Consider the following 72,089-nt stretch of genomic DNA (forward strand, 5'->3'; position numbering starts at 1 on the left):
ATGATCCTCGTAGAGGCTGAGGGAGAGACAGCAGCAGTGAAGGAAACGGACAGACCTCCTCTCTCGGGGACACTATCCAGCGGGGTGATGCCGTGTTGGGCAGGGCAGCCCCACCTGCTCTTGGCAGTGTGGCTCTTTCCTGAATAGCCCAGAAGAGGTCAGTTCCTGTTTCTGACGGCTGATCTTTCCCAGCTTCTGAGACCCAGGTCCCATAGCTCCACAGGTCTTTCCTACACCACAATGTGTGGTTTCAAAAGAAAACAATGCCTTCACCTCTAAAGTAGCTGTGTGCAGGATGGCCTGGAGAGGCCAGTTAACAGAGGAAAAGCCCTGACCCAGGGACCCAGTAGCAGGGGCGTGGCCCTTACGGCCCTTCGGGCTCTGGAGGGGCCTGCCTTGCATGGGACGAAAACATTACACACTTAGCAGCCACATTAGGCGAAAGATATGCTACTTCTGAAAGCAGCCTGGCCACATCTTAAAATCATCCAGTGCAGGATGTCAACCTTCCTGAGGCAATTCCCAGGCAGCAGCTTCCAGTGAGCCTGCCTCTTCCCAGACCTTGTCAGAGAAGCATCCTGGGTTTTCATCTGGTCAGGGCTGGGAGCAGCCCCCTCCCTTCGAGGGTGATGGCTCTGTGAAGCTCTCCCAGCTCCAGACTACTCTTCCCACCTTCATCCAACTGTGAGCTCCTCCGGCTGGCCTTGGGGCTGGCACACCTGACTTTGCAACTCAAACGTACTTGGCCTCCGCCTTCCGAGAGTCTTGGGCCTGACTAGTTTTCTTTTGTGGGGTTGATTTGCTCAGTGTTAAGTTGCCAGCTAGAAACATGCCTTGCCTCATGGCCCGTCTACACCCACACATCTGAGTGTGGTAGGGGAACTTTGATCAGGAAGGCCTTCTCTTGTGTATGGGTCTGAACATAAGCTTCCTGTCAACTCGGATTTTTCCCTAACATGCTGTTAGGGATTTCCTCTGCTCTGTGCTTCCGCCTGATCTTCTCTGGGGCACTGGACTGTAGACAACCACATGACCAAAACCTGCCATCCATCTGCCCTACCAGTTGGTAAGAGGTAATCCTGGTGAGCAACCAAGTCTTATACAGGCTCAGGAAGTGTATGCCATACCCTAAAACTGTTTCTGACCACAGGACCCAAGACTGCTCCGTGGTACAGAGATCTCCAGTATGTTGGGAAGGATGTGGTGTTTGTAAATACAGTATTAAATCCAGCTCTATGGGCTTTCCAAGCATTATCTACAATACTAGGGAACTTTCTTGAAAGGGATCTCGGTTTCGCCAACCTTCAAAGCAAAGGCAGGCAGAGTGACTTCATGTGACAGCCTCATGCTGTACTAGCTGATCATTGTGGCTGAACCTGACATTCATTCTCCTGAGACTTGACTTGGGTCAGGGCACTCCCACTCATCGTGTCCTTTCCAGGGAGAGGGAATACAGCAATCACTTAATAGATCTTAGTGCTTAGATATTAATTTAATAATGAGCCCAAGGGTAGGCAGTCCCCCACAGCAAAGGTCCTTAACTGGTTATCACGTGGTGCGGGGGGGTACAGCTGATTCCTCCTGCTGGGTCTCTTTCCACGTTTTCTCTTGACCTGGGAGTGACCAAAAGGATTCAGCTTTCTATACACAGTTAGGAGGGAATACCAACCTTTATTTACACTTGGGTTCAAGGTCAGAGCCATCTTAAACAGCATAGCAAAGTGGGGGAAAAAGCACAGATCTTGGGACCGGGTTCAGGTCCAGCACAAGCAGAGTAACTGTGTAACAACAGGCAAATGTTATCTTGAGTTTCTGCAGCAAAGTGGGGAGAGCCTCACCGGAGCTGCCCACAGCTGCTCCAGCTGCCTTGGCCCTAGGCCCTGCCCTGGAGCGCTCAGCCCGCTGGCGTGGGCTCTTCAAGCGGGCTCTTCAGGGGTTGCTCTGTTGGGCAGGGCAGGACTCAGTGACTTACTAAGTGACTTACTGAACCTCCAAGGTGTCCCCTAACCCCAAACGCTCGCCAAAGGCAAGAAAGAGGAACTCAAACTGGTATAAGGGCTGAGTGAGAAAAACCGCACACGGCGTTCAATAAATACTATTTACAAATCTTGCCAGGACAAGGACAGAGGACATCTGTACATGGGCGTCGAGTTCAAATACTAGTTTTGAGGGAGAAAAGGATACGGTGGTAAGTTACAATACTCTTGCCTGGACCCCCCTCTCACTTCATTGATGGGTTAAATAACATGATTTTAAAAATCGTATGCTTGATACTCATCCTAAAAACCACCCAAACCCTAAATATGCACATTTATACTAAGCATGTGTGTATGTGTGTGTACATACACACACAGAAACCACGAGGTAGTTTAAATCACCATTAAAAAAATTAATACTTTTCCTAGTTCTCTGTCATAGAGTGGAAGCCAGTAGCCGCGCACTAGCTGCTTAAAATTATTGGTTACGTGAAAACCAGAACTCAAAAAATTTCCAGGAGAGTATAACATTTACAAGTAAACAGTCAGTACATTTATAGTTTAATTCCCCTGTCTCTGAAAAGTAGGCTGTGACCTCGCTATGTGTGTTTCCTCTGGCATTAAAGAACACAGCCCTCTGGCCTATACAGTTTACAGAGCCGGCTCAGTAGATTCTATTTTACATCTTTACTCTCCTGGTTTCCGTGGAGGATTCAATACAATCTCTATATATACATTTTAAATATTATTTCTGAACTTCATTTGGGATTCCTTCAATAAAAAAATAATCACCATTCTCCACCCTCTTGGGAAAGTGCCAGACTAACCCCCTGGCTGGAACTGCTGCTCTTGTGTCTGGAGAAATCCCGATCCCATAGCTCCCAGGCCAAAAAAGTGCAACAAATTCACACTACACGGGAAAAAGCAACATCTATTGTTCTTAGAGTCTGACTCTTCCTCACGGCAAGAAAAGTCTCTTCATAGGTACGCAGACACGGTGTCAGGTTGCTAGGGAAACAGGGCTCTCTCAAGCCAGAGCAGGAAAATCCTCAGGGTCATCTGGGTTGGGAGCAACATCTTGTGTCTAAAGAAGAAAAGAAGAGTCTTGAAACCCAGTCACCTGAAGCACTCCCACTTGGGCAGAGCCCTCTGAGAAACACGCGCCTGCGCTTTCAAGGGGCGGGGGGCGCAAACGGTGGCTGTGGCTCAAACACCCCGGGAGAGGAGGCCCCACTGCAAATAGGACATGCAGAAAGGGGGATGAGGAAGGGTGCCTCTCCCACTCAGACTTGCTCCTGGCCCCTGCAAGACGGCCAGCAGTGCCTGCCTGCCTCCCTGCCTCCCACAAAACCTTACCGAGTGCCTCTTTCTTGTATCTGGCACTTCCCTCATTCAGTAAACATCATACAGAATGTTTACTACGTGCAGACACAAGGTTGATTAGAGACAGTTCTTGCCTGCCCTGGGGGCCCCTGGGCTGAGGGGGTAAGTCCTGAAGAAGTCACAGTGTGGTAGTTTCAGCCAACAGCTGGCCCGTGAACAGCCCACAGAAGGGGTGCCCACAGCAGTCTGGTGGCGAAAGGCACGTCACGGTCAGGTAGGGTTTTCTACCAGAGAAGGTTGTTCCAGAGATAAGCCTCAGCGAAGGAGCAAAGAGAATACAGACCCCGAAATGGAGCAACTGGACAGTTGAAGGGATGGGGGCCCAAGGGCAGTTCTGAGCTGGAAAATGCAGAGATTTGTTCACAAAACACTTATGAATCGCCTACTATACCCATCCATTGTGCTGGGGGAACTAAAAACGAGCAAAAGCAGACATGTTTCTGTCACCTATGGTAGAGACGGCAGGTGCTGATCAATAATCACACCATTGTAGTTGTGAGAATACAACTACAAATGAAGATGACACTTCAAAGAAAAATAAAATTCTTTGCTCAAGGACTCTGACCTGGTCTGGAAGGAAATGTGACCAAAGAAGATTCCTGTGAGGAAGCAAGGTCAGAGGATATTATTCTAGGTGAGCAAGCAAAGGGGGTAGAAGGACCATCAGGTGCAAAGCCCCTGTGGGGTCAGGAACATGCTTGTCTAAAGAACTAGAGCTAGAGCAGTGTTGGCTGAGGAGAGAAAGGATGGTGTGAGGTGAGAAGGTGAGCCTGGGGAGGTGGCTGAGGAGAGAAAGGATGGTGTGAGGTGAGAAGGTGAGCCTGGGGAGGTCCCAAGGAGGCCCTGAAGCCTTAGGAAAGATTCTATCTGCCTGGAAAGCACCGGAAGGGCAGGGCATACGACCACCAGGTGGTCTGACTGCATCCCGAGCTGGGAATCCTGTGTGATGCAGATGAATGAGCTTGTCTCTGGTTCTGAGTGTGCACTCACAGCAGACTGTGGACCCCCCTGGTGACCATGGGCCACCGGATGGTCTGTGCCCAACTACGACCATGCTGCTGATGTAACTGTTCCAAACTAGCAGAGGAATGGACAGCAGACCCTGGTGGCCCTCCCAACTGCACAGCCCAGGGTATCCTCCTCATCCTCTCACTTCCTGCAGAAGAACCATCCAGGACACAGAACACCAGCACTCACCACCACTTCCACTCTGGGTCCATAGTTTTCTGCCCTTCTGATCCTTCCCCGGCCTCCCCGTGGGCCACCTCTGGCTCCACGCCCAGGACGAGGGAGGTTACCGAAATTAATCTCCAGCTGGGATGTGATGTCATTGGCTGCTTTCCGGAAAACATGGGCATCGTCTTCATAGTCATCCTTTACCATCTGGAACACAGTTACAGCATCTCAGCATCACACACACAGCCGTCTCCATGGACACTTGCTCCATTAAACGTCCCGGAGCTACGCTGCCCGGGAGCCACTGTGACATCTGGCAGGACAGTGCCCTCCACCCCTGCTGCCCCACGGCAAGACAGAGGTGGCGCCCCTGTTGCTCTGGGCTCAGCACACGGGGGATCTGCCATTTCCCAGCCACACGTTCTCATACTCATGGTCTTCATCCAAACATCTGTGAACTTATTATTATATTAATTTGAATTAATGAGACCAAGTTGCTATGAGCTTGGCAGGTTAAGCTGTTAAGATTTGACATGCCTAACAGTAATTGATATAAATGTTTAATGTCGAAATGCATTCTGCTCAGATGAAAAAGTTTTAATTTCTGCCTTTTTTATTTGTTCACAAATGCTAGTTTGATAAATAAGGAAATATTACCTTCCTAGGATAGAACTTGATGGAAAAAACTCCTCTCAATGTGGGTGCTGACTGTACAAATACCATATGTTAAAAACTGCATGATTTACAATAAACAATTCTGACTCAAATATAGGGAAATAGTAAAATAACAGAGTATGGTTATCTAAGGATTGTTCCCAATGCTGCAGAAAGAACTCAAGCTGCTTTTTATGAACTATTTTGGTCAAAATACTTTGAGAAATTACATTTTAAGAGGTCAAATAAGTTCTGTGTCTTGTTAAAGGAAAACTGTATTAAATATATCTTGCTCCAAATTTGATTTGGCTTCGATTCCTAAGAACAGATAAAACAAACCTCTCACTTATGAGTAAAATATAAATATACAGGAAATATGCCAATGGTCTTCAAGGAGAATCTCCAAAGTGCTTTAATGCTGAACATTCCTACAACTTGTCTAGGAAATGGAATCAGGTTTCCCCAAACATATTAGTCCCTTCTGGCCATGTGTTTGGTACAGAGTTCATGTTTAACATGTTTAACATGTTTAACATGGTACAGCTGCCTTCCAAGCTGCACATGAAAATAAAGCAGAGACCTTAGGTAAATGGAAGAAAGGACAATTCGGGCGCACCAGCACCGTGGTAAAAAGGTAGACCTAGAAACAGCCCACTGCGTCCTAGCGGACAGCGGGCTCCTAGCGCAGAGCTGAGTGTGCTTTCCAGGGCCCAGCTCACTTTGGAGGCTCCTGTTGCTCTGGACTTTGCAAACACAAGATCCCACCACAGTGATTGGTCTCTTAGGGTGCCCAGGACAAAGCACATTAGTCACCCAAGATTTGGCTTCTGTTGCTTTCAGAACGATTCAGGTTTCCTGGCTGAAACCTCCAATGCCATCAGATTAACAAGGACCCGTGTGCCTTACTGAGACAAGCTGGATGAGTCAGCTAACCCACTTGCTTCAGATATTGCAGCAGACCTCTTTCTGGAGCCTCTCTTCAGGGAGGATGAATCTGGTGTGGATGCAGGAAAAATAGCTTCTATTTTTACCTAACATGTCAGCTGCATATTTCACATCCTGACAGCACATTTGTTTTAGGCAAAGCTTTATTTACAATGCCCCAGAACAAAAAAGAACAAAATGAATAGGAAAAGAGCCAACCCAGCCAGCTGATGGACTTGTAGAAATACCTCACAGAGATTTCCAAGAAAATAAGGCTCTTGCCTCCATGCTGCTGGGAAAAAAAAAAAAAAAAAAAGCCACTTCTAGTCGAACAGCTCAAAACTCACTAGTAAGGCCTCTAAGAGACTGGACTCACCAGAACAGGAGGTGGGAGGGGATCCTGTATCATAAGTGACCCTCTAATTAAAGTATCCATTCAAAGACTAGCACTAATCAAAGTATAAATGGAAACACAGACAAATCTACAGTACAAAATTCCTGAGTTTCAAATGGAAAACCAATTAATGATACCCAGAAGAAAGGGTTTGTTCACCCCCATCATCAACATAGAGATATGTATCAAGATAAATGGCTATGACTGAATGATGTGAATTCTAAATTTTAAAATTTTAAAATGAGAATGCTTCAGGATACCTTTAAGTTCAGGAACACAAATAGAATGTGATTAAATGACACGCTGACCATCCCACACAATATAGGCTGGGAGATCTTTCCAAAGCAGAGGCCTCCAAAAAAGGACTGAACCCAAACTATGAGAATAAGGCCCTCACAAGTGAGAAGGACACTGTGAATGATCATACGGCTGACTGGCTCTCAGGGGCTCCTCCTCTTGGGGGCCTGTCTTTGGAGTCTCCGCAGTTAGGCAGAGGAAGCAGAGCTGCTGCAATTAACAGAGTACAGAACTCCAGGTTGTTTAAAATGATCAAGTACTCCCAATTAAATGTGCTTCTAAAGAGCTTGAGCTGAACCTAATCTAATCATGAAATGCAGAGCAGTTATCCTGTGAAATGGCATTGCTCAGGAAACACTGTACCTCTCTTTTGAGATAAAAATGAAATGCCATTAACATTCAGTATTTGCACAAAGCACAGCTCTGGGTTGAGCAGAAGATGCACTGTCACCATAACTGCTTTGTATGAAGTGTCAATAGGTCAAGTTCCAACTCGTTTTATGAACAATACTGATAAAATTAGGCACACATCACATCTGATTACTCCTAGGTAGAAAGCAGAACACCAACTATTAATGTCCCATTTGCACCTCAGAAGTGGAGAGGGTCCATCCAGTTCCTAGTCAGTTAATCCAGAAAATCACCTCTAGAGAAGAAAATGTCATGCTTACATCATCTCTATACTTGGATTTGTGTATCACCACTGCTTTGGAAGGGACAGTGGACTCAGGTTTTCGGATGTTAAACTCAGGCTTTGGTCTGGTCTGTTCTTGAAGATTTTTCCACTCATCGAGGGTCATCTCTTGAACTTGAGTTTCTTCTTCTAACTCCAACTCAGGAACTCTATAAAGAAGCAGAAGTTTTTGATGGTTCTTTTTTTTTTAATTTTTATTTTCATTTATGATAGTCACAGAGAGAGAGAGAGAAGCAGAGACATAGGCAGAGGGAGAAGCAGGCTCCATGCACCGGGAGCCCGACGTGGGATTCGATCTCGGGTCTCCAGGATCGCGCCCTGGGCCAAAGGCAGGCGCTAAACCTCTGCGCCACCCAGGGATCCCGTTTTTGATGGTTCTAAAATGCCTGTGTTCTCATACGCAAAGTCATTACTCTTAGTTTAGCCACTTTCATGGTCCCACATCTAATTTACATAAGGTAAAATCTCTGAACCACAAGCTTCCCTACTTTAATCATTTTATGGTATCACTGCTAACTAAAGATACTTCTTGTCTGTCTTTCCTTTTTTTAAAGTAATCTCTGTGCTCACTGTGGGGCTCACACTCACAAGCCCAAGATCAGGAGGCGGGCACATGCTTCCCCGACTGAGCCAGCTAGACACCCCACTTCCCATCTGTTTGTTTCAAAGCTGTCTTTGAAATATGGGAATATCACCATCCCATTGACATTACACTTCACCTCCAGGCATTCCCTTCCCAGATGGCATTACACACAAAATGAGATAACTGCAAAAGAAAAGGGAGAAGCTATTGAGTCAAAACAAATATAGGCAATCATGAACAGAATCATAAAATGGTGGGTTACACATACATACTTTTGTAAATATCCTCTTTGAATTCATGAGATTTTAAAAGAAAAGAGAAGACAGATATATGAGAAATAAGGCCCTCACAAATGGAAAGGACACCATGAGTGATCCTGCAGATTCAATGGACTAGAATTCAGAGCACAAAAATAAATCCTTGTATTTACAATATTTTTTTTCAAGCAGGTGCCAATGACAATTTAAAGGAGAAAAAATAGTCTTTTCAACAAATGGTGCTGGGAAAACAGGATACCCACATGCAAAAGAAGGAAGCTGGATCCCTACCTCACACCAGAAATATGAGTTAGAAATACAAACCCCTTAAAAGATGATACAGGCACCAATCTCCATGATTTAACATTAAGCAGTGGTGACACCAAAAGTGTAAGTAACAAAAGATAAAGTAGACAAACTGGACATCACTAAAACTTTTGTGCTGCAAAGGACACCGTTAAGAAGTAAAAAAAACAACTCATGAAATGGTAGAAAATATTGCAAATCATGTATCTGATAAAGGACTTACATCTTACATCTTGACTCTTACAACTCAATGAAAAGAAATAACCCAAATGGAAAATAGGCTAGATTCTGAATAGACATTTTTTCCAAAGATGATCTCAAATAACCAATAAGATGCTCAATATCATTAGCCATCAGGGAAATGCAAATCAGAACTGCAATGACACTCCACACTCAGTAGGATGATTAGAATAAAAAAGACATTTAACAAGTGCTGGTGAGGATGTGGAGAAATTGGACTCTCATACATTGCTGATGGGAATATGAAATTGTGTGGCCACTTTGAATTACAGTCCAGCAAACCCTCAAAAATTTAAACAGAGTTACCATCTGACCTAGCAATATCACTCTTACATATACACCTATGAGAAATGACAACATATGTCCATGTGAAAACACACAGCACCACAAATGGAAATTCAATAATGCTGTTTATTCATAATGCAGCATTATTCCTAATAGCCAAAAAGTAGAAACAGCATGAATGTCCATCAACTGATGCAAAGATAAACAAAATATGGGTTATCTGGGATGCCTGGGTGACTCAGCAGTTGAACATCTGCCTTTGGCTCAGGGTGTGATCCTGGAGTTCTGGGATCGAGTCCCACATCAGTCTCCTGTGGGGAGCCTGCTTCTCCCTCTGCCTGTGTCTCTGCCTGTCTCTCTCATGAATAAATAAAATCTTTAAAAAAATGTTCTGGAACCAGTAACAGTGATGGCTGCATAACACTGTGAATGTAGTAAATGTCAGTTGTACACTTTAAAATGGTTAAGCCTGTAAATTTTATTTATATGTATTTACCACCAAAAAGAAAGTATACATACATCCTATGGCATGGATGAACCCCAAAACATAATGCTAAGCGAAATAAGCCTGACCCAAAAGGACAAATATTATATTCCACTTATATGAGGTACCTAGAATTGGCAAATTCATAGAGATATAGAAGAATAGAGGTTATTAAAGGGTAAAGGGGATGGAGGAATGGGGATTTATTATTTCATGGATACAGCATTTCTCTTTGTGATGATGAAAATGTTCTGGAGATGAATGGTGGTAATGGCTGCACACGAAGTTACAGGTTCATGATATGAAAACTATTAGTGAAATCAGAAGAGAAACCTAATCATAGAGCATCCAAAACAGGCATATTTATAAAGCGCCTTTAAAATATCAAGCAAATGGTAGAAAAAAAAATCAAAGCAGTGGTTGTCTCTGAAGGAAGGAGCATAAGGGAACTTTCTGGCATGATGGTAATATTCTACATCTTGATGGAGGAGTTTGGGTTCCACAAGCATATGCATTTGTTAAAAAATGAATGTACACTTATTTTTTAACTTTACAATGAACTAATTTTACATCAGTTTAGGTGATGGATTAGGTGTTTACTATAAGATTCTTTAAACTTTGCTGTGTTTGAAAATTTTCATAATACAAAGTTAAAAAAATGCTAATATTAAAACATCCCAAATGATATATATATATATATATTGGCAAAAATATGAAAAGACATTAAAAATACGTAGTAGCAAAATACTGGAAATAACCTGAACTCATCTAGGGAGAAATTTGGTAGAAAAATTATGGATATTAAACATGAATTTTAAACAGCTTAAAAAAGGAATGAGTACTATCTCTATATATTGCTATGGAGCATCTGCTGATTTGTTCATGGAAAAGCAAAGTGGAATGTACATTACCATTCACCGAAGAAGTAGTGAGACATACAAATATATCACTAATTCCCACTTTCTAGAAGTTCACATGAAGCTTTTATAAAAAGCCTACATCAGTACCAGTTTCTGCAAACTAAAGAAATCAGAAGAGGACTTTTGCTTTTATGGAAAAAGGAAAAAAAGTGAAAACAGTGTTCAGCTTTGATTTTGCAGTGAGGCAGAGTGTATCATGAGCAGCAAGAGCAGCCTCACCAAGCTTCTTTCCCAGGAACTACACTCAGTACATCTCAGCATCAAGCTGATAGCTTTGAAATGTCTGTGAGCATCTGTGCTTTATCTCAATTTATTTTGTGCATCTGGTAGCAAGATGTGTCCTAAAGTATCAGAAAAGCCTAAGCAGTTAATTTTTGACTCTAGGAATGCTCAAAAAATCTTTAATATAAATTAATGGTAATAAATTTACCATTAATTTCCTAGAGTTAGCCTATGTTTCAAAGAAACACCCTACTTTCAGATAGCAGGGGAAACCTGTATACATATAGGTTTTAAAAAATTATAATAGGCCAGAGAAATAACACAGATAGAAGCTGGTTGGAAAGTATACTGTTTGGGATCCCTGGGTGGCGCAGTGGTTTAGCGCCTGCCTTTGGCCCAGGGCGTGATCCTGGAGACCCGGGATCAAATCCCATGTCGGGCTCCCGGTGCATAGAGCCTGCTTCTCCCTCTGCCTATGTCTCTGCCTCTCTCTCTCTCTGTGACTATCATAAATAAATAAAAATTAAAAAAAAAAAAGGAAAGTATACTGTTTAATCAGATGGAACTTTGGAAACACAAATGTTTTATATAATTATAAAACAGATCTAAATTCAAATTCAATCCCTAAAATTTGAAAGCAAAATTAATAAAATTAACCTAATGTTTATCGAGTTGGTGACACAACCATCAGGAGAAACTAAAGTATCTTTAAGACAACTTTGATTACTCATTTCTCTCACTATAACTTTTTAGTAATCATATTATTGGACACAATGTTGGTAATGTTTGTTATCTGTGTGTGTACCCAATGAGTGATGTTACTGACAACTGGGATTTTCAGCATGGAAGTAAAAGAGAAACAAATGTAAGAACAAACAAATGTAGTTTTGCTAAAAATTCATAGTCTTAAATTTCAAATGGAAATAATAAACTCATATTTTACCTAAAAAGTGTATATGTATATTTCTCAGTTGTGTCTACTTAAAATGTCCTAGAGACAACTAAGAACTTAGTAGCAGTGAGCACCCCTACTGCTCAGACTGTGGTCTCTAACTACCATATTCTATTAAAAGAAAATTGCTCTCTTTGGAAAAATGGCTCGATATGAGGTATTTTGTATTGGGTAGGAAGTATAGATGATGAGCTCAGAACACATCCTACCAAAATGCAAGAAAGCCATCAAAGATGACTAGTGTGTGTGTAAAGGACCAAGATCAACTTGAAGAAATTCCCTCTAGCTAAAAACTGGGTCAGTTTAAAACACATAAGAAGAAAAAAGTCAGTGGATTGAAATAATGTTTAAATCTCTAAATTCATAATGACACTTAAAAGTCACTTGCACCTCTGAAGTATGATAGGGAACCAAATCAACTCACTATTCTAGAAATAGATAAAAAGTACTTCTTACCCTTTTATTCATCCTACATTTCTTAAACTTCTACCTCAACATAATCAACTAGTTCTAGGCAAGCTTTTCCTTACAGATCATGCCAGATAATAAGGGGAGAAAGAATGAGATTATTACACTATCATCAATATGCAGCCTTAATAAAATAATGCATACAGGCAATGATGGCCTTTTAAAACCTATGAAATAATCCTGCAAAAAGCTGAACCTGAATTTGACCAAACCTCTGACGTTCAGTATTAATTTTCAGGGAATACAGAAAATACAGGAGACAAAGAACACGTTCGACTACTCTACGAACAATGTTATGTTACAACTGGCTTGCACCAGTTGTAACATAACAGTTGTATTGAACTGGCTATAAGCCAGTTCAATTGTTACCTTTTCATGAGTTTTGTGAGCTGGCTATTAATGACTATTAAAAATTAAATTATATAAACTTATAAGTAACTATAACAAAGATAATTTAAAAATTACAATTCACTATTCCCTAATTCACTCTATTTTACCTTTATCTATGCTCTTGAGGTGAATTATATCTAATGTATGTGTATACTGGAAATGCTACATAATAGTGTGCTACTGCCCACCTCTTCCTAGCTCTGTGTTCAGATGACACATTGGTAGTTTTAAATCAGCCATGATGGGAATGTTTACACCACAGAAACCAGCAAGTGCCAATGGACCCAGGCTTTTTCATCCTAGAGAGCCAGATGTTGATTATCTACCAGCATACCATTGCTCACAGGGAGGCACTCAATAAAATTCTGACTCTGGACATATGACCCAGTTTTTTTGACAAGTATATTACAAGGGAAATAAAAAACATGCAGAGTTAGAGTGACTTAAAAATAATCAAAACAGGGACACCTGGGTGGCTCAGCAGTTTAGTACCTGCCTTAAGCCCAGGGCGTGATCCTGGAGTCCCCGGATCGAGTCCTGCATCAGGCTCCCTGTATGGAGCCTCCTTCTCCCTCTGCCTGTGTCTCTGCCTCTCTCTCTCTGTGTCTCTCATGAATAAAAAATAAAACAAAAAACAAAAGAATTATCAAAACAGTATAATATTAGTATAAAATAAACCAATGGAACACAGAGCATAGAAAGAGGCCTTCACATAAATGGAAAACTGATTTTTATGTTTCATCTGCTGTAATAACTGAATACACATATGCTAAAAAAAGAGAAAAAGGGGAACTTTGATCCCCACCTCACACTGTATATAAAAATCAACTCAAAATGGATCACAGACCTAAATATAAAAACCCAAACTGTTAAACTTATAAGAAAACTTTTGTGATATTAAATTGGGCAAAGTCTTCTTAGTTTTGAGACCAAAAGCCAGATCAATAAAAGAAAAAAATAATAAAGCAGACTTCATCAAAATTAAAAACTGCTGCTGTTCAAAAGACATGAGAAATTGAAAAGACAGATAATTATCCAATGAAGAAAGTATCTGCAAATCATTTATCTGACAGAGGACTTAAATCCAGAATATATGAAGAACTCTCAAAACACAGTAATAAGAAAGCAGTTATAAAATGAGCAATTTCAACACTCTTTATTAAAGAAGCTATATAAACGGCAAATAACCCATTAAAAAGTTGCTTTAATATCATCAGTCAATAGGGAAATGCAAATTAAAACCACAATGAGATATAAACCTATTATAATGGCCAGAAATTATAAAAACTGGAACAACCACTTTAGAAAAGAGTTTAAGTTTCTTAAAAAGTTATCTATACACCTGCCATATAGTACAACCATTCCATTCTTAGGTGTTTACATAGGAGAAATTAAAATGTATATCCCAGAAAGAGTTGTACACAAAAATGTTCATAGCAGCTTCATTTGTAATAACAAGAACTGGAAACAACCCAAATGACCACCAGGTAGACGGGCAAAGAAACTGCAGTCTATCTGTACAGTGGAATACTGCTTGAGAATAAAAAGGAATGAACTATTGGTACATACAGCAACATGGATGAATCTCAAAAGTATACTCAGTGAAAGAATACAGGCCAAAAAAAAAAAAAAGAATACATGATGGATGATTTCATTAATAGAAAACTATAGTAACTGCAAACTAATCTTTAGTGCAAAAAGTAGATCACTGGTTACCTGGGGAGAAGGGGCAGGAGGGAGGGATGACAAAAGGATAAAGGGAAACTTTATGGGTTGATGGATATACTCATTGTTTTCATTGTGGTAATGGTTTTTACAAGCATATACAGATGTCAAAGCTTGTGAGACTGTACATTCTAAATATATGCCACTCACTGGATATGAACTGTATTTCAATAGTACTGTTTTAAAAAGAGATAAGAGACACACCAATTAAGATGTATATTTCAATATTAATTCAAATAAATAAGTTGTTTTAAAAAGAGATTTTGAGACAGTCAGGGAAACTGACAAACTGCCCAGATATTTAAGGAATTGTTAAAAACTTTAGAGGGGATAACACTGTTCTAGTTAAAAAGAGTAGACTTGTAGGGGCACCTGGGTGGGGCAGAGTCAGTTAAGCATCTGACTCTTGGTTTTGGCTCAGGTAGTCATTTCAGAGTCGTAGATGGAGCCCTTGCATTGGGCTCCCTGCTCAGCAGGGAGTCTGCTTGAGACTCTCTCTTACCCTCTCTCTGTCTGCCCCTGCCCCCACACTCATTCTCTTTCTCTCTGAAATAAATGAATCTTTTTTTAAGTAGACTTTTAGGTATAGCATCCTGAAACATTTATGAACGATATAGGATATCCTAAGGGCAAGAGGAAATGGGTAGATACATATGAAACATATGAAACAGGAATGGCGAAGACTGGATAAAAGTTTAAGCTGAATACCTTAGGTGGAGGTTCACTGTACTATTTTTCATATATATCTTTCTATAACAATCTTCTAATACACCACTAAAAATAAAAGAAATATTAAGGATTTATAAAGGTTCTTAGGCTACTTGTGACAGAATCAGGAAATCAGTGATTTCTTATAGAAATCAGTTGCTATTCTGATTATAGACTATAATCTAGTTCTGATTTCTAGAACTTATGCTGTGAATTTGAGGACTCTTTCATAACTCAGATTACTTAATAGAAGTTAATGATTTCCAAAAAGTTTAGTAAGAACAGATCTTGTATTAAAACCACAAAAGAAGTACTTTTTCTGTTTGCTTGTCTTAAAGAACATCATATCCAAACATGAAGGTAATACCAAGAAGTGTAAGGCAGATAAAAAGTGGAGTCTTTTTTTTTTTTTTTTTTTAAGTGCAGTCTTTAAGTGACACACACACAAATACCCAAAGTGAAGAAAACAGAGTTCTCAAAGGAGAGCATTTGCTGCAAGTGATTCCCTCCTTGAAAGTGATCGCCCTGACCCCATGCACACTGGGGCATACCATTCATGAGTGTATGTGTAGATGTTCCCGATGCATCCTTTACCATCTGTCACTGCAACAAGCCATGTTGGGAGCAGTGTAAAACCACCAAGCAAGGCTCCTTCACCTTAATCTCTACTGACTACAAATTCTTACAAAAAACACATTCTATGCAAGTTCTGTGAGGCAGATCCCATTTCCTATTTGAAATGGCACCAAATGCAGTTTTTACTGGCAGTTTCAGCAGACTGGATTTTCAACAGGAAGAGATGTATAATTAATCCCTCATTTCCAGAAGGGACGAAAGTGGTTATATTTCTAGCAGTTATAAAAGCACTGTAATTGCTATCACTCTAATTTAACAACCCCTCCACCATTTGACTAATTCAAAGACCTTCACGGTTCTTGGTATATTATCAAACATCTTGGAAGAGGACTTTATATCAGAGCTGCCTAGAGATAATAGGTGGTCTAATTTATGATTTGTATTATAAATAATACTATATACAAATTTGATAGTTATAGATTTGTTTTGAAATGGGTGGAATTATAGAAGAAAACGATTTTAACAACTGTTAATTTAAAAATAAATGGGGCAATAATGCTAACATTTACTGTTTGCTTACTAGGTGCCAATGCTATTCAAAGTGCTTTACATTAATTTGGTCATGTTAATTATCCCATGAATTAGATCCAATCAATAGCTACATTTTACAAGTAAGAAAACTGAGGCAGAGGTCATATCATTAATAAATGAAAGAGCCATGTTTCATATCCATTCATTCTAACTCCAAAGCCCAGACTCAACCCCTTTAGGGTATAAGAGGGCAAAGAAATACACTCAGATAGAATATAGTTAAGATGTGGACAGAGAAAACATACACAATGCCAGATGTCCAAATATCCATTCAGGCAATACCTTTTCACCTCAATATATGAAAGAGTGCAGGGAACCAAAAAAAGAGTTCTAGAAATAAAATTTTATTATGGCCTACTTAACCAGGGCAAGTGGATTTAACCTACCATGTAAATGATACCTCTTCCTTCCTTCCTTCCCAAATACTGAAAGGGAAGTGAATTTGATGCTAAACTTGTGAGCTCCTCAGAAATTTGCCATATACATTCTAAAGAGGTGTTTTCTAAATTAATTAATTAATTAAATAAATAAAAATAAGGAGGTGTTTTCTGGTTTTAAGAAAATTCAGTACATAACAATCTTCACTAAGCAAAAAATACTTGGAAACACATTACAATGAAAAATATTTCATTGCAGATATTTTGTAATGATGCTTCCTCAACACTCTCTCTTCATGAGGACTTTTTGATTTTTAAGGGAGGGAGGAAGCATTTGTTCCATATCCCTGACCAGGGAAGCCCTTAGCCACCCCAGCAGCCCCTTCTCTGCTCACAGAACCAACTTCTTCCCTTTCGGTTCTTCGTAGCAAACTGGTGCAAATGGCCCTTTCAACCATTCCTGCCATCCACTACAGGGAGGACTACAAATGTCTGTCCAACGACATCTGGTTTAAATTCCAGCTCTGCACCTCTCAGCAAGCCCTTTAACCTCTATGTCTCCAGATGAGGTAACTGCTCCTTCACCAAAGGGCAGCAAAGGGTCCAGGAGTTAAGACATGGAAGCATTTAGAACAGTTCCTGGCACATAACAAATGCTCTATAAATGTTAGATTTATTCTTATAGTCTTGTAGCAAAATACTCCCAAGAAACTGTCACAAGCATCCTGAGAGATGAAAACACCATGTGATGAGGACCACATAATACTTCTGTAGTGAAAGGGGGAAGGAGGGAAGACAGGATGGGCATAGCACATTTAGTTGTCAAGAAAATGTGTCCTAATTTTTAAAAAATATTTTATTTATTCATGAGAAACAAGAGAGAGAGAAAGAGAGGGAAAGAGAGAGAGAGAGAGAGAGAGGTGCAGAGACACCGGCAGAGGAAGAAGCAGGCTCCATGCAGGGAGCCCAATGTGGGACTCGATCCTGGAACCCCAGGATCATGCCCTGGGCCAAAGGCAGGCGGCTCAACTGCTGAGCCACCCGAGATCCCAAAAATGTGTCCAATTTAAGGAAAATATATGTTCTTTGCAGTGTATGTTTGAACATAAGTGAGGGGACATTAAATCAATCTATCAGGAAGTTCTAACCCGAGAGGTTAGAAGGAAGTTCTAACATAAGTGAGGGGACATTAAATCAATCTATCAGGAAGTTCTAACCCGAGAGGTTAGAAGGAAGTTCTAACCGAGAGGTACACTGAATATACATTTTGGCTGGGTGCTGAAAGCTTGAGTGTTAGATCAGCATTCAGATAAAGCTCAGATCAGAGAGCATCACCATCATCGGATGTACATCTCAAATACAAACCTAATTTTGAAATTATCAAAAAATTGTACCTGTTTTATTAGGAATTTTAGTGATAACTTTACAGTTTGACAGGGCAGTGCAGAAGCAAGAATTTCATAGCACAGTCAGCCACCAGACTGCCATGCAGCTGCTCAAGGGTGCGCAGGTCCTGCAACTCCTACTGGATGCTCACTGTCCACTGCAGTCAGCAGAGAGGAGAGAGGGGGTTTGTCAGCTAGCTCTGCTAGGATACTGTAGACAATGAGACTGCCACAAAATCATTAAATAGTATTCTGTCTTTCAGAGTTACCAACTGAATTATTTTGTCTAATATTATGAAAGTTAGAGTACCTTAATCAATTCCACAGATAAGAGTTATGCTATAATTTACTCCTTATTATTCTGCCTTACATAGTCTGAATTTGCATAAATGTTTTATTGGCTCAAAAAAGATACAATTTTTCCTGAAGGTATCTAGTTAATTCATTTTCTCAACATTCATATAAACTATGAATCTACTTCCTTAGGTAACTATCTAAATACTCATATTGTTTATTTCTTTAATTCTATTTCTTTGTTGTTCTGAATAGTAGATGAACACCTTTCATAATCAATCAATGCAGCATTTTACTCTTGCAATAAGGAAAATAATAATAGCAGATATTTATTTAGCATTAACTACATGCCAGGTACCCCATGTGACACACACACACACACACACACACACACACACACAATCCTTATAGCAACACTAAGATGTAGGTACTATTCTTATTTCCATTTGCCCAAACTAGCAAGTGGCAGAGCTGGGGATGTGAACCCACATGCTGGCCAGGGGTCCATGCTCTTAACCACTAGACACCTTGCCTCATTGCAGGTAAATGAGTAAGAGTTAAATGGGAGAAGGGGGTTTGGAAGAAAGGTATGGAAAAAAGAAATGGCAACAGCACTTGCAGAAGCACTCAGACATGTGTTGGAGAGGGTTTGAGAAAAGTGCTTGAGAACACCAGATAGGGCCACGTGCTGAACCCACAGAAGGCAACGAGCGGCTGCACTTGAGGGTTCTGAGGGGGACAGGCCATGTAGGACCGTGCAGGTCTGATCAAGGGACAGGAAAAGAACAGCAAGGCACTGGGGTCTTGCACCAGGGACGAGGACATGACAACAAGAATGCTAGTGTGAAAGCCACTGTGGTATGGAAAAGGCTGGCTGAAGGTGAGAAAGCAGGAAACCACGTCAGGAGCTACAGTGACAGATTGGTTAAAAGGACGATTATGAGTGGAGATGAGAGGAGATGAGAAGGTACCTATCATCAGGGCAGAGTGACAGACTGGATTTGGGGGAAGAAGGAAGTTTCCAGAAGGAAGTCTCAGGGATGACTCCTAGGTTTCTGATTTGTGCAACTCGATGGATGAGAATGGGTTGTTCCACAAAATGGAAACACCTAATAAGGACTGAAGTTTCTGGACTTCTCCTGGACATGTGAAGCAGGAGCAGCATTTGCGATATCCACGGGGAGCTGCCCACAGTAGGCAGCTAGATATACACACCCAAAGCCCACACTGAAGGTGGGAGCCAGAGGTGTACAGTCTGGAGTCCTCATATAAATGATGATTCAACCTGCAGAGGTGCATGAAATCGTATAAAAGACACTAAAAAAGAGGGCCTATGGCAGAGCCCTGAGGGCTTGATATTTTAAAAGACCAGAAAGACAAGGATGAGTCTGCAAAGGAGGAACTGAGAGGCAGAAGGAGCCCGACATGGGACTCGATCCCAAGCCTCCTATGATCACACCCCGTGCTGCAGGCGGCGCTAAACCACTGCGCCACCAGGGCTGCCAACTGAGAGGCAGAAGGAAAACAAGAAGAGTACAGATATCACCGAAACCAAGGATGGCGAGCTTAAGAAAATAAAGCCAAATGCTCCGACAGGTCAAGCAAGATGCTGAGGGAAACATCTATTAGATCTGGAGACATGTGGTGACTGTTTCCAAAGGGCAGTGGGGACAGGGCCAGACCTGGAGTGAAGTAAGGCTTAAGTGAGGGGACAGGAAATGAAGAAAGAGTATATACAACTCTGAAAAAGGTAGCAGAGTGAGAATGTGGGGCAAGAGCAGCAGATTTAAACTAGGAGACGCTGAACATGTTTAAACTGGTGATGAAGACCAAAGGTGGAAGGAAGGTGAATATATCTCAAAAGGAAGGAGCTGCCAGGGTGAGGTTTCTGCACAGGAACAGGATACAAAGCCTGACCAAGTGGCAGGAGAGACGGTGCCTCTATATTACCACAGGGGAGGAAGGTTCAGAGGCATGCAGGTGCAGGCCGGTTTGTACCTTTAAGACTGGGAGGGTGATAAAGTTCCCATCTGATGGCTCTCAATTTCTGTGTGACATGGGAGGCAAAGCTGTATCCAGAAAATGAAAGAGGAGATGTGGTATGGGAAGGACGGGGGAAGGGGAAAGTGAGGCAGTGTTGGCGCTTTGAGGAAACACAAAGGACGGAACTGATTATTGTAGATGCTGGGAGACTGAGTGAACCTAAGAATAGAGGAATGCTGGGCAGTGCTGAAGGCTCGTTTCAGAATGCAGGGAATCAAGAATTTATAGGGGTTCCTGTGGGCTATACTGAGTGAGGCGCGGTGCTTGGCCTGTGAATGCAGGCAGAGAGAAAGCCGACGTTAGCAGTCATCCAGGAGGTGGGTTTTACTAGCAAGGCACGACAAAAGACCCAAGGGCAAGGGAGTTAAAGGACTGGGAGAGGATGCTAGAGGTGGACCAGGGACCTAAGCTCTGTGAAGAAAAGAGGGAGGATGGACTCAGAATAAAAAGAAAAGAGATAAGGGCACTGATAAGAGGAAGGCTAATTATAGCACAAACTGCTGACAGAAAAGATGTGGGCATTGGTGGAATACCTAAATTTAACTCATTAATTATCATTAATGATCATTCATTAGATTATTTGAATTCTTAATGAGTTCAGTTATCCATTAACACATTAAGGTCAACCTTCTGTGACATAATTAAAGGTTGAGTTTCCTGCTCCATGAAGGACTCTCTGAAATTATTAAGAAGAAGGCCACCAACAACCCATGGAGAAATTAATAAAGTACCCACTTGTCTGGAGATTCCTCCTCCAGAGGGCCTGGGGACTCTTCTACCGCTGTGATCTCTTCCATTGGTGCAGTCTGCTCCATGTCACTGAAAAGCAGTGAGAATCGTTCTGGTCACACAAATATGTTCACATCAGTGCTCTTACATATTTGAGATAGAAAAAATACATTTCAATATCCTTTTGCTTAAGTAAATATCATTCAAGGAATTATATACACATACAGGTAATCCACATCAAAATGAAAATGAGAAAACTGCTAATCCTTTGAAATTATTTGAAAAATGTGATAAGTACTTTTAGAAATAGAAGTTTCTATGAATGGCCTAAAATTAAAAACAGATTATAAATGACCAGAATAATTATTTAAAACTTACTGTCCTAGAAAATTCCAAGTATCAACAGGAGCCATAAAATTTCTCAACATGTGCTTTTAGAATATGTTCAAATATAAGCAACCATCGATAACATAGACATTGCTAAATACATAGGATATTATATATGAACCTGACAGTTACCACAAACCAAAAACTTATAATAGATACACAAAAAATAAAGAGAAAAGAACCCAAACATAATATTAAGAAAGTCATCAAATCACAAGGGAAGAAAGCAAAAGAAATTAAAAAAAAAACAGAAAATGATTAATAAAATGGCAGTAATGCATACCTATCAATAATTACTTTAAATGTAAGTGGACTAAATGCTCCAATAAAGGATATAAGGTGACTGAATGGATAAAAAACAAGACCTATCTATACGCTGCCTATAAGAGACTCACTCAGACCTAAAGACATACACAGGCTGAAAGTGAAGAGATGGAAAAAACATTTGCCATGTAAATAGAAGCAAAAAATAAAATACATCAGATAAAACAGACTTTAAACAAAAACTGTAACAAGAGGGAAAGGGTATTACAGAATGATAAAGAGATCTAAGAAAAGAATGATTATAAATATGTATGCACTCAACACAGGAGCACCTAAACATATAAAGTAAACGTTAACAGACATAAAAGGAGAACTCAACAGTGATACAATAATAGTACAAGACTTCAACCCCTGACTTACATTAATGGATAGATCATCCAGACAGAAAATCAATCAGTGGCTTTGAAAGACACATTAGACCAGATGGATTTAACAGATATAGAACAAACCATCCCAAACAGCAGACTATACATTATTTTCAAGTATACATGAAACATTCTCCAGGATAAATCACATTAGGCACAAAACAGGTCATGAATTTAAAAGACTGAAATCATATCAAGCATCTTTTTCTCATGACAACAACATAAAACCAAAAATCAATGACCATAATAAGACTGGAAAAAACACAAACGTGGATGCTAAGCAACAAGCTACTAAAAAATCAATGGGTCAATGAAGAAATCAAAGAGGAAATAAAAAATACCTTGAGACTAATGAAATGAAAACACAATGGTCCAGGGGCACCTGGGGGACTCAGTCGGTTAAGTGCCTGTCCTGGGCTCAGGTCATAATCCTAGGGTCCTGGCACTGAGATCCTGAGTTGGGCTCCCCACTCTTGGGGAGCCTGCTTCTTCATCTCCCTCTGCCCCTCCCCACACACATGTGCATGCTCCCATGCTCACTCTCTCCCTTTCTCTAATAAATAAAATCTTTAAAAACAGCAACAACAACAAAAAAACCTCACAACTGTCCAAAATCTTTGGGACACACCAAAAGCGGTTCTAAGAGGGAAGTTTATGATGATACAGGCCCACCTCAAAAAAAAAACAAGAAAAATCTCAATTTAACTCTACACCTAAAGGAACTAGAAAAAGAGGAACAAAGCTCAAAGGAGTAAAAGAAAAGAAATAATAAAGATGAGAACAGAAATAAATGAAATAGAGACAAAAAGCACAATGGAAAGATCCATGAAACCAAGAGCTGGTTCTTTGAAAAGATAAATAAAATTGATAAACCTTTAGCCAGATTCATCAAGGGAGGGGGAGAGGACCCAAATAAATAAATCACAAATGTAAGAGAAGTTACAACTGATACCACAGAAATATAAAGAGTCATAAGAGAGTACTACAAAAAAATTAAACACCAACAAATTGGACAACTAGAAGAAAGGGATAAATTCCTAGAAACATATAATCATCCAAGCTGAATCAGGAAGAAATAAAAAATCTGTAACTGGACAATTATTGGTAATGAAATTGAGTTAGTAATCAAAAAAACTCTAGGAGTAGAGGCTTCACAGGTAAATTCTATTAAATATTTATTTTTCAAAATATTTTATTTATTTATTTATTTATTTATTTGAGAGAGGGAGAGAGAGCATGAACAGGGGCAGGTGCAAAGGAAGAAGCAGATTGCTGGCTGAGCAGAGAGCCCCTACCTGAGGATTGATCTCAGGACCACAGGACCATGACCTGAGCCCAAGGCAGACACTTAACCAACTGAGCGACCTAGGTGCCCCTCTGTCAAATATTTAAAGAAGAGATAATATCTATCCTTCTCAAACTATTCCAAAAAATAGAAGAGGAAGAAATGCTTCAAATTCATTCTATGAAGACATGGCCAACAAGCACATGAGAAAATGCTCCGCATCACTTGCCATCAGGGAAATACAAATCAAAACCACAATGAGATACCACCTCACACCAGTAAGAATGGGGAAAATTAACAAGGCAGGAAACAACAAATGTTGGAGAGGATGTGGAGAAACGGGAACCCTCTTGCACTGTTGGTGGGAATGTGAACTGGTGCAGCCACTCTGGAAAACTGTGGAGGTTCCTCAAAGAGTTAAAAATAGATCTTCCCTATGACCCAGAAAAGGTCTGGGTCTTTATCCCAAAGATACAGATGCAGTGAAATGCTGGGACACCTGCACCCCGATGTTTATAGCAGCAATGTCCACAATAGCCAAACTGTGGAAGGAGCCTCGGGGTCCATCGAATGATGAATGGATAAAGAAGATGTGGTTTATGTATACAATGGAATATTACTCAGCCATTAGAAATGACAAATACCCACCATTTGCTTCAACATGGATGGAACGGGAGGGTATTATGCTGAGTGAAATAAGTCAATCAGAGAAGGACAAACATTATATGGTCTCATTCATTTGGGGAATATAAAAAACAGTGAAAGGGAATAAAGGGGAAAGGAGAGAAAATGAGTGGGAAATATCGGAGAGGGAGACAGAACATGAGAGACTCCTAACTCTGGGAAACGAACAAGGGGTGGTGGAAAGGGAAATGGGCGGGGGGTTGGGGTGACTGGGTGATGGGCACTGAGGGGGGCACTTGCTGGGATGAGCACTAGGTGTTATTCTATATGTTGGCAAATTGAATTCCAATAAAAAGAAATAAAAAAAAAACTAAAAAAAAATTCATTCTATGAGGCCAATACTACCCTTATACTAAAATCAAAACAAAGACACTACAGAAAGAATTACAGGCCAATATCCCTGATGAGCATAGATGTAAAAATCCTTAACAAAATGTAAACAAACAGCATTCAACAATACATTAAAAGGATCATTTACCACCATCACACTGGATTTATTCCAAGTGCACAAGGATGATTTAATACCTACAGATGAATCAACATGATACATTAACAACATGAAGATGCAAAGATCTCAAAAGTATTTCATGGAATTCAACATCCATTTATGATTAAAACTCTTAACAAAATGGGTAGAGAAGGAACATACCTCAACATAATAAAGGCCATATATGAAAAACTCACAGCTAACATCATACTCAACAGTGAAAAACTAAAAACATTTCCTCTAACTTCAGAAACAAGATAAGGATGTCCATTCTCACCACTTTTATTCAACATAGTATGGAAAGTCCTAGCTATACCAATCAGACAAGAAAAGGAAATAAAAGGCATCCAAACAGGTAAGAAATAAAACTGTCACTATTTGCAGATGACATGATACTGCATATAGGAAACCCTACGTTACCCACGAAAAAAATATTAGAATAAATGATATCAGTAAAGTTGCAGGATACAAAATGAACATACAGAAATCTGTTGCATTCATATATATACATATATTATACATATGATATATTATACATATATGTATAATATATATACTTTAAAGAATATATAATATACATATATTTTTTTAAGATTTTATTTATTCATGAGAGACACAGAGAGAGAGGCAGAGACATAGGCAGAGGGAGAAGCAGTCTCCTTGCAGGGAGCCCGATGTGGGACTTATTCCCCGGACCCTGGGATCACAATCTGAGCCAAAGGCAGATGCTCAACCACTAAGCCACTTAGGTACCCCTGAATTCCTATATATTATAATGAATTAGCAGAGACATTAAAAAACAATCCCATTTACAATTGCATTAAAAGGAATAAAATGCCTATGAATAAACTGAACCAAGAAGGTGAAAAACCTGTACTCTGAAAATTATAAGACACCGACAAAAGAAACTGAAGACAACACAAATAAATGAAATACTCTATTCTCATGGATTGGAAGAATAGTTAGAATGTCAACTCTATCCAAAGCAATCTACAGATTCAATGCAATCCCTATCAAAATGGCAATGGTATTTTTCACAAAACTAAAATAACCCTAAACAAGTATGGAACAATGAAAGACCCCGAATAGCAAAGCCCTTTTTTTTTTTTTTTTTAAGATTTTATTTATTTGAGAGAGAAAGAGCGCAGGAGATAGAGCGGGGAGGGGCAGAGGGAGAGTGAGAAGCAGACCCCCAGTGAGCAGGGAGTCTGATACAGGGCTGGATCCCAACACTTGGAGATCATGACCTGAGTTGAAGGCAGATGCTTAACCAACCAAGCCACCCAGGTGCCCCTGACAAAGCACTTTTGAGAAAGAAACACAAAGCTACAATCTCAGATTTCAAACTATACTACAAAGCTATAATAACAAAACAGTATATAGCATTGGCACACAAATAAAGATACAGATCAATGTAACAGAAGAGAGCCCAAAACTAAACCCATGCATATACAGTCAATTAGTCTATGACAAAGGAGGCAAGAATATACAATGGGGAAAAGACAGCCTCTTCAACAAACTGTGTTGGGAAAACTGGACAGCTACATGCAAAAGGATGAAACTGGACCACTTTCTTACATCATACAGAAAAATAAAATCAAAATGGATTAAAGACCTGAATGTAAAAACTCAAACCATAAAATTTCAAAAAGAGAGAGAGAGAGAGAGAGAGAGAGAGAGAGAGAGAGAGAAACCATATGCAGTAAACTCTGAGACATCTGTTTAGCAATATTTTCCTGTATCTCTCTCCTCAGCCAAGGGAAACAAAAGCAAAAATAGACCATTGGGTCTACATTGAACTAAATAAAAAGCTTTTGCACAGTGAAAGAAAACATTAAGAAAATGTAAAGGCAACCTACTGAATGGGAGAAGATCTTTGAAAATGATATACCCAAAAGTGAGTCAATATCCAAAATATAGAAAGAACTTATACAACTCAACACCAAAAAAACCAACAGTCAATTTAAAAACAGGCAGAGGAGTTGACTAGACGTTCTCCAAAGAAGACATTCAGATGACCAACAGACACATGAAAAGATGCTCAACACCACTCATCATTAGGGAAATGCAGAAATTAAAACCACAATGAGATATAATCTCACACAGTTGGAATAGGTAGTATCAAAAAGACATGCAACAACAGTTGTTGCTGAGGATGTGGAGAAAGGGAATCCTTGTGCATTGCTGGTGAGAATGTAAATTTATGCAGCCACTATGGCAAATAATATAGAGGTTCCTCAAACAATGAAAATAGAATTACAATATGATCTAGCAACGCCACTTTGGATATTTACCACCAGTAAATGGAAAGATAAATTTATTTATTTTAAAGATTTGAGAGAGTGCACACGCATGCATGAGTGCAAGTAGAGGGAGGGGCAAGGGAGAGAGATAGGATCCCAAGCAGACTCCCTGCCAAGTGTGGAGCTTGATGCAGGGCTTTATCCCATGACTGATAAGACCATAACCTGAGTCAAAATCACAAATCAGACACTTAACTAACTGAGCCACTCAGGTGCCCCAAAAGATTAAATTTAAAAGATATATGCACCCCTATGTTTATTGCAACATTGTCTACAATAGTCAAAATATGGAAGAAACCTAAGTGCCCACTGATAGATGATTGGATAAAGAAGATGTACTGTATACACACAGTGGGATATTACTCAGCCATAAAGAATAAAATCTTGCCATTTGTGACCTGAAAGTATTATGCTAAGTGAAATAAGTCAGAGAAAGACAAATACATATGATGTCACTCATGTGTGTCATCTAAAACACAAAACAAATGAAGACTCATAAAAACAGAGAACTGGTGGTTCCTACAGGGGCAAAGGGGTGGAGGAGGATGGGTGAAATAAATGAAGGGGATTAAGAGGTATAAAATCCAGTTTTAAAATAACAAGGTCATGGAGATGAAAAGTACAGCATAGGGAATATAAATAATACCGTAATACCTTTTATGGTGGTGACAGATGAGAACTCCACTTAGCATGGTTTGCATTTCATAATGTATCTAATTGGTAAATCACTGTTATGTACCTCAAGTTAATACAATGTTGTATGTCAACAATAAATTTTAAAAAAAATTCTCAACCTACAAGTGTTAAATGACTCACAATACACAAGAATACGCCATATCAAACTTTTAAAAAATGATGAATACATTCCACAAAAATGAGTGTACAGAATACACACAGGCTGGTGATAGCTGTGCCAGAAAAGTCAGTCTCTGAAACATCAATTTATATACTGTCACATCTAAATACAATCTATAAATTGGAAATTACAGAACAGTGAGACACAATTTGAATTCTAATACACATGATCTTAATTTTCCCTTTTTATGTTAATGTTAATCCTATCTGAATATTACTTTAGAAAAAAGCAGTCTCAGCAAAAGAAATTTCATTTTCAGGAAAATGCTAAAAATTAGTCAATATAAGTGTATTCATTAGAAACATTTCATACTCTACATGCAGAATCCAGCACTTTTCCATCTTCCGTTATGAAAAAATATCACAACATAAGCTATTCTTTAAAAGAAAGATAAACTGGGCAGCCCCGGTGGCGCAGCGGTTTGGCACTACCTGCAGCCTGGGGTGTGATCCTGGGGACCCAGGATCGAGTCCCACATCGGGCTCCCTGCATGGAGCCTGCTTCTCCCTCTACCTGTGTCTCTGCCTCTTTCTCTCTGTGTCTATGAATCAATAAATAAAATATTTAAAATAAAAAAAAATAAAAAAAAATAAATAAATAAATAAAAGAAAGATAAACTGTAATAACAGAATTGACTTTTTTACATTTAAACTTCTTATTCACAATGCAAAGCTATTGTATTGAACTTTAAAATGAATTTTTCAATACAGAATTTGAATATTTAATTTTATTTTTTTTAGTAATCTCTACACCCAACATGGGGCTCGAACTCATGACCCCATGATCAAGAGTTGCATGCTCATCTGACTGAGCCATCCAGGCACCCCAAATAATTGATTTTTACTTTAAAAAACGTCCTAAATCAAATGTACTCTGAGTTTGGAAGGATGCAGCTGCTGCTCTGGCTGGCAGAGGCCCTTCAATAAAGGCTGCCTCTGCACATCAGCCTGACCCCAGCAGGGTCACGGAGTCTGGGCACCCAGGAGCCCTCAAGTCTAGCAGCAGAAGCAGCAGCAATTACTCCAACTTTCTCTTTATTCCCTTTGCAACATAATAAACCAAGGGGATAAAAACCATAGATTTATTGATAGTTTGTAGCTTTCAAAAATTACAAATCATAAAAGGGCTGACTATATGAACACCAGCATTTCTAAAACTTGAGCAGCTGATTTAAACAAAGAGAAAAAAATCACAGATCTCCCTCCTGTGTTAACCTAAATTATTTAATGAAAAAGCAAAAAACTAATGTGCTTATAGCTCTTATAAAACCACGTGACCAAAACTATAGAACAATGGGGCTTCAAAATTAGCGACAATTTACATTAGTAGATTCTGTTATTTTGTTGAAAGTAGAAAACCAATGTTGGATTTACAGAAGAAAGATAAGCATCAGGGGCCATGTGTATATTTTGATTTCACTTATATGAATGCAGAAAATGCCTGTTTGCACAGGTACATTCCATCAAGTGATGTTAAATACCTCAAGGCTTTGTCATCTAGTTCAAATTCAATCAGAATTCACACTTACCCAAATCTATGACAGTGAACAGATTTTAACTGAATGTTACTTGATTATTACATAAGACCATCTTGCCCTTTGAAATAAAATTTGGAAGGCACCATTACTGAAAAGTGTTTTTATGGGTGTGTTTCAACCGGTAACAAGAAAATATCTGAGATCTGATATTATATCTTTTTAATTACCACAGATGGAGAAAATTCTACTTTCAGCATAAGCACCCACTGTCAAACTGTTGAAGAAAACCAATAACGTTGGAAATGGCTCTGTATGATTTTGAAAACATCTTATCCATAACTTTAGTTAGCACTGCCAATGCCTTCAACGAGGAATACTAACCACAGCAAAATCCTTAAACCTTTAGTTTTTTTAAGAATTTATTTATTTTAGAGACAGAGACAGAGGGGCAGAGGGGCAGAGGGACAGAACCTCAAGCAGGCTCCCCACTACCTGAGCTGAATCCAAAAGTTGGACACTCAACAACTAAGCCAGCCAGGTGCCCCAAAACCCCCAAACTTTCAACACAGTGTTTGGCCTTGCCAGCCATGAACAGCCTTATTACATTAGGCTCACCTCTGCTCTTTTCTCATTAATCAAAGGCAGCATATAACCCCAGTGTACTATACTGTTTTCATGATCAAAATCCATATCTGCATTTGTTAAATAAGAAATCCAAGTCTTGGGGCAGTTGGGTGGCTCAGTCGGTCAAGTACCTGCCATCTGCTCAGGTCATGATCTCCAGGTCCTGGGATCTAGCCCCTGTTGGGCTTCCCACTCAGCACGGAATCTGCTTCTCTCTCTCTCTCCTTCCACCCCTCCCCACAGCTCATTCTCTCTCTCAAATAATAAATAAAATCTTAAAATAAAAAAAAAAAAAAGAAATCCAAGTCTTACTCTCCAAAAATCTTTAAATTACAAATTATTGCCGCCTCAGAGGTTTGACTTAATAACTCACAGACAACTCAAAATAACATGTGATGTGTGTCATTTTAGCATTGGGACATGCCAGTCCACCAGAGGCACCCCTGGCACCTGGTTACCTCTTCGTGTGATAAGACCAATGCTGACCCCTTAGGGAACATAATCACTTTCAGCCAAAATTATTTTTAAGTTCCAATGCAAACTGAAATGGAGTGGTAGTATTTTAATTAAATTTTTTTTTTGACAGAGATTGAGGGAAAGCACAAGCGGGAGGGGTGGGGGTGGGGGGTAGAGAGGGTCAGAGGAAGAAGGAGAGAACCCACAAGCAGACTCTGCTGAGCACAGAGCCAGACACAGGACTCCATGCCAGGAACCTGAGATCACAACCTGACCTGAAACCAAGAGTCAGGCACTTAACTGGCTGACCCACCCAGGTGCCCCTGGAGTGGCTGTATCAAATAAGGTAGTAAATCAGGTGACTCAGAGGTATTACTTTATAAGATATATACTTTCAAAGTAAAATAAAACAAAATCAAAAGATTCATAATCAAGATCCTATGAAGCCCTATACTGAGAAACATTAAGCAAGTTTCTTCTTCCTTTCAAGAACAACACAGATACGCAGTGGTAGCACATGCAATATTACATTTGGTATTGTTTTGTATACTATTGTCTTTAAGGACAAGTTTCAGGAAAACCAGTTTATGTAAAAAGCTTATGTTCTTCAGAAGAAGAAAAGCAGAAGCCTGGATTCTCTCAAGCCTTCAAACTTGTAGAAAGCCTGCCCTACAACATAGGCAGGGCCCTGAAGTACTTGCTGCCTATTCTATGCAGGAAGGCATTGTCCCTGTGGCTAGGAAATGACAGAAGCAACAGAACCAAGTACCTCCTCTAAGTAGCAAAACTGGCACAGATCTGAGACACCAAGAAGCCTCAGAAAAACGTCAAATTTGAACCTTTGGCGAAACTTGTCATTGAGCTTGGGCCTGCAAATGATTTCATAAAATCAAGATGCAATGTATATAAGAACTTGGGAAGGTCACAGGAAAATATAGAATATTCAGTAATTTAGAAAGCATTGAGGTCTATGCAAATGTACAGTGCCATGTACTGGGGCGTGAGCAAATACAAATTTGTCTGGCTAAAATATGATAAAAGAACTTTAAAAAGTAGTTTTCAAATCTAATTGCAACATAACAACCATGCTTTAAACAAGTCATCTCACTAAACAAAAGCCTAAAGTGAATCTCTATTTAATGGCTCGCAAGCACAAAGATGCTGCAAGCACAACAGAGGATATACTTTTCAAGAAAAGGAAAATAGGGGATCCCTGGGTGGCGCAGCAGTTTGGCGCCTGCCTTTGGCCCAGGGCGCGATCCTGGAGACCCGGGATTGAATCCCACGTCGGGCTCCCGGTGCATGGAGCCTGCTTCTCTCTCTGCCTGTGTCTCTGCCTCTCTCTCTCTCTCTCTGTGACTATCATAAATAAATAAAAATAAAAAAAAAAAAGAAAAAAAAGAAAAGGAAAATAAAGATCCGGAGATTTCCACTTAGCTATAGGTTCACAGAAGGCACACATTTGCACCATACCTGGTATCTTTACCTGATCCCCAGGTTCGAACTCCACATCCACCCATGTTGTCTTCAGTTCTGATTGCTCTAGAGAAAGAAAGAATATTCCCTTAAACTGGAAGGTAGTTCCAAATCAGAGAAGTTGGTCAAAAAAGCTGTCCCAGAATCAGCTCCCTCAGGAATAAGAGTACAATGAATATTAACACATAGCAAACAGATTCATACCATGTATTATCAAGATCACGAAGCAAAAATGGCAGTTACAGAGGAACTGACATTTTCTCATTCCCACCATACCTCTCGAAATCTCGTTTTCCTCTCTGGTCAAAACCGTCAAAAGCTCTGTTCCCGGGGCCACCTCTGCCTCGGCTTCGCATGGCCCCTCTGGGGCCTCCACGGCCTCTCAGTGGTCTGTCCCGATCAAACCTGTCAATGGGTCTAGGAAGAGAGGGGCATAATCAAAAGCGGTGAACTGGATTAAGGGCTAAGGCTTTTTTTCAGAAAAAAAATTCTAGAAAGACATGATGGCTGTAATACATTGGAAAGAATGGTGGCTGGAGTAATAAAGTAACTGTTAAATTTCACCTGAGGCACTGTTCTGAGTAGTCCACATACAGGAATTAATTCTCACAAACAGAACTATAGTATACAACTACTGTCCACAGATAAGGAAACTGAGGCACAAAGGAGGTAGATAATTTGCCCACAGTTGTATAGCTGTGAGGTGAGGGAGCCAGATCAGAGAACCAAGTCCTGGGCAGGTCTCACACTAACCTGTGGAAAGACATCCCTTTTTCCCCTCTGGATCTGGTTTCCTCACTTATAAAATGAGGAGGTTAGATAAACTCTAAGATTCATTCCAGCCCTAATATTCAGTATTTAAGTTAAATTTGGAATGTTTTGTACAACAGAAATAATTAAACTTCAAGTTACGCACCCTCCCAAATCTCCCTCTCCCAAACAACCCATCAGTGACACAGGGGCTGAAAACATGAACCTGTAACCACCTCAACTCTACCCCCGCTGCCCTACAGGACCTTCCAAGGACAGCTGAAGCGCTTTGTTGTTAAGGCCAACAACAACTTTTGTCTTTACGTCATTTGACCCCATTCATCATTTGAAACCAGTGACCATTCATCTTCCTCTGACCTCTCTGGCTTCTCCTTCCCTGCCTGTCCTTAAAAAGTATTTTTGTAACAGGTCATACTGAAACAGAGTACACATTCACAAGCTACTTCCCTTGCTCCCTAGCTACCCAATTCCACTTCCCAGAGGTAGGCACCTCCAGAGTCACAAGAAAGGACCAGTTCCGTATCTTGCCTCTTTCATTTAACTAGTCTCCGTGCTTCACACACAGCTGCCTCCCTCGTTCTTCTGGATATCGGATTGTCCTTACGTGACCCTGCATGCCTGACTCCCATTCTAGGCACACATTGTCCTCATCTCTATGCTGTTGCTACGTGATCTTACATCTTTCATCGTAGTCTCTGATCCTAGGCCACAAAGCCAGTTCTTCCTGGACATACCCTCTGTCTATGCCCTGGCCCTGCAGATACATGACCAATGCTGACCCCCTGCTCCTCTTATGGTCCCTAACTTACAGCATGAAAAAGTACCTAAGCCAAGAACCAAGTGTCTTCTACAATCTTCCCTTCTTCCTCTGCCACTGGTGCCATGGCCTGACTGCCTACCCTCTTCTCACACCTCTTCTTGGCTCTGTCTCTGGCCACTGTTAATTTTTATGAGGGCCAGCCTTTCCTCCATTAGGCTTGAAGCTACTGCAGGAAGGATTCCATCTTTTCATCATTACAATATTACTTTAATAAGATAAAATTTATTTTTTAGGGACGCCTGGGTAGCTCAGTGGTTGAGTGTCTGCCTATGGCTCAGGGAGTGATCCTGGGGCCCAGGATCAAGTCCCACATCGGACTCCCTGCAGGGAGTCTGCTTCTCCCTCTGCCTATGTCTCTGCCTCTCTTTCTCCATGTGTCTCATGAATAAATAAATAAAATCTTTTTTAAAAATTGTATTTTTTAATTTGTCAAGGCTTTAAAAATATTTAAAATCATGAAGAATTACTCATTGAACTCTAGTGGCATTAGTGGTTCAAACACCAAAACCAGAGGTATGTTCCTGTCTACTGCTATGGCTGAAAATGTTACATTAAAAAGCTACTATATGATGTGGGGAAAAAGATACAAAACTCATTCTCCTATTGGAAAAGAAAAAAAAATACAGAAGCACCACTTATTAACTTTATGCAAGTCTCTTACTAGAAACATCATCCTAAATACATTCTCCAAGTTGGCTTTTCTGTCTCCAACCTCCCTCCACCCCTGAGCAAAACAAAATTTCTATTCTTTTTTTTTTTTTTAAGGTTTATGTATTTGAGAGAGAGAGAATATGTGTGCGTGAACACATGTGCACTTAGCAGGGAAGGGCAGAGGGAGAGGCAGAGAATCTCAAGCAGACTTCCCACTGACTGTGGAGCCCACTCAGAGCTTGATCTCATCATCCTGAAATCATGACCTGATATGAAATCAAGAGTCAAGACACTTAACCAACTGAGCCACCCAGGCACTCCAAAACAAAAATTTTAAATAGAGATTGTTGTAAAATCTATTACACATATGATAAATATCTGAAGGAGAGTTCTAAAACAATGACACAATTCAAGTAACAATACATTCTTTAACAAGGAAGTTGAACAGGGCCATAAATGAAAAAAAATCTAAATATTGAGGGGAAGTGAAATACCATAACACGTGAAAAGAATGTCAACAGTCAGAATAGGTCTGAATTTACATGTAATCTAGATCAGATACCAGCAAAATACAAAGTCATTTGAAATATAACAGTGATTGACCCTGAAATAGCCCTTGTGTGATATTTTAATCCCTTAAACTACTTTTTTCTTTATTCTACAGGTTACACACACCCCCACCCACAATTAAATATATTCTCAGTTGCTTCTTTATATTCTTTTGGTTATAAAATATATCTTCTTTGTGCTCATGTTGGCAGCATATATACTAAAAATTGGAACATTAAAACATTTTTTTTTTTTTTTTTAACAGGTTAGTGAGCGTGGAGAAATCCTGTACTCTGCTTAAGGAAGCTTTGTGATGTACTCACAAGTAAAAGTAAGGAAAATAACATTTCAGTGAAGAATCCTGTTGTACATCCCTGTAAGCCACTCTCTGGTGGCAACCCTAGCAAGTAGACATGAGTACCTGTTTTACAGGTAAAGGGACCGAAGTTCATGGAAGAGAGAAGGAGGGTTAGCATTTAATGGGTACAGTTTCACTTTGGGAAGATAAAAATGTTCTGAGATGGATTGTGGTAATGGTTGCACAACAATGTGAATGTACTTAATGCCACTGCACTATCGTGCATTTATAAGTGGTTAAAATGGTAAATTTTATGTTATGTATATCTTACCCCAATTTTTATTTATTTTTTTTTTGTTTTTTTTTTTGTTGTTGTTTTTTTTTTTTTTCTTATTTTTTTTTTCTTACCCCAATTTTTAAAAATGTTTCCCTTATGAGGAGGAAAAAAAATTAAACATCTGAGTAAGTGATTCTCTCAGAACTTGAACTGACTTTGAATGACCAGCAGTAAACTTTCAGGAAAAGCCAGAGAGTCAAAAGATACCCAGATAGACTAATTTCCTAATAGCCCATGTTCAAAGATTCACTTAAACTCATTATTTGGAGCCTAAAGAAAAACTCCTACTGCATTAAAAACAGTAATTGCACTCCCAGACTATGCGCAAGTGATGTGGCTAAGCTCTGCACCTGAACCACATGGAAGCTACTCTCGGCACCATTTATGACACTGCTTCTATGTGAACACACATGTTCTGCCTTAGTGGAATAAAAAAATCCATGTGAGCTGGCTGTGACCAGAGTACTCATCACGGCAACTCTGGGTCTTTGTTCCCTTATTCATAAACATGGAGAGGACTGAATTAGATACTCTGTTAAGATTATCAAGATTCTAGGGGCACCTGGGTGGCTCAGCCATTTAAGCATCCAACTCTTGATTTCAGCTCAGGTCATGATCTCAGGGTTGTGAGACTGAGCCCTGTGACCGGCTCTGTGCTGGATGTGTGATGTGCTCAGAAGTTGGGTGTCTGCCTCCAGCTTAGGGCGTAATCCCGGGGTTCTGGGGTCAAGTCCCACATTGGGCTCCCTTCGGTGAGCCTGTTTCTCCCTCTGCTTGTGTCTCTGCCTCTCTATCTCTTATGAATAAATAAAAAAAATTTTAAAAAAAGATTCTCTCCCTTTGTCCCTCCCAGGCATGCATGCATGCTCTCTTAAAAAAAAAAAAAAAAAAAAAAAGATTTTCAAGATGCTATAATTCTAACATGTATATGCATCATAGAAAATGCAAGGTGACACAATTTCTCACTATTAAATAAGCAAAGATGAAAGTTCAATCTATCATATTCAAATCTGAAGAAAGAGTTATGAGAAATGCTTTCATAGGGGTGCCTGGGTGGCTCAGTCAGTTAAGCATCTGCCGATGGCTCAGGGTCCTAGGATCAAGCCCGCATCGGGCTCCCTGCTCAGTGGGGGGAGTCTCCTTCTCTCTCTCTTTCTGCCCTTCCCCTTGCTCATGTTTTCTCTCAGTATCTGTCTCAAATAAATAAATAAAATCTTTAAAAAAATAAAGAAATATAAAAAAAGAAATGCTCCTATAGATTATTACTGACAGAGTAAACGGACAGGTTACTAGGACAGGGATTGGTTATTATGTATCAAAAGATCCCCCCCCCTTACTCCAATTTGTTTTCACATTACAAGTATCCATCGAAACTTTCACTGTAACAACTGCATCCTAGGATACATGATGCCCAAACTGGATCCTAGGATACAGGATGCCCAGCTGAGAACCACTGGTTCATGGCCCTAACTGAAGTTCCCACTTCTAGAACTCACATCTAGTAAAGGTCCAATACTAAGGGAATGATTACACTGTACTGCATCGACAACACAACATAATAGAACCATAAAAAATGTTTACAAAACATTGTTAAGAACATGGAAAACACTCTGCCCTGGCAAGAAGAATTGAAAGAATATGAAGGACTCAGTACATGTGTATTATCATCTTAATATTTAGTATATCTGTGTATAAGAAAAAAAGGAAAAAATTAGGCCAAGTGTCAAGAGTAATTATCTTAGATGGGAAGTTAAGTAGTTTTAATTTTCTTTATAATTGTATTATTTTCTAAACTGCCCAAATTGTTTTATTGATCTTTATTAATAGAAGAGTACTTTTTAAGAAATTAAGGAAAATATCTTTTCCTTTTTTAAGATTTTATTTATTCATGAGAGAGACACAGAGAGAGAGGCAGAGACACAAGCAGAGAGAGTAGCAAGCTCCCTGTGCGGAGCCCGATGTGGGACTCTATCCCAGAACCCTGTTTCTCTCTCTGCCTGTGTCTCTGCCTCTCTCTGTCTCTCTCTCGTGAATAAGTAAAATCTTTTTTAAAAATAATAATTTCCGGGCAGCCCCGATGGCGCAGCAGTTTAGCGTCGCCTGCAGCCCGGGGTGTGATCCTGGGGACCCAGGATTGGGTCCCACGTCGGGCTCCCTGCATGGAGCCTGCTTCTCCCTCTGCCTGTGTCTCTGCCTCTCTCTCTCTGAATACATAAATAAATATTTAAAAATAATAATAATTTCCTTGAAGGTAATAATTCCCTACATATACCTAACGTAATACACTGAGGACACAAGACATCACTTCTGTGGTATTCCTGCCAAAGTGAGTATCATTCCATGAAGAAACACCAGACAAACTCAAATTCTGGGCTGTTCTACAAAATAACTGGCTCACACTCTTCCAAAATGTCAAAGTCATAAAAGATAAAGGAAGACTAAAGAGCTGGTCTACGCTGAAGACGACTAAATGCAGTGCACATTCTCGGACTTCATTCTGAACCACGCTTTTTTTTTTTCTTTTGCTAAAAGGGATGGGACAATTGGTGAAATGTGGAGTACTCTGTAGATTACATGATTTAGATAATTAGGTAACAGTATTGTATCACTGTTAATGAGTTTGATAACTGTACCATGTTTTTAGGAAATACATTTAAAGTATTTAGAGATAAAGAGATATTTCTGCACCTTACTCCTAAATGTCAAAAAGGGTGTGTGTGTGTGTGTGTGTGTGTGTGTGTGTAAGGGAAGGGAAAGAGACAGAAAGAGAAAGGGAGAGTAGGATAAAGCAAATGTTAACATTTAGGGAATTTGGATGAGGGTATATGGGAATTCTTTGTATAATTCTTGCAACTTTCTATAAATCTGAAATTATTTTTAAAGAAAAAAGAAAAACCCCTCCATAATCCCATATCCCACCCTACCTCTGCATACATGTATGATTTCACTTAATAGGTATCATTTTGTGTTCATATATATTCATCCTTTTTAAAGATTCACAGTTTTGCTACTAAAAAAAGCTGGAAACATGAATTTGTGCTTTTGAGCTATAATTTCCTTATTTCCACAGAATAAGTCCCTGAAGTGAGAAAAAAAAAATACACATAGGTTTCCCCAAATAAATAGCTCTGATCCAAAAACTTTTTTTGTAAGCAAGCAGACGATGGCCATTACACAGCAAAATTGAAGAAATCACCAAAAATTGCAGAATTAAGCCTTTCTTTTCCCTTACCCTCTGACATGGTGGCAGATACACCATCTTCATGTTCTGAATATGTGACTTCTAGGGTCTGGATCTGTGAAAGTCACCACCTGCCTCAGCCCTCCCAGACTGAGCTACTTATTCTCTGCTGGATTTTTGTACTTTTTTGTGGTAGGGCAGTTTAATGAACATGGTTTTACAAAGCCTTATCCTTTGAATAAAACTTGTAGCCAGGATCAGAAATGGAATGAATAGTCAAGAAGTTGAAAGACTTTGGGAATAATGGCTCCCTTGACATGAAACTGTTGACAGCTGATAGAGTCCACATACACGGTTCTAGTCTCCCTAGACTTTTTTTTACCTACTTTGCTTTAAACGAGATTCACAAGTTGCTTGCTTAATCTAAATTCAGTGTTGTGCAGGTTGAATAATTAAAAACTTCAGGCAGCAAGCCCCTGCCATGGTAGTACCAAGCATAAGACCCCGAGGACTGCTCTGCGAGTACAGGTAGGCACACACAGCCTGCATGCAGCCCCATCACTCAGGAGTCCAGCTCCACATGCTGGCACCACCTGCCAGGTTACAGCACTTTCTAGAGGAAGGTATGGGAGCCAGGAATTGGTGTCACACACTGTATCAGTTTTTCTTAAAATGTCTGTCATCATGAGAGCCAACTGACCTAACCAACCATAGGCCCAGAAACTTGTTTACATTTTTAGTAGTCTAAATCAGTAATGTTAAATCAAAACCATAATTATATCCCTAGCCTACACTGCAAAACAAAATGTAACCAGTTTCCCAGACTCCTGTGCAGTTTTTTAGGGAGTCTTTGCTCAGTTACCAATAAATAATTTATTTTTCACCATACGACCATTTCCTTCCATGTCACATAAACTCCCAACTAAAATTGGCAAAATATTCCCAGGACTGGCATCATGAAGAGGTTGCAAATGCTAGCAGTTCTCTGAAAACCCTCTGGCTCCCCATTCCCTGCAGTACGTACTTTTCATCTGTGAACTTCTCAGGTGTCAAGTCGGCCTGTCTCTCAGTCTCATAGGGTCGATATTCCCTGTAGGATCTCCGCTCTGCTCTGTCAAGCGTCACCTCTGTCCCCCGGCTGTCATTCCATCCCTGTTGCTCCCCTCTTCTGGGAGCTCGCTTCTGGCCTGCTGGCGACAAATCAGAAGGGAGAGCTGGGACACCGGGTCCATGACGGTATATTTACTGTCCAGAGAGAGTTTTAAATTCTACTTTTCTAGAAGTTAAAGTCATAGGAAAATCTGGGAAGTTTGAAAACATTCGAAGAAGTTGTAGATGCTGTCACGGCCCTAAAGCAACTACAGTTGAGCCTTGAACAACACTATGATTGAGGTGTGCAGGCCATGTGTACATGGATTTTTTGAGATACAGTAGTGTAAATGTGTTTTGTCTTCTCTAGCTTATCTGCTGTAAGAATACAATACACAACACATTCACAAAATACATGTTAATTGACTGTTATCCATAGGCTTTCACTCAACAGTAGGGTATTAGGTAAATTCTGAGGAAGTCAAAAGTTATGTGGATTTTTGCCTGCACAGGAGGGTGGTGTCCCTAATTCCCACATTGCTCAAGGGTCAACTGTACTTCCTAAAAAAACTTTTAAGATACTTATGTTCTCTTTCTCTTCTGTCCTAGGCAATATAAATTATACCAACTAACATACAGGTATCTCACAATAAGTGTGACAGTTCATGTTTGCTAAATTGTTTTTGACAGAAACTACTTTATTAAAATGTCGTAGTTAAGCACCATACAGAAAAGTTAAAGGACAGACACTATATTGCAGATTGTTCTTTAAATGAACTAGGATTCATCATTGGCTATTAAGGTTTTAGTTTCTAAATAGTCTATACTACTATCATCTTTTTTGTTTGAAAACAGATTTTCCTGCTCTCCTTCTCTTTGATGGGTTTTATACATTTATTTATTTACTTTTTTTTTTTTGTTTCATACATTTATGATCATACTTCTCAATAGGAGGCCAAACTGCTATTTGCCAACTCATACGAGGGCCAGTCAGCACTCGAAGGGGCATCTCTCCTTCGCAGAAGCCAGCACTCAGCTGGGTCCAGTACAGGCTTCAGTCTCTTTTTCTCTCTTTACTCCTCTCTGCTTTTGGTGCTTTAAAATTTTTAAGTAGATTCTATTTCTGAGGGCAGCCAATACTCGATAAATTCAGTAATGAAGAACTTTGTCACTTCTTAAATCATCTTCCAAAAATGTGTTTATTTTTCTCTATATACATTTGAAAGGTCTCCATCTCAAACAGGACACATTATTTTTATTATAGTAGCTTCAATTTTCCTTGGTATAACTTACCCTTCACATTCGTTGTATGGCTATAAAAATATTAAATGTATTTGAATTAATGGGTATTTTTTAAATTCCCGGATTCCTTTCTTACTTAGATAACACATGACTCTTAAGGAATATATGTTTATACATATTTTTCTGTTTTTCCTACCAAATATTTCCTATCTGAACTTTTTACTGGGCACAGGTAAGTATTAACATAGTTCCAATACCTTACCGGTCCCATTTTAAAGCAAAAATCAAGTCTGTGACACCACTAACATAAAATTGTGCAACTTATTACCTGTTAGTTAACAAACTATTTTTTTCAAATGTGAAAAGTTATACAATAAATCTAAGTTCAATCTTAAGTCATTGTCCCACAACCTAGAAATGCTTAAGTCCAATTTGGATCCTGTACTGATGTCACAATTTGAGCTAATGACATGTTGAGGATATGGGAAAGATGCTGTCATAAATAGATCCTGCCCCTCTCACAGAAGCAAAAAAGAGATTGACACTTATCCCAGGAGTCTGCAATGCCAAATCTGAGGGCACGTACATTACCAAAAGAGATCAAATTTGAAATGTTAGGTAGAAAATGTTATTATGAAAGTTAATTATCTAACAAGTTGAAAACAGACTATGACAATAGTCTAAACTCTACTTTTCAATACTTTTCCCTCAATGTAAAAAGTTTTTTTAATGCTGCTTTAAAGTTCTTCATTATAACTTATTTTTTAAAATCTTAATATTTCCACTCAACTACAGAATTACTTAAGAGCTTATCCCACCCTATTTGCTTCCTCAAGGTTATTTTTTTTAATTAAATTAAATTTGGAATTCACCATTCAAAATTTAAAATGACATTTAGTGCATACTTTGTACTAAAACTTCTTCCCAAGTTTTGGTACATAAATTAAAAACCATTAAGTATAACTGGCTACTTATTAGAATAATTATAAGTACACTGTGAACATTTCATTCTCTCCCCACCACCCAAAGATTAAAAGGGGTCCAGTTTTTTCCCCCACAATCTAGTGCTAAGAGATCAAGACTGCAACTGAACCGACTGTTTCTGTGCTGGGTCAGCAGCACCAAGTGGATAATGCAAACACTGAATTTCTCTAGCTCTTTCCAATAAAAGGCTGGCACATGTTGTCTAAGCACTGACCTATACCCAAGCCCATATGAAGGGACAGAGTATAATAAAATTTACAGTGAGATGTTCTACAAAATAAAGTTGAGCTCTGACTCAAGGACAGTAGTTCTGAAAGGTTAGGAAGAGCAAAGCTTAAATAGCCTCTATGAATTTCAAGAATGAATTTATCGAACAAGGCTTGGGTACAGTCTATATATGTTGTTCAATAGTGAAGGACGTTAAAAACCTGTTTCTATGGGAAAATCTTACGCTTTCCACATCCGTATCCAAAAATGTTTCCAATATATGTCAAATATGTTTTGACTTTGATTCCTGTCCATACTGAGCATTCACTTATAAGACTCTAAATTAAAAATTTTGAATGTTAGAAAAGCACAATCCATATCAATTAGGGCTACAAAACCTTGAGAGAGTAGCTCTCTAAAAATTTAGTACAGTAACTACATGAATGTAAATTAATGAACTGAACACAGGCCTGAAAAAGAATTGACAAATGACAAAATTTCCATTTTAACTACAAAATTAACTAAAGATTTTTAATATGGATCTCAAAAGCCAGATCATCTGGATCATGAACAACTGACAGAAAAGTTAGTAAACCCAGATTACAATGCTAAGGGAAAGCAGATTGCAACTCAGCTCATATATCATTTAAATTAGAAAAAAAGAAATAGTTCTGTATGTACATAAATGCAAAGTGTTAACAAGTAAGAAAAACAGGATAATTTTACTTTACTTCATACATTTAGGGAACCGTTCAAAATCCTTATAATAATGCATGATTTTCAACATTAAAAAGGTTAAAAAGCAATGTATTAACAGATAGCACTAAATGGAGTTTCACACTATTCTAAAGGATAAAACACATTGTTTTCAGTTGTTAAAAAGGGAGAGGAAAAGCTGAGCCTTCCTCAGTTTTTTCATTACTATGTTTATCTAAATAGATTTATGAGAAAAATGAGAACACCAAATGTACAATGTATCTCAAGCTTCATTCACCTTAAATAGGCCCATAAACGTACTGGCCCTACCAGCATGGGGGTCTTGAGATATCCAGAAGCATTTAAAATAGTTTCCAACATCTTTATTGTAGTGAATTTTCTGATTCACAAGCGATACTGTTGGACTGAAGTTTTACAGGTAAATACTACCTAGCCTGCCCGAGTCAAAGACCCAACCCTTAAGTCAGGAGTTGTAACCTCAGCTGGGAGCACAGCTGTCATGAGCAAGGAACGAGCCAGAGAAGCGAGTTGAATACGCTGCCCAACAACGGCTGAGCGGTCGGACGACACATCTTAACCTTAATACTTTCATTAAGCAAGCCTCACTCAGCATCACCGCCTTATTTTAGGAATACAGATGGAACACAGGTGGAGTCCTGCAGACTACGGGCTGATGCAGTTCAGGTGACAAGCGAGTCCTGAGCACCCTCCCTGATAGATGCGGACCGGGGTCTCTGGTACACGCGGTGTGGGGAACTTTGTGCTTGTTGAAAAGGTGAAAGGTTACAAACGCTTTTCTTGAAGCAGCCCGAGTTAAGGACAGGTTACATATCCCAAGGACACTACATGCTGCACTGGACAACGACCGGCCGGTTGCGGGAGGGTGCCGGGGTGGGGTGAAGGCGCGGCCCGCACGCAGCCGGGGACCCCGCGGCCGTCCCCGCCGCACTCCGCTCCTGGCCCTGACGTCACAGCCCTTCCCCGCGGTCACCTAGGCCTCGGCTCCAGCACCCCGCGGCCGGGCGCGCCCTCCTGCCTTCCCCTCCCCACCACGCTTCCCTTGCGGCCTCCCGACCGGCATCCTGCAGACAGAGGTCCGGCTGGGGGACGGAGTCGGACTCCGCACGCTCTACCTCTGAGCTCCCCGGGGTCACCTCCGCCACACGCACCGCCCGAGCCGTGTGACTCAACTTTGCCCAACTTGTAAGGGCTCAGCTCCAGAACGCTGAGACCCTCGCTCCACGCCCGCTCCCCTCCACCCCCGCGAGGGGCGTGACGCCCCCTCCCGTCCTCTTCTCCTACCTTCCAACGCCACAAGGCCCCTTCCCTCTGGACCAGGACCCCCAGGCCCCGGTCTCGCAGCGGAGGTCGGGAGGCGGCCAAGAGCGATGACCTCCGTGACCCCCTTGTCCTGCCCCCCGACCCCCGCGCCTATCCGGGGGCGCCCAGGTGCCGGGCGGGGCGCGCGTACCAGGGGGCGGCGGGCCGACCCCGGGGCTGTCCGGCTGCGGCGCGCCGGGGCCCGGGAGGCTCTTGCGCTCCTTCTGGGACTCCCTCCGGCCGCCACCCGCGCCAGGTCTGTGGCCCGAGGCCCCGGCCGGGCTCCTGCCGCCGCGGTTGCCGGCCCCGGCAGCCGCCGCCGCCTCGTCGCGCCTCTTGCGCTGCAGCTGTTGCTGGCGCCTGTGCTCGGCCTCACGCAGGATGTCGAACGGGTCCGACTCGTCGTCCAGCAGCTGGTGGAAGCGGTTGGCCACGACGCAGCCGAAACTCTCCTGCATCGCGGCGCCGGCGGCGGCCGCGGCCACGGGACTTCCCAGAACGCCCTTCATGCCCCGCGGCCACTGCGGGCCTGCGGCCGGCAGCCCACGCGAGCGAGTCTCAGCAAAGCCGGCGGCGAGGACCCATCCCGCCCGCCGCTGCCGCCCTCCCTGCCCTGCCCTGCGGGGTCCCGTCCCCCTCGGCACCTGCCCCCGCGCCGCCGCCGCCGCCGCCGCGCCGCCGCCGCCACCGCCCACCCCGGCGCCCCTCGGCAGCCAATCAGCACAGGAGGACACGCCCCCTCCCCTAGCCGGCGTCCCTGGAAGCCCAATCAACGGCGGGCTGCTGTCACGTCACGCGACCTCTATGCCCCTCCCCCAGGCTCAGCAGAGAGGGGCGGGGCGCAGGGGCGGGGCGCAGGGGCGGGGCGCAGGGGCGGGGCTACCGGGAGGAGCCGCGGGGCTGGGGGTGCGGGCTGCCGGTCGTGCGGGCTGCCGGGCTGTGCGGGCGGGCTCCGGCTGTTACCCGTCCTCTTTCCGGGACACGGGATGCAGTCCTTGCGGGCCACTCTTGGAAGTGTGTATATTCCTCCAGCCGTTCAACTACGCAGTGGGGTTGTAAGGGGTTGTGCTGTAAGGGATGCGAGCTCCGTGTTCTCATCAATCTTAGTCTGCAGACAGAAAAGCGCCCTAAACAGAAGGCACGGACTTTTTTACGCGCCCGAAGCAGAGGGACCTGACCTAATTAGGAGGCCTGGAAAGGCTTTCCCTCGAAGTGACGGTTAAACTGAGACACGAGGAATGGCGGGGGCAGGGGCAACCTCAAGTACAGAGGTCTTGAGGTGGGATGGAGCACAAGCCATTAACGCTCAAAGGAAACCGTTGTAACTGAATTGCAAAGAGCTGGCGGAGACCCTTACCTTGGTCTTTATTCTAAGAGTAGCGGGAAGCAAATTTTAAGCTTAAGCCATGTATTTTAAAATGCCACAGCTGCAATGTGAAGGACTAGATAGGAGGCAGGTTGGAGTAAATGCAAGGAGACCAAGCAAAAGATTGTCGCAGAGCTCCAGGGAAGAGTTGATGCATGTGACTTGAATTAGAATGGTGGCAGTGGAAGGGAAGGGATCAGTAGATTCAAGAGCTATTCTGGAGGTTGTATCAACAGGACTTGGTGACGCAGTAGGTACGGGTGTTGAGGAAAAAGAAGAGGGTATGATGACTCCTATATTTCTGGCTTGTGCAGCTGCCATGGTGGTGCATTCCAAGGAAATGGAGCACTGTAAGAGACCATTTTGATGAGAATCATGAAATCAGTTCTGGACATGTTGAGGTTTTGTTTCATTTGTTTGTTTTCATTTAAGGCCTGGAGCTCAGAGAACTCTGAACTGGACAATCCTCCAGGAAGTTTTGTCTGGCACCCAGCTGCTTGTCTCATAGCCCTTCCTTTTCCTCTTACATTTTCCCCCAGAACCTGTGTTTTGTTATGGTATCAGGTGCCTGTATGGGCCAGGGGAAGCTGGGCCCCCTTCTAGCCTCAAACTTGATTAATCTTAAATCATGCACTGTAATTCCATTCTCCTGCCAATGATTAGTGTAGCAATAGGCTCTTGGTGCAGATCTTCCCTGAGGGAAGTATTCTGGAGGACTCCTGGGAACATTTTTTCTTATATCTAAAAAGGGATTGAGAAGGGATCTGCCATTTCCCACCTCTGTTCTTTACTCTTTGTTATATGTGAAAAGGACATAATGCCTAGAGCTGCTCTCTCTTATTGTGACTATGAGCCTGGCAGAACAGAAGGATGGAGAAAATCTAACTCCTTGGTGTTGTTGAGCTGCTGACCTGTCCCACTGGGGAAACTCCCTACCTCAGACTTATTATATACGATGATAAATAACATAGCTTAATCTACTCTTAGTTATATTTGTTGATTCAAAAGCATCCCATTAGAGCACCTTGCTTCTGTGTTATCACCAGCTTTTGTTTTCCTTTAATAGCAAAGGAGAAAGGAACCCGTAATCCTGACTGCTGCCAGATTCATGTTTTACTCAATTTTCTGTCATTCCCAAGGAGGACAGGCATGATACCTGTCATTCACCTCATTTTTATTCATTGCAATTTATATTCCCAGTATTAGCATTCTAGGTAGTGATGTGGTAGATTCTCAGTAAGTTTTTGTTGAATGACTGAAAATTTTAAGATATTTGGTCATCTCCTTTTTGGAATCAGCAGAGGTTTATAATCAAAAGCCTATTCTTTTTACCCAAAAGAATTGAGACCAGGTGTTCAAATGAAAACTTACACATGGATGTTCATAGCAGCACTACTCACAATAGCCAAAAGGTGGAAACCACCCAAATGTACATCAATTTATGGGTAAACAAAATGTGGTTCAGTGGATTGATATTTGGCTATAAAAGGGAATGAGGTACTATTACCTCTTACAACATGAATGAACCTTGAAAATATTATGCTAACTGAAAGAAGCCAAACACAAAAAGCCACATATAATATGAATCCATTTATATAAAATGTCCAGCATAGGCAAATCCATAGAGATAGAAAGCACATTAGTGGTTCCCAGGAGTTCAGGGGAGAAGGGACAGGAAGTGACCATGTAATGGGCATGAGGTTGCCTTTTGGAGTGATGAAAATTTTCTGGAATTTGTAGTGGTGATGGTTGTACAAAATGTGAATGTACTAAATGTCACTTTAAAATGGCCATACTAGTGCTCTCGGTGGACTTTGGGAGTCATTGGCCCTGTGGGTGGGGTTGCCTGAGCCATGGATCCTCTGCTGAGATGCTTCAAAGCTTTGTTAAAAATGTTTTGGTCCCCATGAAGCCCTACTATACCCAGATTCATCAGGATATTTGAGTAAGAATGAGGTTGATGAGTTTATAAAATCAGGAGTGCTGATAAAGGAAGGAAAGCTTTGAAAGCAAGTCCTGCACCTGCTCATAGTCCTCATAAACCAGCTTTACTTGGGAGTACACATCAGATAGAATGTTGGTCTGGCTGTAAATTTCAGCAAGCTCTGTTACATGGGAACATGAGCATGCGTGTACACATGGAGATGTGTTCTTTCCTTTGTGGAATGAATGAATGTAAAAAAAGGCTACAATGGTAAATGTTATATGTATCTTACCACAATTTTTAATTAATTATTTATGATAGTCACAGAGAGAGAGAGAGAGAGACAGAGAGACAGAGAGAAAACAGGCTCCATGCATGGGGAGCCCGATGTGGGATTCGATCCCAGGTCTCCAGGATCGCACCCTGACCAAAGGCAGGCGCTAAACCACTGCACCACCCAGGGATCCCCTCTTACCACAATTTTTAAAGCATATATTTTGGAGTTAGATCATGATGTGAATCTTGGCTCTACCACTAACTAACTTTGTGATTTTGGACATGTTCCTTATTTCTGTGCCTCGGTTTTCTCATCTGTAAATTGGAGAAAAAATAGTGATACTTACTTCAGGGGGTTATTGTGAAGACTGGGTCAGATAATGCATAGAAGCATTTGGCACCATGCTTGGCACAAACTAAGTCCTCAATAAAAGTCATTATCATCATTATTAGTATATTGTCATCATTTTGAATCAGACTTAAGACCAGGTAGAGTCCTTTGAGACCTCATTATTATGAGGTGGATGAAATTTCCAAAGATTCTTCACGCAACAGAATCACCACATGTGCCAGAGATCATACTATGAGAAGCCCTGCTTCAAGCCAAAGTTGTCTTTGGCATCTTTAAGCTGCCCATCATAAGAACAATACCAAAGAACTGTTACCACTTGAGAGAGGACCTGTCATCTTTCTACTGGACTTCTGGAAACAGCCCACTCCCCCATTTCCCTCCTATTTCTGCTATAGCCAACTACAGCAAGTTCTTAAGGCATGCCCTGTGAGCACTGCATCCTAATTTCCAAATCATAGCTGCCTAAAACATGTAAGTCAACCAATCCTAGTTGCTTTAGGTTTAGAACCACTGAAATAGACATAAGTAGCCTCTGGCTGACCTTAGCTGGCCATGGGCTTCCTTTGGGACTATTGATTCCCATAGAGTTTACTGATGGTAACTTATTAAGCAACCTCACAATTTTATCTATTTTTCTGCGGGGAGATTGCATCCTTAAATGCACTCCTGAAATTTAGACTACCATATTAGCCTGAGTTATTTGTAACATTGCATTTAATGTGGTCAATTTAGTAGACTGATATTTTTAATAATCCAAGATTTAAAAACCGTCTTTAGTAATTATAATAACAGAAATCACACACCCCCATATAACTTAGAAAACAAAGCATACCAAAAAAGCAATGGGGTGTGGAAAATGAATAATACTACCAGCCCTTCCGTAGCAGTTATCTATTGGCACTAGTGGAAATGCAGTGAGATATAACTACTTACAAAATGCTAATTACTTTGAGTTACTTAATATACAAATTGCACTAGGAACAGCAAAATAAAATACACTAAAATCTCCCAGATTGACTTGAAATTCACAGAAAGTTCAGTCCAGAGTTTAAAAATGCCTAGCTGTATTACTTTCAGAGTTACATGCAGGGAACGATGCTTAGGTGAGGACCAGGGCACAGGGGCCAGTCAAGCTGTAAAGAGTTTGAGTTTTTGTGAATCACCAATGAGTTGCCTTCTATATACTTTGTTTTGCCAATGGATTACCACTACTTCTTTGTCTGCTTTCTCCTCAATAAAATTAGGATGATTCTAATCAGCACTGTGTTCCTCATATGATTGATGGGAAGATAAAAGCAAAGAAGTAAATTGAAAAGGATAAAAAAAATTATGTTATCTTACAATTGTTTCTACTTCTATAAAATAATATTTTTCTTAATTCTAAGAGGATCTCATATTTTTATGTAGTTGAGTCAATTGTAATAAGATCAATAAAGTTCCTGATCTAGTTGTTAAAAGACTGATTAGTGAATTTAAATTCAGTTTCCCACAGGAAATGAATAAAGTGAATATATAGTCTCAAAATTAGTGGTTGTAGAACTATAAAGCATTAACAATAAGGATGCAACAGAACATTGTGCAAGCCAAAATCCACTCATGATGACCAGATACAGAATATTTAAATCCAGAAAGGACCTGTACCCAACCTACTAATATTTGTAGCCTTGGTATCACTGAGGTTCTCTCTAGCTTTTTTTCTTATGGCAGGATGGGACTGGCTAGCAGAGTTGTTTATATCCTCACTGTGCTAATAGAACAGAATTTTATTCTAAGTTCTTACCTTTAAAAGCTCATTCTTGGTTGAAACTTTAGCCAAAGCTAAATAAAATAATTTGGAATTTAGACCTTTTTAGCTCCACATTTATTCAGGAATACCAGAATTGAATCGCTGGCCTATCTTTGGTCATGTGTACACCTTTGAACCAGTTGCTATAGTGAAGGGCATTTAATTCTCTGATCGGCCAGGCCTGGGTCACAAGGCTGTGCTGGGGTCTAATTGTAGTCAGCTCCCTGAATGCTGGGACAGACTGAAAGGGGGGTGGTTCCCCGAGGAAAATATGGTTTCTAATTCTTGCATATAGGAATAGATGCTGGGCAGGAAACACACAGAATCCTCCCCAGTGATGACTAGCAAGAACATATTATTGCTATGCCTCTTGTAGCATTGGACTCTTGTACCCTGCATTGTAAATTTTTCTTATTTCTCTCCCTTCAGGCCAGAAGTTGTATTTAGCTCATTTCTGTATCCCTTCTTTCCTCTTCCTGGCCTCATCTTCAGTGCCTGCAGAGGTGCCCTTCATTCAGGAAATATTTGTTGTGTGAATGAATGAGTTTCTTGTTTGCATCCATGTGCTCCTGACAAATAATTTTGCACGTGTTAAAAATAAAAATGCAACACATTAATTAACGTGTGAAAATTAACTGATACATTCTACATGAGCAAATGGATGTAATACTATTTCTGAAAGATTCATTATTCTACACATTCACTAATAATCACAGCCAAATTGTTTCATAATGCTTGCTAGGCACCAGCCATCATTCTAATTCTCTTCATTTAATCCTTAAAACAACCTGAAGGGGTAGATGCTTCTACTACCCCCATCTTATAGTAAGAGAAGTACCTCAGTAAGTGGGCATGAGTTGGGACACGAACACAGGCAGACTGGCACTTCGAACCATTATGCTTCCCTCTAAGTGGTGAACTAAAAGCTGAGATATGAACAGGACATGGCTTCTCTTCTTAAAAAGCTATATTAGGGGCACCTGGGTGGCTCAGTTGGTTAACTGTCTGCCTTCGGCTCAGGTCATGGTCCCAGGGTCCTGGGATCAAGCCCTACATCGGGCTTCCTGCTCAGTGGGTAGCTGCTTCTCCCTCTCCACCACTTGTGTGTGCATGTGTTCTCTCTCTCTCTCTCTCTCTCTCTCTCTAAACAAACAAACAAAACAATATGAGCAGAGGGCAGACATTATGTGCAGGTGAGGCCCTAAAGAGGAGTTGAGTGGAGGTCCATAATTTTATCACCAATAGAAAAATAAATGCCTTACTAAGACCGTCTCCCCTCATATCAGTTTGTGGGGTGAAAGCTGTATTGTGTCCATGCTAAGGTGGAGTTGACTAAGATGTTGAAATAGGGCTGCTTTTCTACTTAGATTATATTTCAAAAATGTATTTAAAAATAAGCTAATACTTTATTGTCTAAGGATGCACATCCTTCAGGAACTTGTTAGAAATGCATGATCTTGGGCCTACCTCCGAGCTACTGAATCAGAACCTGCACTTTACAACAACCCTGAAGGATGTCTGTGCACAGTAAAATTTGAGAAGCACTGAGCTGAAGGACAAATACAAAGCCAGCAATTGGATCTGTCAGTATCATCTGCTGGAAACCTGCTTGTCCTTTGTCGCTGAGACAGTTCAGTCTTATTTAGAAGCTGGTACATTCAGGGTGCTCAGAAGCTTATGATGAAAAAGAGCCGACCCCCCCAAGGAAGGACAGAGATTCTGCACCTGCAGAGTCTCAGACCACCTCTCCCACTGAAAGGTCCTTAGCCATATAACCCTTGATGAATTTAACACCCTAACACAAGGATAAGGGGAATGAATTGGAAAAGATCCCAAAAAGGAGGGAGTTTTAGGCCAGGTTTGATGAATGATTGACCTCCAGATTAATTTGAATTTCCGTGTAGAATGATAGAATATGGGGCTATACCAATAAAGAGGGGTGAGACCTTGAATTACTTCATAAACTGTGGTAGGGATTTTGGACTTTACTTTTTTTTTTTTTTTGGACTTTACCTTTTTAAAACCAAAGGTGTCACCAGTGTAATATTGTGATGTATAAAAAAATATTTGGCCACTTAGATGACCAAAATACATTTCTCATGTATATTTGGTCCTTGTTCACAACTCCTGGCTCACAGCTCCCAGATCCTCAGAATTTGGTAGCAAGGTTGGTTGGCAATGGAGCCATCCATGTGATTTAAGAGTTGGAACTTGGATTCCCACCCCTGACCTCTGGGAGAGCAGGGGAGCTGGAAGTTGAATCAATCACCAGTGGCCAATGATTTAATCAATCATGCCTATGTAATAAAGCCTCCACAAACACCCAAAAGGATGAAATTGAGAGAGCCTCCGAATTGATGAACATGTGGAGATTTGGGGAGACTGGTGTGCCTAGACAGGGCATGGAAGCTCTCCTTTGCCTGTACCTTGGCCTATCCATCTCTAATACCTGGCTGTTCCTGAATTGTATCCTTTTATAATAAACCAGAAATCTAGTAAGTAATGTATTTCTCTGAGTCCTGTGCTTCTCTAGCAAATTAATTGAACCTGAGGAAGGTTCTGATTTTCTAGCCAGAAGCATAGATGACAACTAGCACTTGTGACTGGCATCTGGAGCAGAAAACAGTCTTGTAGGACTGAACCCTTAACCTGTGGAATATATGCTATTTCTGGGGAATCAGAAGCTGTTCCTGGGTAGATAGTGACAGAATTCAGTTGAATTCTCAGACACTCTGTTGGCATCTGGAGAAAAGCTAGGTGCTGTGTGGGACTCCTACACGCATTGGAATCGGTGCCAGAACCAAAAGAGCCAGGGCATGTATTCTGAGTTTTTTGAGGGTTAGAAGGAATTAACTTTATTGCTTTTAGTGAAATTATACACACTCATGGGACGAAAGTAAAACTAAGAACAGTACAAAGACAGTAAAATTCATAAAATCTCATTACCTGGAAATATCCACTGACAGTTTCTGACACCCTTCTAGACTTCATGCACGTATACACACATAATTTTATGTCTCTACTTTTCTTACTCAGCAATGTCATAGACACAGTTCTGTATCAATAAATATATCTACAAGGACACCTGGGTGGATCAGCAGTTGGGCGTCTGCCTTTGGCTCAGAGTGTGATACCAGGGTCCTGGGATTGAGTCCCACCTTAGGCTCCCTGCATGGAGCCTGCTTCTCTCTCTGCCTCTCTCTCTATGTCTCTCATGAATAAACAAATAACATCTTAAAAAATATATATCTACATCATTATTTTAATGGCCACAATATATTATGTTGTGTGTTAATGCTTTACATATGTCTGAGTCCAATCAGAAAACAGAAATACACAGTAATATAAATGGGAGACTTAATATAGAGAATTATTAAGCTGTGATAGGAGAGTAACTATAAAGATAGGAAAATACAGAGAATGAGACTTTGCCATTTGTAAAAACATGGATGGACCTAAAGGGCATTATGCTAAATGAAATAAGTCAGAGAAAGACAAATACCATATGATTTGACTTATATGTGGAATCTAAAAAAAAAAAACAAATGAATAAGAAACAGACCTGTAATACAGAGAATAAACTGATGGTTGCCAGAGGGGAGGGATGGGGAAAATGGGTAAAGGAGACTGGAAGGTACAGACTTCCTGTCAGGAAATGTCAGAGGAATAAAAGGTACAGCATAGGGAACGTAGTCAGTGGTACTGTAGCAGTGTTGTGTGGTGACAGACAGCAGCTACACTCATGGGGAGCCTACACAATGTATAAACTTATTGAATCACTATGTCATACACAAGAAACTAATATTCTCAACTATACTTTGATAAAAATAGAAGAAAGAAAAGAAATTCTAAAAAGGGTACTTTAGGGGGCACCTGGGTGGCTCAGCCAGTTAAGCATCTGCCTTCAGCTTAGGTCATGATCCCGGGGTTGTGGAATTGAGCCCTGTAATGGGCTCCCTGCTCAGTGGGGAGTCTGCTTGTCCTCCTCCCCGTGTCTTTCCCTTGTAAATAAATAAAATCTTTATTTATTTGAGAGTAAGAGAGAGAGCACAAGCAGCAGGAGAAGCAGGCTCCCTGCTAAAGCACAGAGCCTGACGTGGGGCTCCATCTCAGGACCCCAGGATCATGACCTAATCTGAAGTCAGACACTTAACTGACTGAGTCACCCAGGAGCCCCTAAATAAAATCTTCAAAAAAAAAAAAAAAAGATACTTTAGGGCTAGGGGTGGGTACCTAAGAAAGGACAAAGTTGGAAAGGTATTCAGACTTCCTTGAGGAAGGTGTGGTCAGAGTGAACTGAATGGTGGAGAAGTTCGCTGAGTTGTCAGGCTGGGATGGTCTACATTTACTGGGAAGGCAGGAGCAGCACTCCAGGCCTCAGAAAAGTCCAGGCTGACACGGGAAGGAGTGTACCAGGCAAGTCAGGTGCCATTGTTGAGTTGCTTTGCAGGAATGGAGCATACTTCTACGTGCAGCTCTGGGAGGTGGGGTGACGGGAGTCTCCAGGACACTGCCTGCAACAAAATTGGCTTGGCTGGCACATTATATGGCCAGTTGCACAGGCCCTGGTGTGTGCACAGAAGGGGCAGAGAAGAGGATACCAAAAGCAGGCACCTGGGTGGACACAGATGCATGCATTCTGGGCTTCTAGCTATCCTGCCATTGCCCCTGGAGAGCTGGAAAAAAACAGAGGCCTAGCATATAGTAGAGAAAACACCACTTGGAGTTTGGCACTGGAGAAAAAGCACACTCTGCCTGAGTCTGGTGATAATCTACCTGAGACCTAGGAAGAGAAAAGCTCTTTTTCTTTCAATGTCCTTCCAGCACTCTCTGTTAATGGAGCCTAACATTTTATGTTGGCAAAGAAAAGCTATTTACGGGCCCAGTTCCATTATTGAAGAGAAGGCAATAAAGGGTGTACCTGGGCCATGTGGCATTAAGTCAATACCTGCCCACTATCACATACTTGACCAGCTTTCTACTAATGAATGTTTTGTATTTACCATGTCTTGCCATCCCAAATAATGCTGGTATGCATGACTCTAGATATAGATTTGAACACTTGAGTGATTAGTAGAAGAAGGTGTTAAAATGAGGAGGTGGACATGAGATTTACATCCATTCCTGGATTAATCAGTCAAAGCTACAGTTGGCTTGGGGAAATGCTATGGAAGTCAGCAGCTGCCTGGATCACTCAGAGGTGGCTAAAAGTTTTCTTTACTGTTGGCCACAGCTGCTTTTCTAAGAATCACTGTAACTACCAGAGATAACTTCTATTTAAGAAATTTTCCTACACCTAGGCCTCATCTCCCACCTCTGAACGGTCATCAAAACCCAAGCCCTCGGGCAGCCTGGGTGGCCCAGCAGCTTGGCGCCACCGGCCCAGAGCATGATCCTGGAGACCCGGGATCGAGTCCCACGTCGGGCTCCCTTCATGGAGTCTGCTTCTCTCTCTGCCTATGTCTCTGCCTCTCTCTGTCTGTCATGAATAAAAAAAAACAAAAAAAAAAAACCAAGCCCTCAGCCATTCAGTCCTGTCCCAGTGTAACAGACCTCTGCCCTGATACCTCCAGGACCACTAGGGCTTTTCCAGCTTCTTCTTTACTTGACACCTCAGAAGTCTATTTTTATCCCCTTGAGAGATTCTCTTATTCTCCTTGGGAATATTTTAAAATTTGTATTTTATATTAGATTCCACATTTATGGATATTGGAAAACAGAACAAAAGGCCCCAGAGGTCCTGTCTATTGCATGGAAGCCTTGCTTTGTCCTGCCTTTCTTCTGCTTTTTATACCTCTCAGTTCCTACCTGGAAATCCCTCAAATTCACCCTAGTGCTGTTCGTTTCTTGCAGACAGACCTCTATCCCTTAATCAGCAGAGTATGCACATTATGCCAGGGACCCCTTAGGAAATGATATTGAAAAAGCCTGAATGGTTTTTCCAAGTCACAGAAGCAGTGAGTAATAAAACTGGAATTAGAAACCAGACCCCAAGTCCAAGTCCAAGCTGCTATCACATTTCAGAAAGAATACAATTAACAAGAGAAAAGCCCCAATAGGCTTGCTGTCTCCTGTATTGGCTCAAAATCCTCATCATGCCCAGTGGTCTCTCAGGGCCCCGACAGAGGTTCCTGCCCTGCCAGTTCCAGGCCTGCTGGCCCCCCTTTGAGGACCATTCCGGTAGATATCTGAATACCTCTCTCCTCTCTCCGGAACAAAGACCTGCAAGTCCCCATTATGTCCTTTAAAGTAATTAGTCCCAATCAGGGGTCGTTGGCAAATGGGCAATGGTTGGTTTGGAGGGGATGGAGCCTTGGGCCCTGGGCATCTCTTGGAGGTGGTATGCTGGCTGAGACCATTAACAAGCACTTGAAGATCATGTCAACTTCTATTGAGCATCAGCTGTGTATTAGGCCTCATGAGACAGAAATATGGAGTGTGGATTCTGCCATCTTTGTTTTTTTATTATTCATCCCATGGGGGGTCTGCCATCCTTTACTTTTGTTTTCTTATATATTTGTTTCTGATTATACATTTACAACACAAAAAAAATTAAAAAACTCAATCACAAAAATATGTAATGGAAAAATCCTCATAATTTGTCCCTTAATCCCTCCCCACCCCAAATAATTACATTTTGGCTTTTTTGTGTATTTTAAATTTTTAAAATTTTATTTTTAAACAACTTTAGATTCATAGCAAAATTGAGCAAAAAGTACCAAGATTTCCCATATTCCTCCCTGCCCCTCAGTAAACAAAACCCCTCCCACTGTCAGCAACTTCCACCAGAGTGATATGCTTGTTACACTGCAAATGTAGTGTGCAAAATATAGTCTACAAATTAGTGAATCCACATTGATGTGTCATTATCACCCAAACTCCATTGTTTACATTAAGGTTCTTGGTGTTGCACATTTTATGGTTTTTGACAAATGTTTAATGACATGTATCCACCATTATAGCATCATACAGGTTCATACAGGTTTTACTGCTCTAAAATCCTAAAAATCCTTTGTACTCCATCTATTCCTTCCTTCCCACAATCTTTGACAACTACTGATCTTTTTAATGTCTCCATAGTTTTGCCTTTTCCAGAATGTCATATACTTGGAATTGTACAGTGTACAGCCTTTTCAGATGGTATATTGTTTAGATTGTTTTCTTCAAGTGCACAATATTATTGCTTATTAATTAATTAAATAAATAGGGATAATATACAATATGTTATTTCTTTAGGTAATACTGTATCTTGAATATATTTTCTTACCAGTGTATTTATTTATTTATTATTTTTAAAGATTTTATGTATTTGAGAGAGAAAGAGCATGAGTGTGGGGGGGAGGCAAAGGAGAGAGTGGGGGAAGCAGACTCCCCACCAAGCAGGGACATGGAGATCCATCCCAGGACCCTGAGATCATGACCTGAGCTGGAGGCAGACACCCAACCAACTGAGCCACCCAGGCATCCCTTATCAGTATATTTAAAAGATAATGGTAGTAATATAATAGCTAAATTCATTGACTATTTACTATGTATCACATACTGTTCTTCTATAAATGCTTTTCATGTCTGTTATGGGCTGAAATGTATCCCATACCCCCAGTTCACATGTTGAAGTCCTCTTCTTCAGTACATCAGAATGTAACTGTATTTGGAGAGAAGGTCTTTAAAGAGATAATTAAAATGAGGTCACTAGGGTGGACCCTAGTCCGATGTGGCTGGTGTCCTAGAAGAAGAGATTAGGACACAGATGTGCACAAAGGGAAGATCAGATGAAGGAACAGAGAAGACAGCCATGTACAAAAGCCAAGGAAAAAGGCCATGAGGAAACCAATCCTGCTCACACTTGGATTTTGGCTTTCAGCTTCCAGAACTGTGGAAAAAAAATGTCTGCTGAGTTTGTCTGTGGTACTTTGTTACGGAAGCCCTAGCAAAGTAGTATAATGTGTAACTCACTTATTCTCAGCATAACCCTAAGAGGGATGTACTATTATTCCTTTTCTATAGGCAAAGAAAGTAAGGGGATCCCTGGGTGGCTCAGCGGTTTAGCACCTGCCTTTGGCCCAGGGCGTGATCCTGGAGTCCTGGGATCGAGTCCCACGTCGGGCTCCCTGCATGGAGCCTGCTTCTCCCTCTGCCTGTGTGTCTGCCTCTCTCTCTCTCTCTCTCTCTCTCTCTCTCTCTCTCTCTCTCTCTATATATATATATATATATATATATATAATAAATAAAATATTTTTTAAAAAGAAAGAAACTAAGACACAGGGAAACCAAATAACTTGTTTAAGACCACCTACAGTATAATGCCAACATAGACTAAGATATATGCAGTAACAATCCCCATGTAATTCACACTGCAAGTTCATTGAGGACTAGGGCAGAGCACAAGCTCTTCATGACTACTCATGGGCCCAGGCTCATGGAGCCTCCATCTCAGTCCATGTTCTTTGGTGCCTCAGGTGGGGAAAGAATATGTGATGAATCTCTTATTGACTTCTTTTTTAAATTAAAAATAATTTAATTTTAATTCCACTTAGTTAACATACAGTGTTATATCAGTTTCAGGAGTACAGTGTGGTGATTGGGTGTTCGCCCCCGCCGCCCCGCGGTCGCTCGCCAACGCCAGCGCCGCCTCTAGCTCGCCGAGCTCCAGCCGAAGGAGAGGGGGTAAGTAAGGAGGTCTCCGCACCCCGGCTCGGACAACGCAGACTGCCCGCAAGTCGACCGGTGGTGAAGCACCGAGGAAGCAACTGGCTACAAAAGCCGCTCGCAAGAGTGCGCCCTCTACTGGAGGGGTGAGGAAACCTCATCGTTACAGGCCTGCTACTGTGGCGCTCCGTGAAATTAGACGTTGGGATCCCCGGGTGGCGCAGCGGTTTGGCGCCTGCCTTTGGCCCAGGGCGCGATCTTGGAGACCCGGGATCGAATCCCACGTCGGGCTCCCGGTGCATGGAGCCTGCTTCTCCCTCTGCCTGTGTCTCTGCCTCTCTCTCTGTGACTATCATAAATAAATTTAAAAAAAAAGAAATTAGACGTTATCAGAAGTCCACTGAACTTCTGATCCGCACACTTTCTTTCCAGCGTCTGGTGCGAGAAACTGCTCAGGACTTCAAAACAGATCTGCGCTTCCAGAGTGCAGCTATTGGTGCTTTGCAGGAGGCAAGTGAGGCCTATCCGGTGGGCCTCTTTGAAGACACCAACCTGTGTGCTATCCATGCCAAACGTGTCACAATTATGCCAAAAGACATCCAGCTAGCACGCTGCATACGTGGAGAACGTGCTTAAGAATCCACTATGATGGAAAACATTTCATTCTTTAAAAAATTTTTTTTTCTCTTCTTCCTGTTATTGGTAATTCTCTGAACGTTAGATATTTTTTTTTCCATGGGGTCATATACCTAGTATATGATTGCAAGTGGAAAAATAGGGGACAGAAATCAGGTATTGGCAGTTTTTCCATTTTCATTTGTGTGTAAAATTTTAATATAAATGCAGGGATATAAAGCATTAATGCAAGTCCAAATGTTTCAGTGAACACGTTTCAGCAGTTCAACTTTATAACAATTATAAATAAACCTGTTAAATTTTTCTGGACAATACCAGCATTTGAATTTTTTTTAAACAAGTAAATTTCTTATTGATGGCAACTAAATGGTGTTTGTAGCATTTTTATCATACAGTAGATTCCATCCATTCACTATACTTTTCTGAGTTGTCCTACATGCAAGTACATGTTTTTAATGTTGTCTGTCTTCTGTGCTGTTCCTGTAAGTTTGCTATTAAAATACATTAAACTAAAAAAACAAAAACAAAAACAATGTGGTGATTCAACAATGGCAGACAGCACCCTGTGTTCATCATTTCAAGTCCACTTCTTAATCTCTACTACCTATTTAACCTATCTCCCCAGCCTCTTCCCATCTGGTAGCCATCAGATTGTTCTATTAAGAGTCTGTTTCTTGCTTTCACCTGCTCTCTTACATTTTCTCTTTCTTGTTAAACTCCACATGAGTGAAATCACATGGTACTTGTCTTTCTCTGACTTATTTTGCTTAGCATAATACACTCTAGCTCCATCCATGTCATGGCAAATGGCAAGATTTTATTCTTTTTTATGGCTGAATAGTATATACACATGTATATATACACACCACATCTTCTTTATCCATTCATTAATGGATGGACACTTGGGCTGCTTCCATTCCTTAGCTACTGCAAATAATGTTGCTCTAAACATAGGTGTACATGTATCCCTTTGAATTCGTGTTCTTGTATTCTTTAGGTAAATACACAGTAGTGTGATTACTGGATTGTAAGGTAGCTCTATTCTTAACTTCTTGAGGAATCTCCATAATGTTTTCCACAGTGGCTGTACCAGTTTGCATTCCCACCAACAATGCACAAGTGTTCCTTGACCTGTTGTTTCTTGTGTTCTTGATTTTAGCCGTTCTGGCAGATGTGAGATGGTATCTCATTGTAGTTTTGATTTGCATTTCCTTGATGGTAAGTAATGTTGAGCATCTTCTCTTGTGTTTATTGGCCATCTGGACGTCTTCTTTGGAGAAATATCAGTTTGTATATTCTGTCCATTTTTAAATTGGATTATTTGTTTTTTGGATGTTGAGTTTTATAAGTTCTTAAAAATATAGAATGCTTTACAAACTTGCATGACATTTTTGTGCAGGAGCCATGTTAATTTTTTCTGTATTGTTCCAATTTTCATATATCTGCTGCTGAAGAGAGCACATTCTTTCATAGACTTCTAAATCTTCTGCATGCTCAGCACTTCTACTTACATGTCTTCAACTAAGCAAGTCTTAAGGCTATGCCTATCTTCAAAGGGATTAAGGGAGCACAATCCCCTGTACTCAGGAGAGGAGAATGAGGATATTTATAAATTAGTGTCATGGCAACCACCTGGGCCAGGCCAGCCCAGGCAAACAAAAGCCTACACTCTCAATGTGTATTCCAAAATACAGGTAGATGGTGTGTATTGAGGAATTAACTTTACCCAAAGGGGGTTCTGGCTTTTCTCTCAGCTAGTGGAAGTACTCTCTAAGCCCCTGGAATATCCTGCCTTGATCAAACCCTAGCTTTCTTCTTTATTTTTTCCCACCATCTCCCCCTCCCCTTCACATGTTCCTAAGTCCTCTGTTCCCCAAATATTACTGGCTCCTTTATGCTTCAGCAAGCTCATACACGCTATTTTCTCTGCCTCATCTACCCTACTTGAGCTGCCCAGGGAGACAATCCATCATTCAAAATTTGGCTTGAAATCTCCTTTCCTTCAAAGACATTTCTTTTCCCTGTCAGAAAGTGTTGTTCATTCCTTTCTCTGTGTTTGCATAATATTTTTTATCAGCATGTGTTGTAGACTTTCTATTTGGTTCTAAACAAAAGTAAACACACCTACAATGATGCAGGATGAGAAAAGGCTATAACTGGTCTCCAAAGATGGATCTCAGTGCACTGCAATTCTCTGCTACTCATGTACTTGTGCAGTCCTCTCCCTCATTGACTCTGGACTGGCTATGATTCTGTTAATAGAATGAAGTGGAGATGATGCTGTGCCAATTCTGGGCCCAGCCTTTAGAAGGAAACGCAGCTTCCATTACCTTCTAGAACTTAGCTGCCATGCTGTGAGGAAGCCCAAGCTGCCATATTTTTCTAACCCAAATAGAGAGGAGAAGCCCAACACTACTTGGGGGAAGGAGGAAGACTCAGCCATTCCTGCATCACTGGCAAACTTCCACATGACAATAACCTCCCCTACCATGTGATGCACCTGGCTGGGAAACACCAAGAGGGCCAGCAGAATTGCCCCGTTGAGTTAGGTCAACCCATAGAATTGTAAGGTAATGATATGGCTGCTGTTTTAAGTCACTGAGTATTGGGTTTGGAGGTCATTAGACTGTGAGGATAACAGTAACACAAAACATTAAGCATCCTGGATATTTCCTTTGCATAAAGGAAGAAGATAAAGAAACATTCTAAGCAAGAAGTATGATTTCTGAAACACAAAGGGCAGTTCATCTCATCAAATGCCCGGCTAATAGTGCATCTCTCCTGATTGTTTTCCCTATTAACTAAAGTTTCCAAGAGTCCCATGCTATGTAGCTTTAGTCCTTTAGGGAAAAATTCAATTTATTATAAAAATAAAGACAAAAGACAGGGTCTATGTGGTGAAGATATGAAGGTAAAAATAAATGAATAAATAAAACATTCAGTATTTCTTTTTTTAAAAAAAGATTTTGTTTGAGTGAGCAAGAGAGAGCAAGAGAGCCATTTCTTCCTCCATAGCATTTTCCATAGTGTATATTTATTTTTGTTTGTTATCTGTCTCCCTCCACTAGAGTGTGAGCTCTAAAAACACAGACTTTGTCCACTGCTGTATCCTCAGTGCTGAAAAAAGTGATTGGCATGTACTTGGCACTCAATAAATATTTGTTGAATGGATGGGGGTGGAATGTCTCAAAACTCTACTTGCAGCTAAATAGAAATGCTAAGCAATAAAGTATACTTGATTCTTTTGCTTAGCATCACAGATAATTTTGCCATTATAGTAAGTTTTCTAAAGTGGCTGGGTTTCCTAAGTCATTACATAATTACCTCTTAAGGCTGAGTGAGCATTTAAAAGTGCAATTTCTAAATTGTTTTGCCTATATAACATCTCTGCTATTGACATTATCATTTAGCAAACATTGTGATTTTTTTTAAACACGTCCTAGAAGAAATCAAGCTGCAATAGCACCATAGCATAAAAGGGAAGAGAAGTGGACTTAGTGACAGTTCTAACCCACCCCATGTCAGCCAGATGGCCTTGGTAAAGCCACTTAAGCTCTTTGAGATTTTTTCCTTCACCTGTAAAATGAAGATACCCTACCAAGTCTACCTAATTTGGTATTGTGAGGGTCAAATAAGAAAATATGTAGAAGTGCTTTGAACACCTGAAAAGCATCATGAAAACATAAGGTGGTATAATTATGCCACAGTAATAATCAATCATCAACTTTTTTTTAAAAGTAGGCTCCACAGCTAGCATGAAGTCCAATACAGAGCTTGAACTCACGAACCTGAGATCAAGACCTGAGTTGAAATCAAGAGTCAGATGCTTAACTGATTGAGGGATTGATGACCCTCAGTCATCAACTTTTAAGCACCTGGTATAACTGGGGGACCATGCTAAAGCTGCAGGAGGAGTCTATATTTAAGCTGACAGAGAGGCTTTCCTTTTTGTTGGAGGGATGGGTGCCCCTTAAAAATTTGCTCATCTAACTAATAATGCAATCATCTCCAGAATATGTTTCAGATACAATGTAATTTTTAAAAGAATCAACTGATTCAAATTGTATCTTGACATGCTAATTTATATCAAAGGGGGCTAATGAGCCATAGACCTCTTATTAGTTAGAGGCCACCCCTCAGTGTATGCATGTGTCTGTGTCCTTTTGGACTTTATTCTTCTGTTCATATTGCTTTTTAAAAATTATGTAAGTAATAGGGTAATATTAAAATTATATAGGGTAAAATTTTATAAATAAATTATATTTAAATTTATTTTATTTAGGGGCATGTATCCCTTTAACACACAAACACACACACACACACACACACACTCATGCTCCTAAAACTAATATCTTATTTAATGGTCAAAATTTATAAATATTAAAATTTATAAAACTTTATAAATTTATAAAATTAATAAATTATATATTTAAATTTAAATTTATAAATATTAAAATTATATAAAAATAGGGTAATAAATAATTATAAAAGTGGCTTATTTGGTTGAGTGGCTGACTTTATTTTGGTTCAGGTCATAGTCTCAGGGTCCTGGGATCAAGCCCCTCATCGGGTTCCATGATCAGTATGAGTTTGCTTTCTCCCTCTCTCTCCCTCTCCCTCTGCTCTTCCTTGCCCTTCCCTCATGCTTCTCTTTCTTTGAAATAAATAAATAAAATATTTTAAAAATTATATAAGTACTACATGAATATTTCTACTGGGGAGAAATGTAATATAGAAGTGCACCAAAAAGGAAAAAGTCTTTCGTTCCTTTGCCCATCATATTGGGGTTTATTTGTTTATTTATTTATAAAAATATTTTATTTACTTATTTATTTCAGAGAGGGGGAGCTCAAGTAGGGGGAGGGGCAGAGGGAGAAGCAGAACTGAAGCAGACTCTGTGCTGAGCACAGAGCTCAATGTGAGCTTGGTCCCATGACCCTGAAATCATGAAAAGAGCCAAAATCAAGAGTCACTTAACTGACTGAGCCACCCAGGCACCCCATATTTGGTTTCTTTTAAAATGCACTTTAAATGAATCTCAATAAGAGGAAATAACCATTGAGACAAGAAAAAACTTGAAATCATACATGACTTATAAACAAATAGTAGGGCAGCCCCGGTGGCACAGCAGTTTAGTACCACCTGCAGCCTGGGGTGTGATCCTGGAGACCCAGGATGGAGTCCCAGGTCGGGCTCCCTGCATGGAGCCTGTGACTCTGCCTCTCTCTCTCTCGCTATGAATAAATAAAATCTTAAAAAATATATATATAGTAGAGACATTGGTAATTTCCTAGGGAAATTCATATTGGCAAAATTGAACTCATTAGAATTAGAAAAATTTTAAAGATCAATTTCCATAGAAGATACAGAAAATTATTAAGTAACTACCCCCCACAGAAAAGCACCAGACCCAGACAATTTCACAGAAAAATTCTACCAAAACATTAATATAGGACACTTAAAAGGAAGGAAAACTTTCTAATTTCTTTTTTTTTTTTAAGATTCTATTTATTTGAGAGAGAGAAAGAGAGCTAGAGAGAGAGGCACAAATGAGGTGAGGAGCAGAAAGAGAAGCAGATTCCCACCTGAGCAGGGAGCTGCATGCAGGCTTTATTCCAGGACTCTGGGATAATGACCTGAGCCAAAGGCAGTCACTGAACTGACTGAGCCACCCAGGTGCCCCTCTAATCTCTTTTATGAAGCAAACTTAATACTGATATCTAAACTAGATACACTGCAGAGAAAGAAAACTATTGACCAACATAATGTTCATTGATATAAAAATTTTAAATAAAATATTAGCAAAAAGAATACAATGCCACATTAAGAAAATAAAACATCAAAACCAAGTGGGATTTATTCCAGAAATGCAAACCTGGTTTAATATTTGGAAGTTAGTTAATTCATACCATAATAATAAATCAAAGGAAAAGATCATATTATGTCTGTATAGAAGCTGAGAAAGCCTTTGAATGAATCAATACCCATTTATCATGAAAACACTCAGAAATATAGGAATTAAAGAATACTTTTTAAAAAAGTTTTTATGTAAATTCCAGTTAGTTAACATACAGTGTGATATTAATTTCAGATGTATAATATAGTGATTCAACATTTCCATACAATCTCCAGTGCACATCACAAGTGCTCTCCTTAATCCCCATCATCCATTTAACCCATCCTCCCACCCATCTCCTTTCTGGCAACCATCAGTTCATTCTCTATACTTAAAGAATTTACTTCTTGGGGGATGCCTGGGTGGCTCAGTGGTTGAGAGTCTGCCTTTGACTTAGGGCATGATCCCGGAGTTTCGGGATGCAGTTCCACATCGGGCTTCCTTCACGGAGTCTGCTTCTCCCTCTGCCTGTGTCTCTGCCTCTCTGTCTCTCTCTCTCTCTCTGTCTGTCTGTCTTTCATGAATAAATAAATAAAATAATTTTTAAAAGAGTTTATTTATCTTGCCTCTCTCTTTTTTCCCCTTTGCTCATTTGTTTTGTGTCTTAAATTCCACATATGAGTAAAATCATATGGCATTTGTCTTTCTCTGATCTATTTCTTTCAGCAAAAACTCTCTAGCTCCATTCATGTCATTGAAAATGCAATATTTCATTCCATTTTGATGGCTGAGTAATACTAAAATGCCGTTTTAATATATACCATATTTTCTTTAGCCATTCATCAATTGATAGACACTTGGGCTATTTGCATTTGGCTATTATAGTAATGCTGCTATAAAAACATTAGGGGGCATGTATCCCTTTAACACACACACACACACACACACACACACACTCATGCTCCTAAAGCTAATTCCTTATTTAATGATTGAATGCCACCAGCAATGCTTTTAGGACTGGAAATAAGACATGAATGCACACTATCCACTATTATCCAACATTGTACTAGAGGTATTAGCCAATGCAATTAGACAAGAGAAATCAATTAGAGGCATTGGAATGGATAAAGAAGAAGTAAAACTATTTATATTTGCAGATGATATGATACTATACCTGGAAACCCAGAAAAAAATCAATGATAAATTTAATTTACACAATAAAATAATTCAGTGAAGTATATGACATTAACATATAAAAATCAATAGCCTTTATATCCACAAACAATAAACAGAAAACAATGTTAGAGACAACCCTCTTTACTATAAAAACAAACAGGATTAAGTAGTTACAATTAATTTTAACAACAGATGTATAAACACTATATGAGGAAAACTTTTTTTTTTTACAATTTTATTAATTTATTCATGAGAGACACACAGAGAGAGGCAGAGACACAGGCAGAGGAAGAAGCAGGCTCCACGCAGGGAGCCTGATGTGGGACTCGATCCTGGGACTCTGGGATCATGCCCTAAGCAGATGCTCAACCGCTGAGCCACCCAGGTGTCCCTATATGAGGAAAATCTTAAAGCACTACTTAAGGACAATAAAATAGGTTTGAACAAATAGAAAGACATTCCCTGTTCCCGGATAGAGTGACTGAACATCCCAAAGATGTTAAGTTCTCCCTATGTTAATTTGTAAAGTTAATGCAGTTCCAAGAAAACTATCAGCAAACCGTTTTATACAGTCAGACAAGTTGATACTAAAGTTCATATAGAAAAACAAACATGTAGCAATGGCCAAGAAAACACTGAAAAAGAAAAATGGTTTGGGACTAACTTTACTAGGTATTAATAAATAAATAAAAGTCATTATAATCAAACCAGTATGGTATTGGTGCAAGAATAGGCAAGTGGGCCACTGGAATACAATAAAAGTTAGAATCAGACCCAAATATATATGGAAACAGTGTGTGACAAAGGTGACATCTTAAATCACTAAGGTGAAGATAAAATTTCTAATAAATTTGTTTGACAAAAACTCCATGAATCAAGTCAAAAAACAATTGACAACTGGGGAGAAAATATTCAGAAAATATACATAAACAAGAGGCCAAATATTTTACAATATACAGAACTCTTAAAAACTATGGGACATGATACCCATAATGAAAAAGACAGATAAAAGCAAGTGTTCCTGAAAAAATTAGAATCCTCATATATTGCTGGTGGGAATGTAAAATGGTGTGGTAGCTTTAGAAAACAATTTAGCAGTATTCAAAAAGTTAAACATATAGTTGCTATATGACCCAGCAATTCCATTCCTAGGTATTATCCAAAAGAAATGAAAACATACACCCACATAAAAACTTGTACATGGATGCTCATAGCACCACTCTTAATAATAGCCACAAAATGGAAACAACCCAAATGTCTATGAACTGATGAATGGATAAACAAAATGTGGTTTACACACATCATATATATCCATGGAATAGAATATTATTTAGTCATAAAAAGGAACAAAATATTGATTTACGCTGTAACGTGGATAAGCATTTAAAACATGTGAAGTGTGGGGATCCCTGGGTGGCTCAGCAATTAGGTTTAGTGCCTGCCTTTGGCCCAGGGCATGATCCTAGAGTCCCCAGATGGAGTCCTGCATCGGGCTTCCCGCATGGAGTCTGCTTCTCTCTCTGCCTGTGTCTCTGCCTCTCTCTCTCTATGTCTCTCATGAATAAATAAATAAAGTCTTAAAAAAAAAAAAACCATGTGAAGTGAAAGAAGCTGGTTGCAAATCCAAGTTGAGGGATGTCCAAAAAAATAATTATTTTTCTTCAAACTGTCAAGATCATGAAAGACAAGGGAACACTGAGGAACTATTATTGACTAGAAGGAAGTATGGATAAATCATGAGTGACAACGTAATGTTCTGTGAGATCCCAGATATGATTTTAGAAGAAAAAAAAAGGTATTACTGAAAAAAATTTGTGGAAAAAAATGTTGTTTATTTATGTAAGTAATTCTACCCCCAATGTGGGGCTCAAGCTCCTGACCCTGAGATCAAGAGCCACATGCCCTATAGACCAAGCCAGCCAGGCACCACAAATTGGTGAAATTTGAATAAGAACTGTAGTTTAGGAGCATCTGGATGGCTCAGTGGTTGAGTATCTGCCTATGGCAGAGGGCATGATCCCGGGGTCCAGGATGGAGTCTCGCATCCGGCTCCCTGTAGGGAGCCTGCTTCGCCCTCTGCCTATGTCTCTGCCTCTCTCTCTGTGTCTCTCATGAATAAATAAATAAAATCCTAGAAAAAAAGAACTGTAGTTTACTATAGTTGTAGTAACATTGTACTAAATTAACATTGTACTACTGTTGATTCTGGTTTTGATCATTTTCTGTGGTTATACATTAGAGGGAGATGAGTGAGGGATATATGAAAACTCTCTGTGCTGTTTTTGCAACCTTCCTATAAATCCAAAGTCAGTTCTGGATAAAAAGCATGAAAAATAATATCAACAATAACTGTACTGACACTGTTCTTCAGAATTAATCTCTGACACCAGAAGGAGGAATAGAACTTGAACTAAAGATGTATTTGTCCTTACTTACCTTACTTTGACAATAATTAAGATAAAATGCCATAGCAGAAAGTTTCTGTAGATACAAAACGTATTGACGACCTTTGGCAGAAGCTTATAGTTGGGGCCCTCAACATACCTACAGATCTTAAGTGTGATAAAGAAGGAAGCCATTGGGATCCCTGGGTGGCGCAGCGATTTGGCGCCTGCCTTTGGCCCAGCGCGCGATCCTGGAGACCCGGGATCGAGTCCCACATCGGGCTCCCGGTGCATGGAGCCTGCTTCTCCCTCTGCCTCTGTGCCTCTCTCTCTCTGTGACTATCATAAATAAATAAAAATTAAAAAAAAGAAGGAAGCCATTCCAAGAGACAGCTCAATGACCTTTTATAAGATTTAAGTGCTTGTTGAAGGTATTATCAATCAATTGTTTAATTAAACTGCTTCATTTTAGTCTATTTTGGATTTTATTCAAACAATCCAAATTATATAATTTTTTAAAGATTTTATTTTTCTATGTAATATCTATCCTAATGTGGGACTCGAACTCATGACCCCGAGATCAAGAGTCTAATGCTCCAGCCAGGCACCCTGCCAAATCATGTATTTTTTGTAATAATATATTATTATATATCCCATTTTAAACTTGATTCCAAATCAAGCTGATAATTAATCATTGTGGGCCTAAAATAATGAAACTTATGTCTTTTGTTGTACATAAGAGAGTCAGTATGAGTATCTCAGTAACTCAGTCACTTTTAATACTATGCAGAAAGGAAACACTGCCCAGTGTTCTATGCTTGCTGATGGTGGGGGTCTTAAGGAGTGCTTAGAAGATGGTTTAGCTCTCCCAAATCACCACCTATGTCAACAAAAACAATTCCAGAGGAGAGTAATAATAGCAAAATCCATTTGCATGCATAATTGAAACTTCCTCAATTTTGTGCAAATTTTGTAAAAGTGTTTGCTATTTTGTATTGATATGTAACATATACTCTTTTACATAAAAGCATCATGCTTGCTATGAGAGATAGTATCAAAAAAAAAAAAAAAAAGAGAGATAGTATCAAAGCAAGTCTCTTGGCACTGCCTTCCGAAAGGATTGCTTCTCCCAACCCTCTGGTGTGAGAATTCTGGATCCCTTTTCTTTCTATATTACTATGGACATGGCAATCATGAGTTGAAGAGGTTTATCAGGGATGCCTAGGGAGCTCAGTGGTTGAGTGTCTGCCTTTGGCTTAGGTTGTGATCCCAGAGTGTAGAGATCGAGTTTCCCACGGGGAGCCTGCTTCTCCCTCTGCTTGTGTCTCTGCCTCTCTCTGTGTGTGTCTCTCATGAATAAATAAATAAAATCTTTAAACAGAAAAAAAAAAGAGGTTTATCAGGTTATTTCCAGTATAATTAGGCTGTGGGCAATGATTAATACCTGGCTATTCAAGTTACAGTCAGCCCAAGAAGAATTTTACTGTGCTCCCATGAATATAAGACTATCTTTATTTTTATTTTTTTAAGATTTTACTTATTTATCTGAGAGAGAGAGAGATAGAGTGAGTGTGTGCACAGAGTGAAGGAGAAGCAGGCTCCCCACTGAGCAGGGAGCCCAATGCGGGGCTCAATCCCTGGACCTGGATCATGACCCAAGCTGAAGGCAGACACCCAGCTGACTGAACCACCCAGGTGTCCCAAGACTACCTTTTAAAAAAATTGATTTATTTATTTATTTGGGAGAGACAGAGTGAGAGAGAGAAAGTAAGCACAAGCTGGAGGAGAAAGGCAGATAGAGAAGCAGACTCGTCACTGAGCAAGGAACCCTATGTAGGGCTTCATCTCAGGACTCCAGGACCATGACCTGAGCTGAAGGCAGACACCCAGCTGACTGAGCCACCCAGGTCCCCCAACACTATCTTTTCCATGCGGTTTACATGAGCAAATTTACAAGACAAAATTGTATTTATATGGAATTGTAGCCCTCTTGTTACAAAAGGTCTTTTGTTAGCTCAAGTCACATATCAGGGCCTTTGTAGATACAAAGTTGCAAGTGTGCACTGGAGAACATTTCTGTCAGGCTTTTTCAACTTGTGGTACCAGAGCTGGCCACCTGAGTACTCTGGGAGGGTAATAACGCACCCAGACTATGATGGTGCTAAGGCCTGATTCTTCACCCTTCCCTACACCCACACATTCAGCCATGTAACTTTGCAGTGCCCTCACACAGTGCCAGGGTGTAAGTGTCTTGCTTTGACCAGTGGGATGTTAGCAGAAGTGAAGCAACTTTCCGTGAATACATCATTAGGCCTATATACTCTTGTGCTTCTAGCATCCCCAGGAAGATAAACCAGGGCTAGCCCTCTAGCCTCAGGAAGATGACTAACCTGCAGAACTGAACTGCCCCAGTCAAGGGCACAGCTCCCAATCAACCTGCAGTTGCACGAGGAATGCCTTTGTTGAATGCCCTTGAAGTTTGTAGTTATTTGTTATGAAGCTATAGCTAACCTGTACACATATCAATTTAGTTGCAAAGATATAGAAAGACTTGTGGTATACATTAGCCAAGCACATGCCTTGTTCTTCATGTCCCTCATTGGCAACAGGGAGAGAGAAAAATTGAATCAATCTGGGAGGTCAAAATCTTATAGTTGACATTTATGAAAATGAGAATGGCAATATCCAGAGTAAATTTAAAATTTTCTGGTACTAAAGAAAGGCAAGAATCTGCAGATCTAAAATGTCCACAAGTGAAAAGCAAGGTATATAAAAAAAGATGCATACCTGGATATATCAAGGTGAAATTTCAGAATATGAAGGATAAAGAGAAAATCAAAACAAAACAAAACAAACCTTCTGGGGAGTGGGTGAGTGGGGAAGGGTAAGAATCAGTTTGCATTGTACCTTTCATCAATGAAATTACATGCTGAAAAATATTAGAGCAATATTTTCAAAGTTTGATTTTAAAAAAATATAGATAGATGAATATCTAGCCCCAGCTAAATTAGCAGTCCAGTGGAATGACAGGAATAAGCTTCGTTTAATGTGAGGACTCATAAATTTTCTTCCCACAGTTGCTCACTGGAAAAAAAAATTCCAAAGGATATAATCCAGCCAAGTGCTTCCTTAACCTTTGCAGAGTTTAGAGAGGAGTACAGATGAAGATTTCCAAATTGTGACATTTCCCTCTCTTTCTTCCTACCACTAGCTCCATCTTTTTCTGCGAGGGAAACCACATCATACATGTAGAACCCTAACCTGCAAGTCCAAGTTCCATCCTACCCTGCCTAACGCAGCCTCCCCCTTGCAAGGCTGCAGGTCTAGCTAGAAGTGTGATCTACACACAGGAGGTAAGGTCCAAAGAAGAGGACTGCACAGGTCCTAGAAGTGGGCTTGGGGCCATGTGGACAGGAAATTCTGAATTCCTAGGTACTCAGAACATGATCTTGAGGGTATGGGCATGAGGTCTGGGTAGTCCTTATGGACTCTTTACACACTTCACTCACTCTTCACCAGCCAAGGGGCTTGGCTGGAGGAAGGCCAGTGGGGCCTTGTAAGCCTTGGGGCCTGTGGCAGAGACACTGTCCAGGTCAAGGAGTAGTACTAAGTCCAGCAAAATGAAAGTTTAATCCCAAGGAAAGACGTAGGGCACCATACGTCAAACAATAGCCAAATATATCATGGGATAGAGCAGACACATGCTTAATAGGATTTAGCATATAACATAACATCAAAAACAACTAGCATTTATTGAGAGCTCACTACATACCATATGTTG

General features: G+C 40.4%; 1 protein-coding gene and 1 non-coding gene across 3 annotated transcripts; both read right to left on the minus strand.

The window, feature by feature from the left end:
* Nucleotides 1–1,651: 1,651 nt before the first annotated feature.
* HABP4 (hyaluronan binding protein 4) lies at nt 1,652–44,505 on the minus strand. 2 transcript variants are annotated; one of them, XM_038526840.1, is made up of 8 exons: nt 44,075–44,505; nt 39,389–39,551; nt 32,034–32,174; nt 31,755–31,823; nt 21,040–21,123; nt 7,476–7,647; nt 4,557–4,742; nt 1,652–3,060 (listed from the first exon to the last, which is right to left on the minus strand). In XM_038526840.1, the coding sequence occupies exons 1-8, from the start codon at nt 44,430–44,432 to the stop codon at nt 3,004–3,006; spliced, it is 1,230 nt and encodes a 409-aa protein (XP_038382768.1). In that variant the 5' UTR covers nt 44,433–44,505; the 3' UTR covers nt 1,652–3,003. The 2 variants fall into 2 exon arrangements, with proteins under 2 accessions (XP_038382768.1, XP_038382767.1); XM_038526839.1 differs by having other exon boundaries at nt 39,389–39,554.
* A 15,761-nt stretch (nt 44,506–60,266) lies between these two features.
* Nucleotides 60,267–60,373, minus strand: LOC119869867. The gene has a single exon (XR_005354866.1). It is a non-coding gene; the product is annotated as a U6 spliceosomal RNA (small nuclear RNA).
* Nucleotides 60,374–72,089: the final 11,716 nt, after the last annotated feature.

Source organism: Canis lupus, chromosome 1 (assembly GCF_011100685.1).
Source record: "Canis lupus familiaris isolate Mischka breed German Shepherd chromosome 1, alternate assembly UU_Cfam_GSD_1.0, whole genome shotgun sequence".
NCBI lineage: Eukaryota > Metazoa > Chordata > Mammalia > Carnivora > Canidae > Canis > Canis lupus.

Coding starts and splice junctions, on each gene's coding strand:
- HABP4 (XM_038526839.1), bottom strand. CDS start 44,432: ATGAAGGGCGTTCTGGGAAGTCCCGTGGCCGCGGCCGCCGCCGGCGCC. Junction 39,555..44,074: donor GGTCGGCCCGCCGCCCCCTG/GTACGCGCGCCC, acceptor ATTTGTCGCCAG/CAGGCCAGAAGCGAGCTCCC. Junction 3,061..4,556: donor GACCCAGAGTGGAAGTGGTG/GTGAGTGCTGGT, acceptor TTTCTTCTTTAG/ACACAAGATGTTGCTCCCAA.